The following is a 62311-nucleotide window of genomic DNA, read 5'->3' as shown; positions in this document are numbered from 1 at the left end:
GCTAAAATAATAGACTGAATATCTATTTCAAGAAATGTGTCACGGCACGGTTAAAAATTGATTAATCAAAACTTATTCTGTAATAAGAGTGCCCGTGAGGGGAGGAGAAGGGGGGGAGCGAAAGAAGAAGAAGAAGAAGAAGAAGAAGAAGAAGAAGAAGAAGAAGAAGAAGAAGAAGAAGAAGAAGAAGAAGAAGAAGAAAAAGAAGAAGAAGGATAAGGAGCAGGAGGAGGAGGAGATAAAGATAAGAAACATTTTAATAGATAAGAAACATTTCTTTCATTAGATTTCTGTTTTTGAGGAGGAGTTTTAAGAAGAAGAAGAAGAGGAACGAAAGATTGAAATTGACTGAAATGTAATATATTCCACCTTTGGTTTCTATTTTCTGGATTAAAAAGGATGGTCGGACCTCTTGTTCCTTTCAGTTCCACTTCGCCGACTGCGCTGTAGCAGAAAGAATAATCAACGTGGAAGTTAGGAATGTTGGGTTTTGAATGAGAGAAAAACCGTAGAACCCAAAGAATGAACCTCAAGGCAAGGACGAAAATTAACAGCAACAAGGCAACGTCAATCGGACACAGCCACATTGGCGAGGAGGGCCAGAGTGTTCTCACCACATTTATCTGAAAGACGAGAGAAACATGTTCTAGCCTTAGTTAAGAAAGTACTGAAGAACATTTGTCCGCAATTTTTTATTAATTATTTTAATCTTAACTTGCATCGAAAGGACCACTAGACAGAGCAACCACATTAGACTACCAAGAGTTAAATTACAGTCAACAAAAAAGGCATTTTTCTATCATGGCCGCATAGTTTTTAATCAAAATTTGTAGTTTCGTAGATTTTAAATAGTTTTATATTTTATTGTTTTATATTTTTATGTTTTATATTTCTATCATTTTGATGTGTGTGATCTTTTTAGTATTTCTAGGATTTTTTAACATTGTATTAAATTAGGGCTTCCGTTGATAACAGTAATTTTGTTTTTTATAATTACTGAAGGAATTACCCTGTTTTAAATAAAAGTATATTCTTCTTCTTCTTCTTCTTCTTCTTCTTCCACTGAGCCATCCTTACTCGCCCAGCTACAACGTTGTCAAAGTTTCAGCTTACTTAGCGCTAAATATCCACTCTATTGTGCCAATAAAGCTTTTCTATCGAGGGACTATCGACTGATAGTTGCCCACATAAATCTTTAAAATGTTAGAGAACACTTGCTCTTTATCTCTTGCTGCTTTCAAAACAAATTAAAATAATCCTTTTTTCCTTTTAAAAACAGTTGATTTTCTCGTTCTTTTTCTTTTTTCTTGTTGACCTTTTGGTAGCAGGATATCCACACGTGAATCTTGAGAGGAAACATTTATTATTTTACACAAGCTTCGTGGTTTCTCTTAGCTTTCCTCGCCATTTAATCTTCGCGTAAATCCGAGTACTTGTTTGGCCGGAAGAACCCGGATCAGTTAGTGTCTTGTCATGTGATCAATTTAAACCAATCGGACTGGGAGAAAAAGGATAAATAGGTGTGTTTTGAAAGCCATACTTTAGCGAAGGAAATGCACTTTGAAATCTTATTTCAATTTTTTTTGGTTTGTCCGAGTTATCTTGTGTCATTGCGAAGTTACTTCTGCCTTTTGCGGTTATCATCTTAAAACGATCGACAACAATAAATACCAACATTAATCCTTCCTGGCAGTCAGAGAAACGAGTTGAACGAGTGCCGTGGCGGGGAGTCTACGTTGACGCGCGGGTAAACTTTTCCGACAACTGACGACATCACTCGACACTATTCCGAACTTCTCACGGAGAACCAGTGTTGTTTTCGGCAAGTCTTCGTTGTCAACTGATACCTGTTCAGCGACCAGCATGCGTGCCATTTGCGACGCCATCTGTGTACAGAAATACCGTAGCAAGCATATTTCTGCTCTCGCGCTTTTTACAGAAACCTAAGAATAAGTTGGCTAACCCCTCACGTATCCAAATAGCATTACTGACCCGATTAACATTTCCGAACTGGTGGGATGTCATTCAACATCCTAATATTAATTTTAACTGATAACAAAATTGGTGACCCGATTAAACGGGTTATATATCAGTAACTTACGGTCCGCAAGAGTGTAATTCATCAATGTTTTGATTTGTTTTTAGCCACTTAAAGAGGAAAAGGGACAAACAGAATTTCCGCTGGGACTTAGTTGAATGGAGTACCTGAGCTTGTTTGATATGTGAACCTTGCCTCTCAGTGTTGTTTTTTTTCGGATTTCCTCTTTTTTGGGTACAGAAGGGAAGCGTTTCTGCCTTCATTTGCAAAGAAAGTTTTATCAAAGCTCCTTCTACTGGGGGCGACTTTTGCACCGCAACGTCTTACATGGTTGGTCGACAGAACAAAACAACGAACAAAAACAAGTATTCGAAAGCTGAAATGTTCAGTTCCTTTTCAAACTTTGATGTTTTCCGCAATTGACTTAGACTGATCCCAAACTTCGATTGAATTTTCATTGGTGGGATCAGATACTAGTACCGATCTGAAGTAAACTGGACAACATACTGTATGGTACTGCTATGTAGTATGAGAAGCATATGACTTAGAAGGCTGTAAATTAAAATTAGCTTAATCCACTTGCTCCGAAATAATAGCCGTAATCCAGTGTGTCAATTTGATCAAGGAGGGGGGGGGGGGGGGCGGGAGGGGGACGAGGGGGAGGAGCTGACCTCCCAAAACATGCATTTGTCTTAGTTTTCTTCGCAGAGCCTCTGGATGATACATTGAGATACGACTTTTTTTGAAACACTTGTTAATTTTTTAGATTCATATAAGGACTTAGTATTATACAATTCTAAATTTTCTAATACTAAATTCATTCTACTGTGTATAATTTAATTTTTAACTTTGTTAAATAAACTTCTCGTTCTTCTTCTTTGGTTTTTCTCATTCTTAAAAATTCCTAGTAGGCTCATCATTAGATAATTATACGCACCTGAAATGCTCTAAAAATTGGTTTGAAATTGCACGGATTTTAAAATAAATTAGAATTGCCCAAAGTACTAGAGTTCTTGTCATAAAATGCGCTGCTTTCTAAAAGCTTTGCTTATTACAAAGATTGTGATCTTAATCCCTTTAGTAAAGTATTTTCTTTCCTACAACACTGAGAGCACGATTACAATTTGTGCGCATGAAAATTTTATTTTGATTTCCTTATCCTCGGAAATTTACTGTTCTACAATAGAATGCACACCACACTTGTGTTTGAAGTTTCGACACCGCTGTGAGTATCATATTTAAACAAAAATAACAGAAATTGTATAAAACTAATGTTCTGCATTGCTCGTTCTACTGAAGCTGCTTTAGTCCGTTAAGCCACAGTTTCAACATTTCTTCCTTGGGTAATTCCCAAAACGCTTTGAAGTTTTTCCACCCCTTTTTACTAGTTTCCATGATGTATTCATTATCAGGACAAAGGTATTTGTTGTAGAAGGTACCATAGACTAGCGATTGACAAAACCTTGAAGCAATCAAAACGGGAAGCAATTGAATTTCCTCGTCACGCAAGGGGTTGACCGAGTGATATCCCGCAAAGAAATATCCCGCTATTCGGGATCTCCCACAGTTTGAATCTTGGGACATATTGAAGATGTACATAAGAGAAATTGCTATTTCAAAGACTCGGCAAGTGTAGTTCAGATCGCCAAAGTCGATGAAACCAAAATCGTGTTCATTGGCATGGCTGCCCGAAGTCAGTAACATGTTCGTGTAATTTGCATCACCATGAATGATCTGCTTCGGCAAAAGATGTAGTTTTGGTGTAACCTGTTTTCTGAAAGCTTCATAAACTTCTTGAACTATTTTTATGTGGTTTTCATTATCGACAGCTTCAAGAAATTGCTCAACTTTTTCACCACCTGAAGCCAAGTCCCACATAAACCCCGGCCGTACAAGTTTCGGGCATCCAAAATCCTGCGGAGCAAAATTTGTATGGGTCAGACGCTGCCTCGTACCCAGTCGTACCCATTTGTCAACTGTGACGTCACCCGTTAAGCTGATACTATCGACTTCAGCCCCAAGCCTCCGTAGACAAGCTCGGTTACGTCGATAAGCGCTGTGACGCTTGGGAACGAGGCTGGGTCGGACGATGACACATGAATCACGCACTGACAAAACGTTGCCTAGCCAATGTTTCCCGGCCACACATTAAGGACGGTGCTTACTGATAGCGAAGTGTTTTTGCGCAGTTTATGACTAGTACGCGAGAAAAGCAAATCTTAGCAAGGGCTATTGGAATGCAAAAAGAAAATTGGGAGTAACCACGCCTATTTTTTAAAGAGATAATTAACAACAAAATACGAAACAATGTATGAATTTTTTCCCAAATCGAGGCTTCATTATCTCTGAAAAATACTGGGTTACCCCTAATTTTCTTTTCAGATTCCAATAACCCTTTCCAAGATCTGCTTTTCTCCCGGAGTTATAAACCGCGCAAAATATCTCTGTTTTAGCAGGCACCACCGTTTAGGAACCCGACTTTCTTGGACCATCGGCGCAGTAGCAAAAGTAGACATCGTCCTTAACGGCTCTTTTTTTGCATAAGGAGGCACATATGAAATTTTGACTGAGTATCCGTTTGAATGACAATCTGTCTGTCTGTCTGTCTGTCTGTCTGTCTACCAACTCACCTCTGATCTGTCTTTACTATTAATACGTCTAGATCTGCTTACCTGTTTGTCTGTCAGTCTTGTTTGTTTGTTTGTTTGTGTGTGTGCTTAGTGTCCGTCTGTCTGTTGGAAAGGAACTCAGGTTGTAGAGGGGGCAATTGTTTTGATAGAGGGTGTATATATCAAACACAGTGTCTCTTTGCCTGTGAAACTAGCGGTCTGCCTGCCAGTCCATCTGTCTATCTATCTTCTTTATGCGTCGGTTTGTCTGTTTATCTGTCTCTTTGTATACATGTCCTGTTGTTTCTGTCTGCATGCTTCTTTGTTTTTCTCTTGTTCCGTCGGTCTGTCTCAGCCCACCTGTCTGTCAAATTGCTTGTCTGTCTGTGTGCTTTCCGTCTGTCTATCCTGTCTACCAGCTGCATATATACACCAATACATATCTTTACTATCTTGTTCATCAACTCCTGCTGGCACAAATTACTTTTGCTGCTTGTATATCCTGAAATGAATCCTCGTGGTAGCCCACATTTTTGGAAAACAATCCTTCATAATTTGGAAAAAAAAACATTTGCATGACAACTTTAGTTTAAAATTTATCACCACATCTTTTCAATTAGATGCAGTTGTCTTATGAATTCAAACAAATCAATGGCCGCTATTATGTAAAACATTTACAAAACCATATGGTACTCATTAAGTAGTTAGAGAAATTGTACCTTTAAGTCTTGGTCCAGCCTCCCCAAGGTCTTCCCGGCATGAAAAAACAGCTGATTGGTATGCGGTACTTCATTCAGCATTTTTCCAGGTACAAAGGTCTGCAGTCGCACGGCGCAAATGAAGTAGTCCTCTTTCGAATACGCTTCACCATTGTAAGTTTCAAACTTTTCCAGATTGCAAACGTCGTTTGCATGATCAGTTGTTAAGGCAACGCCATCAGGTGCGGAGTCTCTGGGGATTTTGCACATGACAAATGAAGTGCCAAATATGGAGGGGACCGGGGAGGAGCATTTGTGGCCACGTGCTTGAAGAAACGACATGACGTCACATTGGGTCTGCATTAAATGTTCGTGGTTTGAATCGATGTGGTTTGCAATTTTGAGGACATATTCGTTCCCAGCAAATGAAGCCAAATTGGTTTGTTTCTCATTCAAAGATCCTCGCAGGTAAAAGTTTCTATCTTCGTAACTGTCCAGTTCTTTCACAGAGGAATGATCTGCAATGTTCAGGTTAAACAATCGAGTTGCCATGACTACTGCTTGTTTTTCTGTCACGTGCGGTCTTCTTGGAAGAAGAGAAAGAGGGCTGTTTGTCTCGTTCATTTTCCTACAAGAAATTTATTTTTAAAGTTAACTTTTTGGACAAATGTAAATGTGCCCGTGAACAAAGTGTATGCAGGAGGAAATTGTAGTTTCAACTGAGTGTGGAAAATAATGTCTCATTTGCTTGGGTTTTTCTCTTCTACGCTCTATCATTGTTTTAAAAAAGATAACGGCTCGTGTCACTTTCTGGACCAATTAGAAGCAAAACCCAAACCGCTTGTGACCTCGTGACTTCATCACACGCAGTTTCCCGCGCTTTGAGTTCTAATGAGTTCTAATTGGTTCATTGTGTTGTTGGCGCTTGCTGTGATTGGTCAGGGTGATAACATTGGCTTGGTTTAATGATACTCAATTCAAAAAATAATAACAACGAAAAACAGTGTATCCATTGTTAACTCATTCCCTTTACAGAGAAGACTTTGGTGTTTGCAAGGACAACTGGATAATACACCATTCTCATTCATTCACCAGGCTTAAAATATACTGCCTTCACATTTACCGGGCACATTTATTCCATTGCGAGTACGCCACACATTAACTCTCCAATCCTAGCAGTATGCAGGATGTTAATTCCATGAACCTAGGCTAATTGCCTCCCACAAGTCTCGATCGAATTGATTAAATATATGTAAATCCTCCCTTGCCTATGCTGAACTGGATACTCTCTGTATAAATAATTGTTTAAGAAAGTAAAAAAAGTACGGTTTATAAGTACGTAAAATACGATCCTCCGAGTGAGTGTAGTCCTGAGAAGGACTGTTTGGGGTGACTTTGAGTCTTTGACTGACGTTTTGACAACCTGTGCGGAAGTCATCTTTGGAGTCAACTTGACCCTGACGATGACTTCCGCTCAGGTTGTCAAAACGTCAGTCAAACTCACCCCAAACAGTCCTTCTCAGGACTACACTCATCCGGATAATCATAATTTACGTACTTATGAAAGTATAATCTGTCAGATAATATTCAAATTGGTCCAAAAGGATTATTACGGTCAAATGTATATCAAAGGCTTTGGAAGGATCAGGAAAGACAAATGTTGCGTCCGTATCGATCAAAAAAGGAAGAAATTTCGTCGTACAAATCAAATCGAAGCTATTTGGAAGTGTATTGGTTATGGGAAAAAATACCCAATGTGTGTGAGTAACCGTTTGGTAAACTTATGAACGACTATTTCAAGAAATTTAGAAAAACTTAGAAGAACCGAAATAGATCTGTAGTTTGCAAATAACAACCGCAGATCTCCAGCTTTAAATAAGGGAATCACACAAGCAATTTTCATTTCATCAGGGACACATGATACAGTGACCATGAGTAATGGATAAGTTAATAATACGAATCAACGGTTCCGCAATAGTCAATGATTAGTATATCATGGTTGACATTGAAATATTGTCACAACCAGTTGCCTTACAGGGTGCAAATGTTTGTAAGATAGCCATAATTTCGTCTATAGGCATATAAAAAATTGATAAGGGAGTTAGAAACTGAACGTTGTGTTTCGTCGGTGGGGGTAAGAAACGAATGTTTGGTTTATCAACCGAGAGTTGATAACTAAAGGTAAATTGGCCACCTTAAGGAGATTCGACCGTTAGCGCTTTGTCAAAGCGAAGGAAAAGCGGAAAGCATCCGTTTCGAAAGTTAAAGTGAGAGAACCGGATGTGGGCTGAATTTCCTTGCCAAAGTAGGGCCAATATTAGACAGAAATAGATACAAAATGTGCTGGCGATTTCAATTTAGTCAACCAGTTCAGTGCCATCTTTGAAACGACACCGAATGTATTTTATCCTTGGTCTTTATATTCGCCTTTACGATACCAGTGCGAATTCTCCATGTGCGTCGAATGTTTGATTTTGTAGCATCGATTTTCTTTTCATAATACGAACGTTTGGCGATTCTCTTAGAATGTTATGACTTTACTTATTTCCGTAATTGGTTTATTATATAAAAAGACTCATTTTGTTCACACGGACAAAGATATTGTTTTTAGAGATTGTTCTGGAAAATCGAAGACGGTAGGTGGCTTTGCAGTGATTACATTATACTCCCTGCCGCTTGTTTTTTATTTTGTATTTTGTAGTCCGCCATTTCTCCTTTGCATGTGTCTTAGCTATAGGATACCTGACTCACTGAGATTTAAGCGTGATTTACGCTGAACACAACCAGATTGTTTGGACTTTTGAGTCAAGGACGAACGCATTCTAAATATAGATTTGTTGATTAATCTTTCGCCCGCATCAACAATATATGTTTCACATATTTATATCCGTGTTATATTTTTAAACATTTTTTGTGTTGCTTTTTTAAACTTATATATTTTTTATTTACTGTTTTTTAAATCATCGTGGTCACTCACGTTCGCTCGAGTATAGTTTTACTGAGACAAGATCGGGCGCTCAATCACAGGTAAAGTTTTGCTGTTCTGAGAGTTCTGAGTTGTTCGATGCACAGTGACTACAAAACGATCGTTGCTTTGTTTAGAAATAGGAAAAAGCACCCATAAGATAGCCTAGCGAAAGGGTATTACTTTCAACTACTGCTGGGAAAGCTAGTCACAAGACTAATGAAAATAAGACAAAAAATAATAAAAGAATTATGAAATCCGCGGGAAATTCCTGTTATAAAAGTTATACTAGTCGCTATTCGATCTGTTAAACGCTTTTTACCGGAAGCTTATGCAAATTACTTCGAGCCTTTTTGCGTGTCCTGTAGAAAATGTTCTTTTGTTGTCTCCCCAATGGCTAAGAATCCCAATTTGCTACTTCTAAGTCAAAAAACGTGTCAAAAGCGGTCACTCAATCTAAACTCAAACTCAACTCAAACTGGATATTGCTATAAAACAAATGTCGTGCTGCTTAGCCAAGGCAGAGGGCCGTTTACACCACATGTAGAGAAATGGAACGGATCCGTTAAAAGGTGGTACGGCACCCATAATTTTTGCAAAGAAATACCCGCGCTGTTTTGGGTCCAAAGGCGCCTATGTCCCCGGTAACAGCACTGGTATTTCTTTACAAAAGTTATGGGTACCGTATCACTTTTTCGCGTGTTCGTGAGTTTTCCTCATGTTCTACACGTTTCGCCAAACATTTAAATACGCCCCCGCGGTCTACCACAAAAAAAAAAGATTCTTAATTACCTACACTGGCAGTACTATTACAGAAAACAACCGTGAAACGTACCTTTTGATGTTTTATACGTAGAAAGATGTGTAATGCTGTGACCCCACTCAAATTTTTGCCGGACTTAACTTGCTCTCTGAATCAGACGATCAGTATATACTGAGACAGCTTTATGATATATCCAGTCATGCATTTCGAATGCACAGAGGCGGATCTAGTCTCGTACCCAGATCTTCTCACTCCTCAGGGTACGAGGGGGGAATGGAGCGGGCGCGCGACGCGCGAGGGCAGCCCGATTCCCCGAGCCTTCTTCCTTCCGTTTCCAGCGCCTACCACGAAAAGGCTAGTTTACCGCTAAATTTCAAATATCACGGAGTTTGGATAGCAAAGCTCAGGTTTGTGAGAGGATTCCAGACCCTCCCCCCCTTTCACCGCTACTGGATCCACCATACCACTGTTGATGCAATGACTGAAGCTATCAGCTTTGATATTAATTTGCGATACCGTTTAATTATAGCAATATTTCAACATACTTTTTAGCCTTTTTTTTTTTTTTTAGTATAAGCAGTTTTTACTTTTACCCTTTCAATATATATTTGTTATGGGCACATGATCATATTTCCATAAAAATTTCAGCGGAAAACCAATAATTTCAAAGGGCTTTAAACTTTGTTTCTCCTTCAATTAACAAGTCTACAAACTTCACCTTTTGGCTAAATTCAGCATGGTTAATTACGTAGCCGCGTGGGGGACAAGCACCTTTGAGAAGAAATAATCTAAAAAAGAGCAAGGCCGATTTCACGGTAAGGAAAGTATATTTTCCAATATTTCGAAAAGCATGGCCTTCTTATTTAAAACGATGCTGATTTCAAACCAAACGATAAAGTTGGGTGGGCTTAGATACAATTATCTCAAAAATCGTCTTAATTTGTTTTCGGAAATTCGCATCAAAAGTTCTAAATATCCTGTTTTTTCTCAAAATATCTGGTAAAATTCCTGGTACCAGTACGTACAATAATATTCCCAATACTGACAGCCAAAATTGCTGACTTCCAAAACTCAACAACAAGGCTGTTAATTAAGGCATTTTATGATTTTCTACCATGCATTTAGTCACTGAATAAATGTACTCACATCTTGCCTTTTCTGCTTTATCTAAAAACGTTTCACTCCTAGCATGGAAAAAAGATCTTTAATTTTGTTTTAATAATGAGCCTAAAGATTAATCAAGTCGATACTTTTCAAAAGTAGCCATGATTGTCGGGGCCGTAGCCAGAAAAAAACAAGGACTGAGGCAATATCCATGGTTGAATTCCCCGCCTAGCAATTTAGGGTCTTTATGATGATTACATTTAAACAAAACACTGGGATCAAACCTTATGTGACAAAAATTCCGCTAAGAGCCCTTAAGGCCATCTAGATCTAGAGATCGAGGTGACTTTTTTTTTTGGGGGGGGGGGGGGGGGCTTTTTAAATGCTACTTTAGGGGCTCTGTGTTCTTGTATGCAGCTGTTTAATGTGTTTGTTGGCGGTTCGTTTCTATAGGAAGGCCTTAGATAACAACAACCTAAACCAGGTTTGCCTGACCAGAGGTTTCGTAAAAGAAGGGTTTATTGGGGGGGGGGGGGGGAAGGGGGGGTGGTGCTCAGTCTCGCAGGCTCATAAAACCTAGTCTCGGCCGTTCTCATTTCAGGGGCACCCAAAGGATCGTTTCGGTAAATCATCTGTTCGGAAGGCCCTAAATCCCCTACAATTTTCAAAAGGGAATTTTCACCACGAACTTTCGTAATATGGGAAATTTAAGGCCTAGTATTTTCGGATTAATAAAAATGTTGTTTTCGGATACCGAAAAACTGGTCAGCTAAGATTTTCGGAAAGGAAATAAGACCTAAGGTTTTCGGGAAATGCACAAAAATGCCCTTCTAATTTCGAAAATACTCAAATTCCCGTAGAATGACCTAACAGATAAAAATATTATAGCGCTGCCTAAAATGAACCTATAGAGCTTTAAAGCCACTCCAGATCGCCTAAATTAACGTTTCAAAGGATCTGAGACAAAATTGTCGTTGGGTGCCCCTGTCATTTGAGGATTTTCGTTTCTAAATGGCAACGAAGTTAGCTGTTAAATGCCAGCGCGATTCGCCTCTGCCCACTAGCATCCCACCGCTGTAGAGGCTCGGGTCCACAGGGATTTCGCTGTGGACATAGGCTAATGCATGGCCATTCAACCTTTTAGAGCCCATCGATGAACGGCACCTGGTCTTCAACCTGCAGAGAGCGCTTAAGCTGGGCTCGCACGAACAGCTTCCTGTACTTAGTGGCACTGCCGCCTGTCCGGTTTTTGCCTCTACAACTTCTTTCCGACCATCTCCGGTGGCTTCTTTACTGACACCACCATCTCTACTAGATGGAATGAAAGACAAAGGTTCTTCGCTGAATACTAGTAATGCCAAAACAAGGTTAAATTTTGGTTCGATTATTCACAAGAACTGAAAGCATGTTATGAGAGCAACTACTTTCCGCTTTCTTTGAAAAAAACTGTTGATAGAACGCTGCATTTTGATGGATTTTTCTCACTCAGATCAGAGAAGACAGAAGACTCGAGAAATGGCGGAAAAACACGTGAAAACAAGGCAGTTTTCTTTGGGAAGCTGCTGCCTGGTTAGCATGAATTTTTGCTTAATTTTTCTCATCTGTAATTCAGGGCACTGCCTGATTCGCGTTATCATTCAACATAATATCATGTTACGTTAACATTTTTTTTTTACTTATTTAACTGTTTGTTAATTTGTCAACAATGACTGAGGCAAGTGCCTCGGTTTGCCTCATACTGGCTACGGCCCTGATTGTTATCAACATTTTCTTCTTGTAGCTGACGTGAATATCTGTCTCCGCCAACATTAGCATCGTGGGATACATTATTCGAGAGTAAAACCGCTGGATAAATTCTATTGCCGGGCTGAAATTTTTGGCAAATCATTGAGACAAGTCAGAAAACCCATAGAGTGAGTTGTAAGAGCCCTAAATGTTCCACATCTTGAAATTCTCCTGGCTAACAGCTTTAAACAGCCCACGGGCTTATAGATGTTGGCTTCTGAGGGTTAAGAGCTTTTTTTTCGGATAGACTTGTTTTCGCAAAGGGATTTATATATGCGGAAATTTTTGTTTTGTTTTTAATTATAGTTATTCTTCAAAAAAGCTTTCCCCATACTATGGCAACAATTCTCAATGCCTTATAGTACACTTATAAATGTGAACAAACCGCAGACAAAGCGGAGCTGTTCCCATGAATGGAAGGATCAAGTTCTCTTTTTAAATAGTTATCCTGTATGCTTCATTTCGGTCAATCAACCCTGTCTGTTTTTAACAGTTTTACCCATAACTGAAAGTTATTCGACCAACTTCGACATGGATCAGAACTTTAAGAGATGGATTTCGTCCGGATTAAGCTAAGTCCAAGCTTTGAACAACCAAGATATGACGTAGCTGGTGGAATTCGACTCGTGGAATGAGATGTCCTGAACCTGGCGGATAATAAATAATTTTGTAGCATCTGATTTGTTTACAGATATTGTTCCAGATAATCGTAGCCGGTAGACGGCTTTCAGCTACTGCTGGGAAAGTTAGTCACAAAACTAATGAAAATGAGACTAAAATATAATAAACTGAATAAAACAATAATGAAATCCTCGAGAAATTACTGCAGGAAATATTCTGCTAAAGCTTATTCAAATTACTTCGAGCCTTCGAGCGTGTCCTGTAGAAAATGTTCTTTTATTTTGCTGTCTCCCCAATGGCTTAGAATCCCAATTTGCTACTTCTAAGTCAAAAAAGGTGTCAAAAGTGGTCACTCAATCTAAACTTAAACTCAACTCAAACTGGATATTGCTATAAAACTGTTGCTTAGCCGAGGCCTAAAGGCCCTTTACTGGCCAAGTGTAGATTAACGGAAGGGACCTGTTAAAAAGTGGTACGGCACCTATAATTTTTGTAAAGAAATACGCGCGCTGTTTTGAGTCCAAAGGCGCCTATGGACCCAAGACACCACTGGTATTTCTTTACAAAAGTTAAGGGTACCGTATCACTTTAAAACGGGTCCGTGAGTTTTGCCTGTCGTGTAAACGGCCTTTAAGCCTGGTTTTCACGTAAGCATAAGCAAGCACGAAATGAGGCAAGCATAAGCATAAGCATAAGCACAAGCATAGTCACAAGGATGTTTACAAGTGCGGTAAGCATAAGCATAAGGTGACATACGCAGGGCAGAAGCATAAAAAATGTGGCAGAATCGCGCGGCTAGACTGCCTTTTGGCGCGAGATTTGATTCAAACATGACGGACTAGAATGTACGCTGACAATTGTCGCTGTTTTTCAGTTTCCTTTCCTTGTTCTTGTGCTTATACTTGCGTCGTCCCGGTTTACACGTACGACGCAACGACGCAAGCACAAGCACAAGCACAAGCACAAGAGAATGGAAATCGTTCCATTCTCTTGTGCTTGTGCTTATGCTTGCGTCGTTGCGTCGTACGTGTAAACCGGGACGACGCAAGCATAAACACAAGCACAACGACAAGGTGCTTATGCTTGCGTTGCACTGGTTTACACGTAGATTCTTGTGCTTCTGCTTGTGGTATTGCTTATGCTTGCGTCGTACGTGTAAACCAGGCTTTAAGGTTGCCTCATGTTCTACACGTTTCGCCAAACATTACGTTACGCAGTCTACCACCAAAAAAAGATTCTTAATTACCTACACTGGCAGTACTACTACAGCAAACAACCGTGAAACGTACCTTTTGATGTTTTATATGTAGAAAGATGTGTAATGCTGTGACCCAACTCAAATTTTTGTCAGACTTAACTTCTGCTTTTAGCTCTATGTATATTGTATAGACCTAGCCCTTTACACGGCGGCTTTGTTGGGTCCCAGGAGAATACCACTGTTGAAGTAATGACTGCACGCAATGACCACAGGCAACGACTGCAGTAGCGACACCATTTAGTTTTCGTCATTTTAGCAATATTTTAACATACGCTATCGTTTTTTTTTTTTTTAGTATAAGCAGTTTTTACTTTTACCCTTTTAATATATATTTGTTATAGGTATATGATCATATTTCCATAAAAAAGACCGTCTGCAAAAATGGAAGATATTTTAAGATTCATTTGTCTGCATTCAAATTAGCCTCACTAGCCTCTTAGTAGGGCTAATTTGAATTTAAACAAAAGAATATTAAAATAAAAAAATTAAAAAAATTAAATAAAATACTTTGTTTATAGTGAAAATGCACTTAGCTACCCAAAGCGTTTACAGGCACTGATTCCACTCAGAAATAATGGGAAATATTTGAGCGGAAAACCAATAATTTCAAAGGGCTTCAAAGCTTTGTTTCTGTCATTTTGTTCCAAAAATTTTTAAGCTAAAAATAACCCTGTTAGGTCGCGTGACAAGATATCACCTCTCCTAGTAACCCCATGTAGATCCTAAAGCCAGTTTGTGTTATTTAAAATGCTAACAAAGTTACACCACTCTCTCAATTTTTCGGGAAAGGAATGTAGGCCCAGGCCTTAATTCACCTTTACACTTTACAAAAAAGAAAACAAGCCAATAATTTGCGACGAAAGAGAAATGGTAAGCAGTGCAGCGCACAAAGACTTTGAGGACATCCCTCAAAGCATTCATTCAAGGGAAGACACTTTTTGCTTAGCTGGGTCAGGAGGAAGCATGAGGAAGCCAAAACGGGGACGTTTTCCAACTCCCTGCCCCTGGGTCTTCAAGGATGCAAAGCAGTCGGCATCAACCCAGACACCTGGAAACAGACCGAGTTATCCACGTGAGACGCGAGTTTCGAAACACAAAACGTTGTGGATAACGTAAACCCTTTTCTTGACAGTCGAAAGAGTCGAAAATCTAAATCTAGTCGAAATCTAGTTGAAATAAATTTAAGTTCTCCGTACCATGTTTAGCTTTCAAGCAATCGTCATGATAAATATTCGAAAATTCTCTTGAAATGATCTCATGTAACACTGACCCTTACTGGTTCCATCAGCGGTAGTTTCGCTGCGCATTGAAATGCGCAAATTTTAGCCGTCAGAGTTTTTAACCCACGTCAAAAGAGTTACCATTGAGCTTTAAGTCCACAAAAACAAGAATTCGAAAGCTGAAATGTTCAGTTTCTTTTCAAACTTTGATGCTTTCCGCAATTTACTTATACCGATCCCAAACGTTCGATTGAATTTTCATTGGTCGGATCAGATACTGGTACCGATATGAATTAAACTGGACAACATCCTACATGGTACTGCTTAGTAGTATGAGAAGCATATGCCTTAGAAGGCTGTAAATTAAAATTAGCTTAACCGACTTGCTCTGAAATAATAGCCGTAATCCAGTGTGTCAATATGATCAAGGGTGGGGTGGGTGAGGAGCTGACCTCCCAAACATGCATTTGTCTTAGTTTTCTTCGCAGAGCCTCTGGATGATACATTGAGATACGACTTTTTTGAAACACTTGTTAATTTTTAGATCCATTTAATTATTATTATTATTATACAATTCTAAATTTTCTAATACTAAATTCATTCTACTGTGTATAATTCAATTTTTAACCTTGTTAAATAAACTTCTTGTTCTTCTTCTTTGGTTCTTCTCATTCTTAAAAATTCCTAGTAGGCTCATCATAATTATACGCACCTGAAATGCCCTAAAAATTGGTTTGAAATTGCGCAGATTTTAAAATAAATTAAAATCGCCCAAAGTACTAGAGTTCTTGTTATAAAATGCGCTGCTTTCTAAAAGCTTTGCTTGAATATTACAAAGATTGTGATCTTAATTCCTTTAGTAAAGTATTTTCTTTCCTACAACAGAGAGCACGATTACAATTTGTGCACATGAAAATGTTATTTTGATTTGTTTATACTCAGAAATTTACTGTTCTACAATAGAATGCACACAAAACTTGTGTTTGAAGTTTCGACGCCGCTGTGATTACCATATTAAACAAAAATAACCACAGAAATTGTAGAAACTAAGGCCTGGTTCAGACGCCAAACTTTTCATGAGCCGAACCTAATACCTCGAATTAAGTACATGAAAAGTTCGGCGTCTGAATCAGTTGAGAACGGCTGTTTCAATTTGGAACGGCTCAGCCGTTCTTCCCGCCTGGCTCAGCCGGGAATTTCGGCTTTGGAACGGCTTTGATTCAGACGCCGAACTTTTCATGAGCCGAACCTAATGCATAAATTATTATAACGTATTTCAAATAAAAAATAAATAAAAATAATTAAAAAAAAAAAAAAAAAAACGACGCTAACATTTCGAATGGTTTTGCTTCAAGTAAATTAAGTTCGGCTAATTAAGTTCGGCGTCTGAATCAAAAGGCGGGATTTTCGTGATTTGGGCAGACCTTAATTTGAATTAAGTTCGGCTCATGAAAAGTTCGACGTCTGAACTGGGCCTAATGTTCTGCATTGCTCGTTCTACTGAAGCTGTTTTAGTCCGTTAAGCCACAGTTTCAACATTTCTTCCTTGGGTAATTCCCAAAACGCTTTGAAGTTTTTCCACCCGTTTTTACTAGTTTCCATGATGTATTCATTATCAGGACAAAGGTATTTGTTGTAGAAGGTACCATAGACCAGCGATTGACAAAACCTCGAAGCAATCAAAACGGGAAGCAATTGAATTTCCTCGTCACACAAGGGGTTGACCGAGTGATATCCCGCAAAGAAATATCCCGCTATTCGGGATCTCCCACAGTCTGAATCTTGGGACATATTGAAGATGTACATAAGAGAAATTGCTATTTCAAAGACTCGGCAAGTGTAGTTCAGATCGCCAAAGTCGATAAAACCAAAATCGTGTTCATTGGCATGGCTGCCCGAAGTCAGTAACATGTTCGTGTAATTTGCATCACCATGAATGATCTGCTTCGGCAAAAGGTGTAGTTTTGGTGTAACCTGTTTTCTGAAAGCTTCACAAACTTCTTGAACTATTTTTATGTGGTTTTCATCATCGACAGCTTCAAGAAATTGCTCAACTTTTTCACCAGCAGAAGCCAAATCCCACATAAACCCCGGCCGTACCAGTTTGGGGCATCCAAAATCCTGCGGAACAAAATTTGTATGGGTCAGACGCTGCCTCGTACCCAGTCGTACCCATTTGTCAAATGTGGTCAAATGTGACGTCACCCGTTGAGCTGATACTATCGACTTCAGCACCAAGCCCCCGTAGACAAGCTCGGTTACCTCGATAAGCGCTGTGACGCTTGGGAACGAGGCTGGGTCAGACGATGACACATGAATCACGCACTGACTAAACGTTGCCTATCCAATGTTTCCCGGCCACACATTAAGGACGGTGCCTACTAATAGTTAAGTGTTTTTGCGCCGTTTATGACTATTACGAGAGAAAAGCAAATCTGAGCAAGGGCTATTGGAATCCAAAAAGAAAATTGGGAGTAGCCACGCCTTTTTTTTAAAGAGATAATTAGCAACAAAAAAACAAACAATGTATGGAATTTTTTCCCAAATTGAGGCTTAATTATCTCTTAAAAATGCATGGTTACCCTTCATTTTCTTTTCAGATTCCAATAACCCTTTCCAAGATCTGCTTTTCTCCCGGAGTTATAAACCGCGCAAAATATCTCTGTTTTAGCAGGCACCACTGTTTAGAAACCCGACTTTTTTGGACTATCGGCGCAGAAGCAAAAGTAGGCACCTTTTTTTGCATAAGGAGGCACATATGAAATTTTGACTGAGCATCCGTTCGAATGACAATCTGTCTGTCTATCTACCAACTCACCTCCTTGATCTGTATTTACTATTAGTCCGTCTAGATCTGCTTACCTGTTTGTCTGTCAGTCTTGTTTGTTTGTGTGTGTGTGTGCTTAGTGTCCGTCTGTCTGTTGGTCTGCCTGTACCTGTTGGAAAGGAACTGAGGTTGGAGAGGGTACAATTGTTTTGATAGAAGGTGTATATATCAAACACAGTGTCTCTTTGTCTGTGAAACTAGCGGTCTGCCTGCCAGTCCATCTGTCTGTCTATCTTCTTTATGCGTCGGTTTGTCTGTTTATCTGTCTCTTTGTATACATGTCCTATCGTTCCTGTCTCTCTGTCTGTTTTTCTCTTGTTCCGTCGGTCTGTCCCAGCCCACCTGTCCTTCAAACTGTGTGTCTATCTGTGTGCTTTCCGTCTGTCTATCCTGTCTACCAGCTGCATATATACACATATTCATGTTTTCACAATTTTGTACATCAACTCCTGTTGGCATAAATTACTTTTGCTCCTTGTATGTCCTGAAATGAATCCTCAAGGTAGGCCATATTTTTGGAAAAAATCCTTGACAATTTGGCAAAATAAACATTTGCATTACAACCGTAGTTTAAAATTGATCACCATATCTTTTCAATTAGATGCAGTTGTCTTATGAATTGTAAACAAGCAATGGACGCTATTATGTACAACATTTACAAAACCATATGGTACTCATTAAGTACTTTGAGAAATGGTACCTTTAAGTCTTGGTCCAGCCTCCCCAAGGTCTTCCCGGCATGAAAAAACAGCTGATTGGTATGCGGTACTTCATTCAGCATTTTTCCAGGTACAAAGGTCTGTAGTCGCACGGCGCAAATGAAGTAGTCCTCTTTAGAATACGCTTCACCATTGTAAATTTCAAACTTTTCCAGATTACAAACGTCGTTCGCGTTATCAGTTGCTAAGGCAACGCCGTCAGGTGGGGAGTCGCTGGGGATTTTGCACATGACAAATGAAGTGCCAAATATGGAAGGGACTGGTGAGGAGCATTTATGGCCACGTGCTCGAAGAAACGACATGACGTCACATTGGGTCTGCATTAAATGTTCGTGGTTTGAATCCATGTGGTTTGCAATTTTGAGGACATATTCGATCCCAGCTAATGAAGGCAAATTGTTTTGTTTCTCATTTAAAGATCCTCGCAGGTAAAAGTTTCTATCTTCGTAACTGTCCAGTTCTTTCACAGAGGAATGATCTGCAATGTTCAGGTTGAATAATCGAGTTGCCATGACTACTGCCTGTTTTTCTGTCACGTGCGGTCTTCTTGGAAGAAGAGAAAGAGGGCTGTTTGTCTCGTTCATTTCCCTACAAGACATTTATTTTTAAAGTTAACTTTTTGGACAAATGTAAATGTGCCCGTGAACAAAATGTATGGAGGAGGAAATTGTAGTTTCAACTGAGTGTGGAAAATAATGTCTCATTTGCTTTGGTTTTGCTCTTCTGCGCTCTATCATTGTTGAAAGATAACGGCTCGTGTCACTTTCTAGACCAATTAGAAGCAAAACCCAAACCGCTTGTGACCTCGTGACTTCATCACACGCAGTTTCCCGCGCTTTGAGTTCTAATTGGTTTATTGTGTTGTTGGCGCTTGCTGTGATTGGTCAGGGTGATTACGTTGGCTTGGTTTAATGATACTCAATTCAAAAAATAATAACAACGAAAAACAGTGTATCTATTGTTAACTCATTCCCTTTACAGAGAAGACTTTGGTGTTTGCAGGGACAACTGGATAATACACCATTCTCATTCATTCACCAGGCTTAAAATATACTGCCATCACATTTACCGGGCACATTTATTCCATTGCGAGTACGCCACACATTGACATTCCAATCCTAGTAGTATGCAGGATATTAATAGGCCTTATCACGGTTTTTGACACCATTTTGACGGGTAGGCAAACAGGCTTGAAATAACAGTGTTTGTATGGAAATCCGATGTCAAATAATTTTCATGAAACATCGCTTCTGAAAAATTCATGAATTGGAAACTTTTGGCACTAGGAAAAGGATTTTAAGAACAAAATTGGAGGGATGTAGCTGTGACAGAAAGCGTCCAGTCGTGTTTTGAACTTTCCATACATTTCCCTGTATTTTTTCCCGCGAACTATTTTTAGCAGCAGTTCACGGCTGGTTCGCTATACAGACAAATGTATGGAAAGTTCAAAACATGACTGGACGCTTTCTGTCACAGCTACATCCCTCCAATTTTGTTCTTAAAATTCTTTTCCTAGTGCCAAAAGTTTCCAATTCATGAATTTTTCAGAAGCGATGTTTTATGAAAATTATTTGACATCGGATTTCCATACAAACACTGTTATTTCAAGCCTGTTTGCCTACCCGTCAAAATGGCGTCGAAAACCGTGATAAGGCCTATTCCATGAACCTAGGTTACATGTAATTGCCTCCCACAAGTCTCGAGTTGATAATATATATGTAAATCCTCCCTTGCCTATGCTGAACTGGATACTCTCTGTATAAATAATTGTTTAAAAAAGTAAAAAAAAGTACGGTTCATAAGTGCGTAAAATATGATCCTCCGGGTGAGTGTAGTCCTGAGAAGGACTGTTTGGGGTGACTTTGAGTCTTTGACTGACGTTTTGACAACCTGAGCAGAAGTCATCTTTAGAGTCAACTTGACCCTGACGATGACTTCCGCTCAGGTTGTCAAAACGTCAGTCAAAGACTCAAAGTCACCCCAAACAGTCCTTCTCAGGACTACACTCACCCGGAGGATCATAATTTACGTACTTATGAAAAGTATAATCTGTCAGATAATATTCAAGTTTGTCCAAAAGGATTATTACGGTCAAATGTATACCAAAGGCTTTGGAAGGATCAGGAAAGACACCTGTAGCGTTCGTATCGATAAAAAAGGGAAGAAATTTCGTCGTACAAATCGCAGTCGAAGCTATTTGGAAGTGTATTGGTTATGGGACAAAATATCCAATGTGTGTGAGTAACCGTTTGGTAAAATTACGAACAACTCTTTCAAGAAATTTAGAAAAACTTAGAAGAAGCGAAATAGATCTGTAGTTTGCAAATAACGACGGCAGATCTCCAGCGTTAAATAAGGGAATCACACAAGCAATTCTCACTTTATCAGGGACACATGATACAGTGACCATGAGTAATGGATAAGTTAATAATACGAATCAACGGTTCCGCAATAGAGTCAATGGTTAGCTTTAATATGGTTGACATTGAAATATTGTCACAACCAGTTGCCTTACAGGGTGCAAATGTTTGTAAGATAGCCATAATTTCGTCTAGGCATATAAAAAAATTGATAAGGGAGTTAGAAACTGAAAGTTGTGTTGCGTCGATGGGGGTAAGAAACGAATGTTTGGTTTATCAACCGAGAGTTGATCACTAAAGGTAAATTGGCCACCTTAAGGAGATTCGAGCGTTTACTTAGCGCTTTGTCAGAGCGAAGGAAAAGCAGAAAGCATCCGTTTCGATAGTTAAAGTGAGTAACCGGATGTCGGCTGAATTTTCCTTGCCAAAGTAGGTCCAATATGCAATATTAGACAGAAACAGATACAAAATGTGCTGGCGATTTCAACCCAATCAACCAAGTCTGAATATATCATGATTGCCATCTTTGAATCGACAATGAATGTATTTTATCCTTGTTCTTTATATTCGGCTTTACGATACCATTACGAATTCTCCATGTGCCTCGAATGTTTCATTTGTAGCATCGGATTTCTTTTCATAATACAAACGTTTGGCGATTCTCTTAGAATGTTTTGACTTTATTTATTTCCGTAATTGGTTTATTATAAAAAGACTCATTTTGTTCACACGGACAAAGATATTGTTTTTAGAGATTGTTCTGGAAAATCGAAGACGGTAGGTGGCTTTGCAGTGATTACATTATACTCCCTGCCGCTTGTTTTTTATTTTGTATTTTGTAGTCCGCCATTTCTCCTTTGCATGTGTCTTAGCTATAGGATACCTGACTCACTGGTTTTTAAGTGTGATCTACGCGGAACACAACCAGATTGTTTGGACTTTTGAGTCAAGGACGAACGCATTCTAAATATAGATTTGTTGATTAATCTTTCGCCGGCAGCAAAATGATATCGTTTCACATATTTATATCCGTGTTATATTTTTAAACGTTTTTTGTGTTGCTTTTTTAAACTTATATATTTTTTATTTACTGTTTTTTAAATCATCGTGGTCACTCACGTTCGCTCGAGTATAGTTTTACTGAGACAAGAACGGGCGTTCAATCACAGGTAAAGTTTTGCTGTTCTGAGAGTTCTGAGTTGTTCGATGCACAGTGACTACAAAACGATCGTTGCTTTGTTTAGAAATAGGAAAAAGCACGCATAAGATAGTCTAGCGTCGCGTATTACTTTCAACTACTGCTGGGAAAGCTAGTCACAAGACTAATGAAAATAAGACTCAAAAGATAATAAAAGAATTATGAAATCCTGTTATAAAAGTTATACTAGTCACTATTCGACCTGTTAAACGCTTTCTACCTGAAGCTTATGCAAATTACTTCGAGCTTTCTTGCGTGTCCTGTAGAAAATGTTCTTTTGTTGTCTCCCCAATGGTTTGGAATACCAATTTGCTACTGCTAAATCAAAAAACGTGTCAAAAACGGTCACTCAATCTAAACTCAAACTCAACTCAAACTGGATATTGCTATAAAACAAATGTCGTGTTGCTTAGCCGAGGCAGAGGGCCGTTTACACCACAAGTAGAGAAATGGAACGGATTCGTTAAAAGGTGGTACGGCACCCATAATTTTTGCAAAGAAATACCCGCGCTGTTTTGGGTCCAAAGCTTAAAGGCGCCTATGGCCCCAGTAACAGCACTGGTATTTTTTTTACAAAAGTTAAGGGTACCGTATCAGTTTTTCGCGTGTTCGTGAGTTTTTCTCATGTTCTACACGCTTCGCGAAACATTACGTTACGCGGTCCACCACCAAAAAAGATTCTTAATTACCTACACTGGCAGTATTACTACAGAAAACAACCGTGAAACGTACCTTTTGATGTTTTATACGTAGAAAGATGTGTAATGCTGTGGCCCAACTCAAATTTTTGCCGGACTTAACTTGCTCTCTGAATCAGACGATCAGTATATACTGAGACAGCTTTATGATATATCCAGTCATGCATTTTGAATGCACAGAGGCGGATCTAGTCTCGTACCCAGATCCTCTCACTCCTCAGGGTACTAGAGTGGGAATGGAGCGGGCGCGCGACGCGCGAGGGCAGTCCGATTCTCCCCTCCGTTTCCAGCGCCTACCACGAAAAGGCTAGTTTACCGCTAAATTTCAAATATCACGGAGTTTGGATAGCAAAGCTCAGGTTTGAGAGGGGATTCCAGACCCTCTCCCCCCTCCCACCGCTACTGGATCCACCACTGTTGATGCAATGACTGAAGCTATCAGCTTTGATATTAATTTGCGATACCGTTTAATTATAGCAATATTTCAACATACTTTTTAGCCTTTTTTTTTTTAGTATAAGCAGTTTTTACTTTTACCCTTTCAATATATATTTGTTATGGGCACATGATCATATTTCCATAAAAATTTCAGCGGAAAACCAATAATTTCAAAGGGCTTTAAACTTTGTTTCTCCTTCAATTAACAACTCTACAAACTTCACCTTTTAGCTAAATTCAGCGTGGTTAATTACGTAGCCGTGTGGGGGACAAGCACCTTTGAGAAGAAATAATCTAAAAAAGAGCAAGGCCGATTTCACGGTCAGGGAAGTATATTTTCCAATTTTTCGAAAAGCATGGCCTTCTTATTTAAAACGATGCTGATTTCAATCGATAAAGTTGGGTGGGCTTAGATACTACTATCTCAAAAAATGATCTACATTTGTTTTCGGAAATTCGCATCAAAAGTTCTAAATATCCCGATTTTTTCTAAATATCTGGTAAAATTCCTCCAATATCTTTGAAAATATCTATATTTTTAACGTGAATTTAATGACGTATCCGCCATCAAGACTGAACGTGTACATACGTGATACGGTTTTATTATATTCGTTCTGCTGGTCAAATATTGACAGTACTTTATATATAGTAGCAGTGCGTACAATAATATTCCCAATACTGACAGCCAAAATTGCTGACTTCCAAAACTCAACAACAAGGCTGTTAATTAAGGCATTTTATGATTTTCTACCATGCATTTAGTCACGGAATAAATGTACTCATATCTTGCCTTTTCTGCTTTATGTAAAAACGTTTCACTCTTCGGCATGGAAAAAAGATCTGTAATTTTGTTTTAATGATGAGCCTAAAGATTAATCAAGTCGATGCTTTTCAAAAGTAGCCATGATTGTTATCAACGTTTTCTTCTTGTGGCTGACGTGACGTGAATATCTGTCTCTGCCAACATTAGCATTGTGGGATACATTATTCGAGAGTAAAACCGCTGTTCCGGAAGACAGAAGTCGGAAGTCCCTCCTCGGCCATAGAGTGTGTTCTAAGAGCCCTAAATGTTCCACATCTTGAAATTCTCCCGGCTAAAAGCTTTAAACAGCCCACGGGCTTATATTTGCTAGGGCTTATTATAGAAAAGATGTTGGCTTCTGAGGTTTAAGAGCTTTTTTTCGGATAGACTTGTTTTCGCAAAGGGATTATATGCGGAAAATTGTGTTTTGTTTTTAATTTTAGTTATTCTTCAAGAAAGCTTTCCCTATACTATGGCAAAAATTCTCAATGCCTTATAGTACACTTATAAATGTGAACAAACCGCAGGCAAAGCGGAGCTTTTCCCATGAATGGAAGGGTTATCGAAGGAATAATATAATGTTTTCTTCGATAATGAAGTTCTCTTTTTAAATAGTTGTCCTGTATGCTGCGTTTCGGTCAATCAACCCTGTCTGTTTTTAACACTTTTATCCATAACTGAAAGTTATTCGACCTACCTCGACATGGATCAGAACTTTAAGAGATGGATTTCGTCCGGATTAAGCTAAGTCCAAACTTTGAACAACCAAGATATGACGTAGCTGGTGGAATTCGACTCGTGGAATGAGATGTCCTAAACCTGGCGGATAATATATAATTTTGTAGCATCTAATTACTTGGCTTTCCCACAGGGAGACCAAGTTGAAAATTGCCCTTCGTTTTTTTTTTTTTTGTTTTTGTTTTCCACATTCAGTCACAAATCGCCGTCTGGGCCTTAAAACGCATGCGCAGGTAATCTTGTCGCTGCATTGCCTGATTTCATACCGTGGGGGTCTGGGTACGAGTCTGTGTATTATGGGTTAAGGGACTCAACACCCACATAGCCGGAAAGAGCACACAGCACTTTACAACATTTCCAAGTTTGGTGTTAATCAAGCTAATATTAGGAAAGATACAGCCATTCAAAAACTCCAAATTTTACTAAGAAATGTATGGAACGCCGGACGTGTGTCCGGCGTTCCATACATTTCTTAGTAAATTTTTAAGTTTTTGAATGGCTGTATCTCGCCTAATATTAGCTTGATTGACACCAAACTTGAGGATGTTGTAAAGTTCGATGTGCTCTTTCCGGCTATGTGGGTGTTGAGTCCCATAACCCATAATACACAGACTCGTACCCAGACCCCCACGGTATGAAATCAGGCAATGGGTCGGCCATTTTTTAGACGACGATTTTCGCGTTTTTCGAAGGAAAACACAACTTTTCGAAATGGTACATCGAAAGAAGAACCACTTAGGAATACTCAACAGTTTCGATAGCGGAAATCCGAGAAATAACGGCGAAGAAACTGTGCTTCGAGTACAAATTGTTGTTTTATCCAGGCGACGAGTTAGCGGAGCGCGGACACCTCAAATCCTTATTCAGGCCACGGACTTTCTACAAAATTTTTTAGTACTTCTGGGAATTCAACGGCTGAAAAATTACAGGTTTGATCGTGAATTTGTACTGAAATACTATTCTAATTGACCGATACTTTATATTCTGAACAGTTTTAGCGAAAATTTGAAAAACGTGCCACGCACGGGTTGATAAATTCGCTACGAAATGGACTGATAGTTCTTTCAAATCGCTTTCGCGTCTCTCGTCTCGCTTTTAGAATTATAAGCGTTTCTTTCTTAGGCGTAAACAAAGACTTTTCTCAATAAATTTTTTCTTTGGGAAAGCATTCTGTCTGTTTTTCTCTCTATTTTAATTGCCAAAACGTGACAACTGCGTAATCTTGCGTAAACAAACGCATGCACTGGAGACGGATCAAATTTCGCCGATGTGACGCGAGGACAAATTTCATCGAAATGGGTGAAAGATACTGACAAAAAGAAATTCCCACGAAACACCAATTTCAATCAGAATTCCCTTATTTCAAAAAACAAAAACTTTTGCGAGGGGGGAATGAAGCCGACACAAGATATCCCTGCCCACTTTGCTAAATCCTGTTGGCCAGATAGATGCACAGATAGGTTGAAAGCTCGGATTGTACTGTCAGAACCTGTATTAGATTCTAAAATTTATTACTTAAACGGTCAGTGTAAAACGCAGTCTACAGACCGGGCGTAAAAAACGGACAGAGGGCACAATTTAGACCAGGAATATACATTGCTTACAATATACTTGCTTGTACTATGCTGTAAAACAATCGACAAATGACAACTGAGATTTTATCATGTCAACTTTCTGGCGTTTACAGCTGGATATGCCAGGAATGAAGCCCAAGTTCACGCACATATGCGTCTTGTTTGTTTACAGATATTGTTCCAGATAATCGTAGCCGGTAGACGGCTTTCAGCTACTGCTGGGAAAGTTAGTCACAAAACTAATGAAAATGAGACTAAAGTATAATAAATAATAAATCAATAATGAAATCCTCGAGAAAGTACTGCAGGAAATATTCTGCTAAAGTTTATTCAAATTACTTCGAGCCTTGGAGCGTGTCCTGTAGAAAATGTTCTTTTCATTTGCTGTCTCCCCAATGGCTTAGAATCCCAATTTGCTACTTCTAAGTCAAAAAACGTGTCAAAAGTGGTCACTTAATCTAAACTCAAACTCAACTCAAACTGGATATTGCTATAAAACAAATGTCGTGTTGCTTAGCCGAGGCAGAGGGCCGTTTACACCACATGTAGAGAAATGGAACGGATACCCATAATTTTAGCAAAGAAATACTCGCGCTTCTTTGGGTCCAAAGGCGCCTATGGCCCCAGTAACAGCACTGGTATTTCTTTACAAAAGTTAAGGGGACCGTATCACTTTTTCGCGTGTTCGTGAGTTTTCCTCATGTTCTACACGTTTCGCCAAACATTACGTTACGCAGTCTACCACCAAAAAAGATTCTTAATTACCTACACCGGCAGTATTACTACAGAAAACAACCGTGAAACGTACCTTTCGATGTTTTATACGTAGAAAGATGTGTAATGCTGTGACCCAACTCAAATTTTTGCCAGACTTGACTTTCTATTGTTACTTATCCGACCCATCTATGTATTTTGAATAGACCTTTACACGGCGGCTTTGTTCGGTCCCTGGAGAATACCACTGTTGAAGCAGTGACTGCACGCAATGACCATAGGCAATGACTTCAATAGCGACACCATTTAATTTTCGTCATTTTAGCAATATTTCAACATACGTTTTAGCTTTTTTTTTTTTTTTTTACTATAAGCAGTTTTTACCCTTTTAATATATATTTGTTATGGGCATATCATCATATTGCCATAAAAACGACCCTACGCAAAAATGGCAGACATTTTAATATTCATTTGTCTGCATTCAAATTAGCCCCACTAGATCACTAGGCTCTAAGTGGTAGGGCTAATTTGAATTTAAAGAAAATAATATTAAAATGTCAGCCATTTTTGCATATTTGAGCGGAAAACTAATTTTTTCAAAGGGCTTCAAAGGTTTGCTAAAAATAACCCTGTTAGGTCACGTGACAAAGATATGACCTCTTTCCAGTCTATAATGTATTGCTAAGCCTATCATGTAGATCCTAAAGCCAGTTTGTGTTATTTAAAATGCTAACAAAGTTACACCACCCCCTCAATTCTTCGGGAAAGGAATGTAGGCCCAGGCCTTAATTCACCTTAACACGTTACAAAAAAGAAAACAAGCTAACAATTTGTGACGAAAGAGAAATGGTAAGCAGTACAGCGCACAAAGACTTTAAGGACATCCCTCAAAGCGTTCATCCAAAGGAAGATACCTTTTGCTTAGCTGGGCTAGCAGGAAGTCAAAACGGGGACGTTTCCCAACTAGCTGCAACTGGGTCTCCCAGGATGCAAAGCAGTCGGCATCAACCCAGATACCTGGGAACAGACCGAGTTATCCACGCGAGACGCGAGTTTGGAAACACAAAACGTTATGGATAACGTTAACCCTTTTCTTGACAGTCAAAAAAGTAAAAATTTGATTTCTAAGCTGAGGTGTGTGTGTGCGTGTGTGTCGGGGGGAGGGGGGAGAGATGTGCGTGCGTGTGACCTGGCGGGGTGGGGGGTGGGGGGTGGATAGAGCTTTTACAGTATTTGATATTCCATATACATTTACTCGCATACAAAGACAAACATAAGCAACCTTTTCGTTTAATCGTGCCAATAATCAATAAGGACATTTATTCACAGTACAAAAACGAATTGCAAGTTGATCAAAACTACAAACAGATCCTGAATCGTTAACTTTGCGATTAAAAAGCCTTTATACAAATGTCATTAAATGGGTTCAGAAGTGAAGACAACCGAAAACCTCAAAGAAAAAAAACATAATAATAAAATAAAACGGCAAGCAAGCGCGCTACGTTCCGCATAACTAAATTATGCACATAGAATTGCACTAATCTTTCCAAGTCGTAGATTGAGTGAACTCGTAATGTAACCAACAATGTAATATATTCTTCAGGCCCGGCTTTTCAAAACAAAGTTCAACTAGAAGAAATGTTACAATACTGCTTCGGTAAATAAACTATAATATCTATGCTAGGAATAAGGTATCACTTTCAAAGTTAACTGGTCAAAAGTGTAGGGCGGGGTCATTTCAAGCAGGTTCTTCGTTTCCTCTAGGTTGAGTCTGTTCGGGCATCTGTTCTTTGACGGGTGCCTCTTCTATTTCAGCGGCCTGTTGTCTTGTAAGTAGATCCTTGAATTCCTGTTCTCTCTCCTGTTCATGCTCTCTTGCCGCGTCCTTCACCTCTCGTGTAACAAACACCCAATGATTGCATGGTGTTTCCGCTTTGTGGGAATCCACTTCGGTTTTGGCAACGACTTCGCATTCTCTTCCAAAAGGTGTTCTGAAAATAGTTGCAACAATAGCGTGTGAAGGGTAAGGTTTCCATGCAGTTTAGTCCACTTATGTCCAGAAATGCACCTTACCCTGAATTTGGTTACTTCATATTTGACAGAATTATTTGTGTTTTAGTAAGGGGACACCTTGTGATGTCTATCATACAGTTTATGAATCTCATTAACGTGTTTCTGGACGCATCCCATGCTTCAAGGATTTAGTCTTGGCAAGGTTTCCAGGAAATTGACACTTTAAAACGTGTTTTAGTTGTTGTTGTACCCGCAGAAGATTTTGTTTTGTCTAGACTGTGACAGTAGCCAAGCTTCTGGAAAACAGCGAGTCTGGGAAAGGGTAGGGATTTTTGGTGTTTAGTGAGTCCAGTACAGGCTTGCAAAATGCAGCTGAACTTGGTCTGGTTAAGGGTAAGGGTTTCAGAGTCGCAGCAACACACCCCCACCCAAAAATGTTTAGAGTACCCGCCCCCCCCCCCCCCCCCTGGGTCCGGTAGCCGCTTTGAAAAGTGGGAACACAGCTTTAAAATCGTTTATTCAGACACTACTTTTATATATATTAGTCTAAGTAGTAAACGCTTCCGTTGAGGTTTTGCGCATTTTTAAATTTTTGACCGCTCGGATATTGGGACATTTTTCCGATTTCCGCGCGTTCACACAGCGAAAAACGCAAAAACGCTTGCTATCCAGGGTATACTTCTAGGTTGCTTGATGCCGTGCGCTAAGCTCGGTGTTGAATCCGGCGTTCCCCTCAATGGCTGCAGTACGTACACTTGTCAACATTGGAAACATACCTGAATGAAAATTGTGACAAGGCAGCCAAGTTCTGATTAGTTTTAACGTGATTCAGTATGATCTTTGTGTTTGCCTGTCAGAAAGTAAAAAAAAAAAAAAACATTCATTAGTAAACGGATCAAACCATTGAAGTCCTAACGAGAAAGCAGGTCTGAAAATGGGTATGAATATTAGAGGCCAGATCTGAGAAAAGTATCGAAAAAATAAATATTTTGGTCTAAAATAGGGTCACGGTCTGAAGAACCGAGCCACACCTCCCACTAAACGTTCCAAGAAATCCCCCCCCCCCAACCCCGGGCAACCATACCCGTTTCTCGAGAACGAAACTTACCGGGACAGGCATTCCTTCCGTCTCCAGGCGAAGTTGAGGGTCAAGGCAAAGGATTTTCCTAGAAATTGGAAAGACACGATTATCGTTAGTCTTGTATCAGTTGATTGGTAGTTGGATAAGATTTTCGCGCTCATGCCCACGCTAGACAAAATCGAGGTAAGTGTTATCGCTGAACCCAGGCGGCAGCACTTGATACCAAAACAACAATTGTCATTCCGGATACATCGCAAAAATGGATTGTAATTGTTTCGTTATACATTGATTCAAAAGAATCCCTCGTAAAAAAAAGGGTTTTTTAACTCCGCCTTCTTTTGGATTTTTTCTTCGTTATATTTTACTGAAAGCTCTCTTTGCAACGTTTGTGTACCCTCTTGTGTGTGTGTTTTTTAGTTAAATCACGTTCCAAAAATGACATTTTAACTGGATGTCTTCGCAAAATTGGCATTGATTATTCGCGAGCAATACAATGTATTATATGCGAAATTAGGTGCTGAAATATTTGCGGTTAAAATTATCGCAATATTCCGACAAGTTGCGTAAAAAACTTCAGTGTAACTTGGTTATTTTCAACTAACTGTAGTAGGTTTGGTCTCTTAAAACTTGGCTAATTCAGGCTGAACTCAGTTCCAAAACACTTTATTGATTGAACCAAACAACGATGACAGTTCTGATTAGTTTCTTTTTCTTTCTTTTTTTTTTTTTTCAGTCAAACTGGAGATTTCCTTAGGTAACGGAACGCTGTTGTTTGATTTCTCATATTTCTTCAGGGTCTCTTAAAAATTATGATTTTTTTTTAAAGAACTTAGCACAATTCGTAGAACTGTTCCAATTCTTAACCAAATATGAATAAAACTTAATTGTTATAAATATGCATTGTCAACAATGCGGAAGAAAGTTTCAGTGTAGGGAAACTTATCAGACTTATCATTCACCAAATTTCTAAATTTGACACAGAGAGTGAACTTCAACGAAGCTAATTCTCGTATTTCCACCTATTACAAACATGCGTCAACATCCAAGTTTTAGAGAAACTCTAAGTGACACAACCTCCTTCCCAGTTCCCAGGGCCCCCTCCCCAATTTACAAAGGAAAAACCTGGGAACAAAATTGTAAGTGACAGAATCATTTCAGACTCAAATTTGTTTTCACAGGTCTTTTGAACTGAAGAGAGAACGAATAGATGCGTAAGAGTGAAAAGAATTGGAACGTTAAATTCATTGTCATCTCTTTGGCTTTGCACAAACCTCTTTAATATCGTAATATCCTGGAAGGAGGGGGAATGGGGGAGGACTTTGCATTCTTTATTCCAGGTTTGTGCTTACACCACCACTACATGGTATCCCTCTTTCTATTGAACCTTATATCTTTGTCCATGTACGTGTATATGACCTGGAGATTTCTATTGGGTAATGGTTGATTTAACTACCACAGATAGAAATCAAACGTGAACGATTTAAACGAACTTGTTTTAGTGTAAATCTCCCACATTTCCCCACTGTTTCTCCCACATCTTACACAACCTTGTTCCTAGGTTCTTTCATCCCCCCACCCCTGAGGGGTTCTTCCTTTGCTCCCTCTGGGGTGAGGAGATAATTCATCACCTTCAGCATTTTATAACTATTGGTTCTCCCAGTTCACTCTGTCCTGAACCCTACATAATTTAAAACAAAGGAATAAATAGCACACGACAGTGTACTTACCACTGTGACATGAAAGTTGTATTTTCAACAAGTGTCACTTTTTGTTGTCTGGACTTCTTTGCGCATTCATTGAATGTTACTCTGTCACTCTTCAATTTGAGCTGCAAAACACAACAAATGTTAACAATTGGCTAAATAATGAAACATCAGCTTGTCATCATTAACACTTCTGGGAGACCATTAAAGGCATCCACCAGTACACGCCATATCACATGATTCCAAGTTGCAAATGTTTTGGCTCAGTGAGTGAGTCTACTGATCCTTTCAACTCTTCCAACACTGGATTTCTGTCTCTAGTTGTTTTTGCAATATGTCCTTCCTTCCTCTTTCCTTGAGGTTGGTATTCCAAGGTTTTTCTCACCATGTTAGGCTTATGTATATCAATGAGGCTGTCATTTACATAAAAATGATAATCTTCAACATTTTCTCAGACTCAGGAGCCGATAGATCTTTTCATGTTCATGTTCATGTTCATGTTTCAATTTCAGGTTTCCTCGCCATTTATTTTCTTTCGTCAATTTTCATCATTTTTTTTTCCATCTGTAATTGTTGTATGTGGCAAAATAAACATTGTATACCGTATTTACTCGAATAAGCGCCGCCCCCGAACAAGCGCCGCCCTCGTTTAAGCGCCGCACATGGAGCGGAATGGTTAATAAGCGCCGCCCTCGAATAAGCGCCGCAGCACCGGTGCGGCGATTATTTGAGTATTTCCATAAGATGATAAAAATACACTGTAATCGCTGCAATGCGGTTCTAAGCCAACAATGGGAATTTATTTTCATCAATAGTGATGTTTTCAGTTCGAAGTGAGTATATCTTGATGCTCTTTCATTTAGTTCTCTCTTCAAAATGTTCGCGTTCTTCAGTTCTTGCATGAAGGCTGTAAACTTTGCCGGTAAGAGAAGCCCAACCTCCCTCTTTCTCTTCCCTGTAACTGTTGCAGTAAGGAGATTGTCAGCGTTTGCTTGTACAATCAAAATGTTTTGGCTTTGTGGTATGAGCCTTTTAATAAGCGCCGCACTCAAATAAGCGCCGCCCTCGAATAAGCGCCGCACAGGAGACACGAAAAATTAAATAAGCGCCGCGGCGCTTATTTGAGTAAATACGGTATTGCATTGTATGTAAATCCTATTTATGTATCTGCTCCTCCGGTGAGACAATATCATAATTATTTTGAGCTTTTGTAGACTAATGCGTAAATATGTAAGATAGGCTTTTGTTTGATGGCCACAAACAGGTTGAGCAGCAAAGCCACAAGATCAAGCTGGTGAAGCTTTGTAGCTTGCCACGTCTTGACATGGTTTTTATTCAATGCATGCTCACAAACTTGAGGCGAAACCAAACAACAACAACAACTGTGTTTGTAAACACTGGCTAGTAGGAATCATGTGTATGCTTACCTCCCCTCCAACTCCTGGTAGTGTGCTTAGAATGAATGGTTCATTGAATCTCAACACCTCCCCTTCATCTCTTGGGCTGTTAATATTCAGAATAAAATAACTGTTATCAAAATCAACGAAAGATCTACATAAACTTGCTATGGCTGTCTCTTTTTTTTCAATCTTGGCTTCCAAACTACATGTTTAACAACCCAAGACTTTTATTTTATTTTAAGACAGGGGTATGACTTGCATCAGGGTCCTAACTACTTTAAACTTTTTTTCTCTGTCCTTTTCTTTCTGGAAACAAATTTATGTATAAGTTTATAAATTATACAGATTTTCCTCATGCAGTTATTTAATTAGCTAATATAATTTGTAGTTTCCCACTAGAACTTGTAAAAATATACAGATCTGATAGTAAATGGCTGTTTTTGGTTATAATTTGCCTGCCTTATAATACCAAAGCTGGTAACATAAACAGTGTACCACAAAACCTTTTTTTATACTCACCCAAGAATCATAAAAGCATTTCTTATGCAAGGATCAACTGTTGATGAGGCTGACACATCACAAGGGCCAACAAGCCTATTTTCTTCATGCATTTTGCTTTCTGCCATATTTGCTGACAGGGCGGTTTCAGTTGATGGATTATATAAGCCAACTATGTCGCCGAAATGAAGGTAACCATCATGAGATACTGATAAGGTGACCTGAGGAATAATGTAACAAACTTCTTCATTAGGGGTATAGAATGGTAAAATCCGAGACCCGCCGAGACGCCGAGACCTTCATTTAAAATCCGAGACCGAGACTTAACTACTTTTTCTAAATCTGAGTCCGAGACGTCGCGATGCAAAACGTGTTTTCTACTAACACTGCCGAAAGGCATAGTACGGCAATTTACGAGCAGAATTTATCCAAGCTTACCTGTTTCACAGAAGCTGCAGAAACGATTGCGATGTTGAGCCGTTTTTCAAGATTATTGTTTGTTGTCAGTTTAGGACGGTTAATTCAGACTTAAGCGGGACTCCGATATTCGTCGATATTCAAATTTCAAAATGTGAGATTCCGAGACCCGTTTTATTTTTTACAAGCTCGAGATTCCGAGACTCCAGTTTGATCCGCCGAGATTTCGAGACCCGCCGAAAATTTGCCGAGACCCATTATTTTTCAAGGACCATTCTATACCCGTTTCATTAGACTCTGTTTTTTTTTATAAGAACATTTTTTATAAGAACGTCGAGGTTGAGATTGACCAAAATTTTAAGAACCTATTAAGAACATTCCTCAGGCTGAGAGTTGATTATGAACGTTTTTATTTTGATAATCTGTATATAAAATCAAGGTAACAAACGTAAATTAACCAAAAATGACACACGTCTCGGTTTGCCATATCTCAGGAGGCAATGTACTTTGATAAGTTTCCTCAGGGGCACGTCTGCATTGATTTACTGAGATACATGTAGTGTATACCATGTAATTCAAGAACATCTTAAGAACGTTTTCAGCCTCAAATCGCAAAAAAACATAAGAACGTTCAGCCTCAGCTCCAAAATTAGACGTTCTTATAAAAAAAACAGAGTGTAGTGGGCCAGTTTAATCATTGTTTGGGGGTAGATAAATTATAAGCCTCCTTATAAATTATAAAGCAGGGGGATATTTTGATTTTACTCTTCTCTGATTTACCCAGTTTAACTCCAAAGGGGAAGGGGGGGGGGTGGTGCCCCCTTTTACCCTACCCTTGCCAGGCAACTATTTTTGTGGTACCCAATTCCAAGACATCTGGACACAGCAACAGGGGACATCCCTCATCTACTTTGTTTGATGACTGCTAGCTGAGGAGAGTCAAGGCAAGGGTTGAAACATGCTAACGTACCAACGTCAGCTACATGCAGTTATATGAAGGAAGTCAAGTTTGTTTGTTATGATAAAGATGATGATAACAAGGTTAGGACTACTATAAAGAGATTGTACCGATCCCTATAGATCAGTGGTATGGTGTAAAGATTGTGCAGGGAAGGGGGTGGCGGTGGGGTGAACCTCCTCCTCCCCACCTTCCACCCCTCAGGTTCCTGCCCTTCTTTAATGGTTTCTTCCTCTTTTCTACTACTTTCTCCGCTTGCGGTGCAGATGCCACTTCGCCTTCCAGATCTTGTATCCTCTTTTTCCTTTGATTTTCATCTACATTTCTGGGCTTTTATATAACCTTATTACCCCCTCCAGAGTTAACAAGAATTTTCAAATTATAACTGTTTATATTTTCATGCAGCCAGTAATTTTCTGACAAAACCTTATAAATTAAAAACAACGATCTCTTATCCGACCTTTTTTAGTATGCTTTGGAGCAGGTTGCTGGCTTTTTGAATCAAGAGCTCTCCCTTTTCTTTTTTCTCAAGAAAATCCTTAAGTTTGTCCTAAAAGAGAAAAGAAAAAAAGGAAAAAAAATATCAAGTTAAGGACGGTGCCTACTTTTGTTACTGCGCACACGTTCTGCGCACCGCGAGATACTCGGGTTTCCTATAGGTAGTGCCTACTAATACAGGAATATTTTTGCGCGGTTTAAAACTATACGGAGAATGCAGAACTTAGCAAATGCTTTTGGTATTTCAAAAGAAATTTGGGGGTAACCATGCATTTTTCAGAGATAATTAGGCTTCAATTTAGGAAAAAATCCCATACATTTCTTTATATTTTGGCGTTTTTTAGAGATACTAATGTTTAATTGTCTCTGAAAAACGCATGGTTACCCCCAATTTTTTTTTTGGATTCTAATAGGCCTTGCTAAGATCTGCTTTTCCCGCATAGTAATAAACCGCACAAAAATACTTCGGTATTAATAGGCACCGTCCTTAACTATCATGAAACTCTGGCTTCGAGAGCCTCCACAAGATATTACAAAGAAATGTTCAAACGCACTCACTTCTTCCAAGCAGACGTCTTCATTCCAATTACCGATCAGAACCGAAGCATTGTATGTTCGTACGCTCATTGTATAAGCTCAGATGGGGAGAAAGAAAAACAGGAAGCAAACTGAATCAAGCAATATAGACATCAGTGTTCGCTCGTGAACATTTTATCGCCATGGAGATGAGAGAACAAGACAACCGCTGACACCAACACCTTGAATGACCTTCAACGTCACAAAAAATAATGATGTAACGTCTCGTAACGTCACACAACGAAACCGCATAAATCACTGCAATGTTTGGGAACTGGTAGTATTGGTGCCGGAATGATGAAATAACTGCACTTTTTTACGCCAGGTTGGACTTTCAACTTTCTTAGGATTTAATGCAGTTGCCTCTGAGGTGCTTCCATTGTGTTTTGTAGCTGCCGCGATTTCAAAAATGGCAAATTCCGTAAACCGGTTAACGCATCCCATCGCTTCATATTCCAGTAAGCTTACTTCAAATTTCTTAATTCCATCGACCAGGCCAGAGATCAAACTGTTCTTGAAAAGGCAACTGTCTTGGTGTCGTTTCAATTGGTTCGTACCAGCACAGCTATTGAATTACAAAAGCATTTCAACGGTTACGTCACTTGGCGATCGCTTGAGCAACGTTGTTCCAAGTCATCTTCCTGTAGGGTCTTCAGAACGTGCACCCAGGTTTCGTTCATACAGCTCTGAATACGGAAGCTCCAAGGTAAAAACTCAGATCTCTCTCGACTGTTAACAGTTAAGCAGTGGTAGGTAGCTTTTCTATGGAAGTGCAAAGGCGATTTCAAGCGCCAAGTCGCTAGCTGAATAAGTTTATGTATAAAAAGCTTTCAGATAAGATGGTCTCTGCTTCCCAAGCGTTGACTATACCATCAGACCATAGATAAGTTAGTTTAAAAGCTGAGGGATTAAATGTATAAATTTCATGTAAATAATTTTTCTTTGAACATAATTGCTGCTAATGAGATGTAGATAACCCTTGAGAACTACAGGGTCAAAGTCCAAGATTAAACAGTATATATTAAGGTGGATCCCCAGAGAACAATGCACCAAGTAACATTGACTATTAAACACTGGATCATTGTATAATGCAATTCCAGGGATTTGATTGGCTTAGCAACCATGGTGTATGAGCTGTTATGCAATGCCTGAGAAATAGTGACCATTTAGCCAACTTGGCCTGCGGCCTTTTCGGCTAAGTATCAGGGAATATTCCATGCGATTTTGCAGAATAATTGTTAAATATCCCACGCACACACTAGAAACAATTATTATTAATGTAATTTGATTTGTTAACCAAAACTTTATGTCATGTACATATTTAATTTTTTATTTTAATTGTCTCCTTCAGACTTCTAGTGCTCAAATGGGAGAATATGAAGCAGATACTTCTTTACCAAATGAGAGCTGGAATCCAGAATCTTTTGAATTGTACAAGAAACTCATAAATGACTTAGTGGAACATGGAAATGGAGACTGGATAAAACATAGAACATCTGTATATAATGGAGAACGAAGACTGTTCACAAAAGCAGTAACATCAGAACTGCCAGGCAAATTCTTTGAATATCAGTTTTTCTATAACACAAAGGAGCAGAGACTGAAAGGTGTGATTCAATTTGGACCTTACACTCAAGGACCGCCTGGGTAAGTGTTAGTTTTCAAGAAAATGTAAAATTACAGCTCAATTCATGATGGCATTATATTTGTAATGATGTGAAAAAGCAAGTTCGTGAGTAGATTCACCATCATGAATTTAGCTAAAATTATTAAGTTTCCGAGAGATCTGCTTCAAAGATATGAAATACAGCCCAGTAAAAATATAATGTGATCACACTGTGATCACACATGTGATCACACACAATGTGATGTGTGATCACATGTAAAATCACAGATGTGATCATGGGTGTGATGTCAGGTTAGATCACAGGTTCTGATCACACATAATGTTGGCACTGTGATCACAACAAGTGTGATCAGGCTTGTGATCACAGTCACCCTTGTGATCACAGTATTAACTTTATGTCTGATCACATACGAAATACAGCCTTTTAAATACTGTGATAATGAATGTGATGAAGAGGTGACATGATTGTGCCCATTAGCTTTTGAGTACACAAGAACAAAAGCACATAAAACAGAAAGTTAAACAAATTGTACAATAATGTAATAACAACAACAAATTTTATTACGGTCAAAAATGAGCTACATACATGTACATGCAAAAAAGCATGTACATGCAAAAAAGCAGCCTTGATTTTTCGGCTTGGATCGAGTAAGTGAAATGAATCAAGCGTCTAAGGCAACATGTGCTACAACATCTCAGGATTGAATTTGATCGTCCAAATAATATTCATTTTTAGTCGTTTAAAAAGCTGCTACAGTTGTATAAGATGTTGTACAGGACTGATGAACGGAGCAAAAAACGCGTATATATTGCAGATTAAGCTTTTGAAACAAAGAAAAAAGAAAAAAAACCCCTGGACCATGAAACCAGTGAGCTACATGTACATGTAAATACTGAACAACACGCAGTGAAAGAAAGATTCAAATTTGTCCCAAGTTCAGTGCGGTAAGTATGGGCTGTTATTGAACCACATCTTTAATTTACTGGAATATGAATTTTTTTTACTCCATTAGTGTTAACAGATATTTTGGACCATTTGAATGAGATGGTTGTTTTTGTTTTTCAATTTTACCCTAATGAATTAATGTTTGGACAATAAAGCCATCACCGATCATACGTGATCACGCCGTCACTGTAGAGAATCACGGTCACTGGAGTGATCACACTCTGATCACGGGTGTGATCACTCCAATCACGCATTGCTGAAGGCGTGATCATTGTGAAAGGGGTGACCACACCCATGATCACGGGAGTGATTTGTGATCATGCTGTGATCACAAAATATTTTTACTGGGGAGAGGTTTTAATTTTATGATTTTTACAAAGAAGAGTAACATGTATCCAGGCTCACCCCATATTACCTTCTCCACACCCCTGAAATAGATGTTGCATGCTTCATTTACTATAACATAGTGTGACCCCTTGAAAACACCTATCTTTGGTTCCTGAAGCATGTTCTCCCAAAAATCTGAACTACTGTAAGCTAATAAAAATGTTAGTGTCAGTAGTTTCCAGGAATTTGCACAAAAGGTGTCCATCCTTATGCAATACCGTGCAATGAAACTTGGTGTTGCATAAGTCTCCATTCAGGGATGCTTGTTATTAATAAAAATGTACGTTGGCAGACATGTTGCTATTATAGATAGCCTGTCATTACAGATTGTCAGCAGTTTTAAGTCCAAGCAAATAAGAAGATTTAATTTTTTTTTAATGTTTTTTTTTATTTTTGTACAATGAGTTACACTACATTACAATTAAGAAGTAGAAAATGACTTCCTCTGTTACAGACTCTCTCTGTTATGAACATCAAATCATGGTCCCACAGTTGTCCATTTCACTAGTGGGAGTTGACTTTGGCAGAAATAATGGCAAAGAGAAAGCCAAATTTCCTAAAAGACAAATAATTTGTCCCATGGTTGACTTTCATGTCTGAGCAAAACAAAATTGTTCTGTGGAGCAACTTACAGTAATCAGACAAAGTTATACAGCTCACTGTAGTAGTAAAATGGTGGAAGCTCTATATCAATTTTCGTTATAACATAACTAGTAGATTTGTGTAATCAAATTCAATTGCGCATGCGTGCTTCATATTCCCATTGTGCATGCTGATGACGTCAGCAAACAAATTTCTCTTTAAACAATATTTAAACTACCACGTTGAAATTATGTTATAAAACAATAATTATTGGTTCATGCATCAGCTGTGCGTTCATCAAGATATGAAGCACTTGGGCAGTTTGGAGAGCAGTCAAGAAGCTAGAGTCACTCTCGGCTATGGCTCAAGCAACTCTTACACATCTTTCGCGTTCTCCAAACTTGCTGCATGCTTCATATCTTGATGAATGCATGCTGACGCATGAACCAATTGTTCACCATTAGCTGCATGTATCTAGATTCATGTCTGACCCTTGCTAGGTGCCCAGAACTTGCAATTAAAATGATGCAACTTACTGTAAACTTTATGCCTGGTTAAATACCTGGGCCAGGGTTGTTCAAAAGCCAATTAACACTAATCCCTGATTAAAAGTTAACCACAGTTTTCTTCACGCTCATTAAAAATGTAGTTTTTAAAAGCTACACGCTTTTAAGCTCTGGCAAAGAAAAAAATGAGGGACAAAAATCTTTTGGAAGAATCTTATTGATTAGTCATTAAACTAAACTCAAAGTTCTTGTTAACCCAGGATTAGAGTTATCATTCTTTCAACAACTGGGTCCTATTGTGATTTTGTTTACCAGTGGTTTCAGGTGAACAGTATTTATGCAACCAGCCGGGCCAGATGCTTTTCTGACCCGACATCCTTAGAAGAGAAGATGCTGTGCCATGATATGTTTTTGTTTTGACTTTAGGTGTGTCCATGGAGGGGCAAGTGCATCCATGATGGATGCTGCTATTGGTGTCTGCGTAAACAGGTGTTTTTCACACTGCGTCACAGCTACACTGACCACGAACTACAAAAGGTATGGTACACATGTAAAGATATAATATCATATCATCAAAAATAGCTTGCAACCTCTTTATGTCTGTTAGTCATTGTTCTGAATCACAGTTATCTTAAGCTAAATTGAAGAGCTGAGAGCATAACCAACCTTAATGCATTTCAGATCGCTTTGTGTTGTTTCAGCTCAGATTCACCGGAGTTTTTTTTGCATGTGGCCTTGAATTCCTTCAGGAAACATTGCTCCAATCTTTTATCCACTGCTTTGCAAATCCATGCGATAGTCTCTAATTTTTCTGATTTTTTAAAGCCTTCTTCATGGTTGAAATCTAATGACAGAACCTCAAACTTGGTAAACTGTCTAATGTTAATGTGATCTTTCTTGTCCAAGTTATATCTGATTACTGGTAGATGAAAATTTAAAAACTTGTCCCCCATCTCCATTATTTTGAACTCCGGAACGGGCAATAAGCTAAGAATCTGGTACAATGTACAATGCATATCAGCCTGGTGGACGTAAAGTTGTAGCAGACCCTAATCTGTGGGAAGTGAGAGAGGGAGAGCTGGGGCCTGATCTCAAGTTTGTGTCCAAATGGTGACATGGGGTTCCATTTTTTACAGCTTTCTTCCCCTGGGAACCACTGCTCTGGTGGAGTCTTGGGTTGACAAGGTGGAGGGCAGAAAGATTTTTGGTTCGGCAGAGCTTAAGTCACCAGATGGCAAAGTGACATACGTTACTGCCAATGCTTTGTTTATTCAACTGGAGCCTCGGGGTGAAAATAAGGACATCGCACATAAAATGAGGAAACAGTATGGGAAACCTGCTTGAGAATGTTTGGATTTGTAAATGTGAAATAATTATTTGTTGTTATATATGTCTCAAAATTGAACAAACTATTTGTTTTTATTTATGTCCCAAAATGGATGCATTAATTTGAATAAAATGGGCCCACTGTAATATACTGTACGTTTTCTATGGTACGCAGAACATCATGCGTCCTGTTTTAAAAAAATCCCACTTAAAAAAAATCGTCATATGAGTGCAGGTGGATGCTCTAGTGAGCGACTTGGAATAAAGCTGTATCAGGTCACTATGTGAAACTCATACCAAAGTACATCGTAAAAATATTGAATTTTTTTTTAAATTATTTGAGGAATGTCATAAGTGAAAGCATTTACTGTTTTCATTAAAAAAAAAAGAGAACTAAAGAAAATAAAGTCTTAAATCTAAATTACATAGTTGTTAAAACTATTTTTTAACTATGTTCAACAAAGAAAATTGACAGTAGTTAAAACTGACTTACTGGTAAAGTGCGATACGTTGCTTGACCGTTGTTGAATGTGAGCAGTTTTACCATAATATCCGTCTAAACATTATTAAATTTGTCCTTTGGAGAGGTCTAATCAATGAAAGTACAAGACATACATGTATGATGTTCGTGTACAAAAAAAAAGAAATGTTTCCTAAGTACTTTTATTATTTTATTTAACGTAACTTATGTAGATCAGCCGTGTTCATGTATTTTAGAAAATTAATGTCTCCGGTTTAATAAACGATAATCTTCAGATACAAATTATCCACGTATTGATTATTGGATATTGCCATTTCAGACTTTTGATTGGCTCAGAGACCATGGGATACCAACCATTATTAAAAAACTGGATCATTGTATAATGCAATTCCAGGGATTTGATTGGCTTAGCAGCCATGGTATATTTAACAATTATTCCATGAGCGCGCGTTGGATATGAGATGGTAAATAGCCAACGAGGCGCGAAGCGCCGAGTTGGCTATAACTAATCTCATATCCAACAAGCGCGAATGGAATAATTGTTTTATTAAATTCTCTGCGTTTGGATATTGCTGTTGAAGTTTACTGAATTTTTATATATTTCCAAGAAAAAATTTCCTTCAAATTAAAACAACCGGATGTTGAGGCAACCTCCGAGCAAAGCGCGCGAAACCTAATGATCACATGACACGCGCAGCGCTCTGCAAACGGAGTTGAATGAAAAATCGAAAGCGAAGAAAATCGGACACAGACGGACATCTAAAATTGAAAAAACGTTTAAATGTATGAATTATAACCTTTCTGAGACTAGCATTCAAGTGCTTTTGAAGTTTTAGCTCATCGAGAAGCGTAATAGTTGTGCACATTTGAGCAAATGTTCTGCTGTGTGGTGCCGAGCGAAGGAAGAGATCAGTGCAAGGACGGTTTTTTTCATGCTGAACTGAATTCCTCGCGGACGATTTAAAACACTTCAGGCAAGTGCAAGAGTACTTGGTACAACCTCACTGAGACAAGCATTCAGTGCAAGTTTTTTAACTTCAAGCTCATTTGAGAACTGTAAGTGCTGTGCACATTTGTGCAAATGTTTTGCTGAGTGGTGCCGAGCGACGGAAACGAACATTATGGCCGCCGCTCGTACGGATTTCATAGATGAACTTTTCCTCAAGTCCTCGTAAATGCGTAAAAACATAAAGGCAGGCATAAAGCTCTTCCTAAGAAATTTCTCCGATTGGCTTTAACCTCTTACCGCCAGGATTTGCAAGCCATCCTGAAATTTTTAAAGGTAACCGATTGTTATTGTTGTTGTTATGTGATCTAAAAATCTTAAAATCTTGCAATTTTAAAGATTTTAAAGGAAACTTTACCATTAAATAGCGTCATACCAAACTTTGTGGCTTTTATTGTTGTTATATTGAGATGGCATTGATTGGTATTTCTTTCTTTTCTACATATTTCCGAAGAAACTTTCGCTTCCCGCCGAAAAAAAATTAGCTTAGCAACACCTGGGGCATTCGTTTTCCATATAAGGTCAAACTACGGTATATGAGCTGATAACCGAGATTTAGTAAACCAATCAGAACGCTAGAAATGCATTATCCGAGGCTGAGAATTTAATAAAACCCATTATACCATGTCTCCGAGAAATAGCGACCATTAAATTGTCTTCTCGTGGTTTTTGCAAAGCGAAATCAGCAAGATCTAGCAATATTTCTTGATTGTTTTTAATAAGTATTGTTAATTATTCCATGTCCGTCCGCCCGCGCGAGAACCCGTGGTGATTAAATCGTCTCCTGGTCGTTCTTGAAACTAAATGAAATCAGCAAGATCTAGCATATTTCTGGGTTTTTTGTAGTAAGACAGTAATTCCACTCGCGCTTGTTGGATATGGGATGATTATAGCAGCAAAGATAGATGGCAAGCTTTCCCCACTCTCATTGGCTAAACCTGACGAAATGTTTTTATCAGAGTTAAAAACATGAAAAGGTAACATGCTGTTTTTGCAGTACTTTCCTTGAGAAAAGAAAACTTTTGTGAAAAGAGAGCTGAGAATTTCTGACCTACAACTCCCTGGAAAATGTTGTCGTAAAATATCTTGGAATTGCTTGTTCCATGCGTGGTGTTGATCGTGAATTTCTGCAGAAATAAAGCTCGTTTCAGTTCCAATTTCATCAAGTATGTAAGGATGGTAAACCCATGTATCACAATGTCAGAAACTCCTTGAGGCATTTGAGAACGTGACAGAGATGTTTAATGAGAGATGCGTATGTTAAATGAATTGCTGTCGATTGTTATGGCCTCCATAGCTAAAAGCAGAGAGCGGGAGTTAATTTCCAAAATAGAAGTACAGTTGACTCCCGATAACTCGAACCTTCAAGGGAAATTGAAAAGGGTTCGAGGTATCGGGAGGTCGAGTTATCGAGGGTAAAATTACATAGAAAATGATCTGAAAGGAAAGTTAAATTGGTTCGAGTTGGCGCGAGGTTCGAGTTAGCGAGGGTTCGAGTTATCGGGAGTCGACTGTATACTGGAAATAAATGTGATGGAATATTTTCTATTCACCAGGCTTAAAATATTCCATCACATTTCTTTCCATTGCGCATATGCCACACATTGACTATCCAATCCTAGCAGTACGCAGGATGTTTGTCCCATGAACCTAGTTTAATGGCCTTAGCTCCCACGAGTCTCCTGTAGCTCATTAGTAGAGCGTCCGAACTAGTAATCGGAAGGTCTTAGGTTCGACTCCTGATGGGAGCACTCGGATTTCCTTTTTCCGAGTATGCCTGCGTCATTCATTGAGTAATACATCATTCTCATAGAAGTATATTATTACGACCGACACACACGGCTGAAAAACAAAACAAAACAAAACAAAAATCTGAACAAGATAAGATGTCGTAAGATGTCATGTTGGATAAACTCGATCGCCGGAGGAGGATGATCCTCCTTCACTTTGCACAATCTTTTCTGTTTTCAACAAAATTGGGTAGAAACTCAACGTTAATTGATTCGAATCGGTCCTGATTTTTACAAAAGGAATATAGTTTTATCCTCTTTAAAACGTTTTTTACCCTCTCTTCCCAGGATTAGTAAAACGTGCTCGCGCAAAGTAAACCAATCAAGTATTTCTTTTATAGACCTGCATGAACAGCTGCGCCGAATTGTTCTAACTGATGCATTGTTGCACGACACACAGACGTAACCAAAAGTCAATTAGAAATCCAGTCAGGTGGTCACTGTTCACTCCTTGCGTTCTAGCAAAACACTGGTTTTCGTTGCTTGACTGGTACTAGCTAGCTGAAATTACCTGTGCCTTACTTAGTTCCTAGGTCTCTCTCTGTCTATCATCTCACGCGGTCCGGCCGTTCGCCTTCGTTATTGCCTGATTTCATACCGTGGGGGTCTGGGTACGAGTCTGTGTATTATGGGTTATGGGACTCAACACCCACATAGCCGGAAAGAGCACACCGCACTTTACAACATTTCCAAGTTTGGTGTTAATCAAGCTAATATTAGGAAAGATACAGCCATTCAAAAACTCCAAATTTTACTAAGAAATGTATGGAACGCCGGACGTGTGTCCGGCGTTCCATACATTTCTTAGTAAATTTTTAAGTTTTTGAATGGCTGTATCTCGCCTAATATTAGCTTGATTGACACCAAACTTGAGGATGTTGTAAAGTTCGATCTGCTCTTTCCGGCTATGTGGGTGTTGAGTCCCATAACCCATAATACACAGACTCGTACCCAGACCCCCACGGTATGAAATCAGGCAATGTCACCAAAAAGAAATGATCGTGAGGGCCTGGGATAAAGCCGTATAGGGATTAGGCAAACCTCTTCCCACGTTGCCAGCGGCTCGCCAACAGACCAACAGACAAGCCGAAATGGGGACTCGAATAGGCGTGCTGTCTCGTTTTTGCTTGGCCGCAATAACACATGGTTTTGCTTTCTTCAGTACTGTTTTGTTTATCAGTTATATATCTATAATCTCCCATTAAATACTCTAAAATGATCATCAACTCGTTCGCAAGTAATACACCAACGGTGAAAGATCTTACTTAAATCGGAAAGTGTTGATTGTTGATTGTCCGTGATTGTTTTACCATCGATTGTAATTGCTTTCTTTGTTACGTGGAGGGAGTTGTCATCTTCTCATTCTAAAGCATTTTACTCTGTATGCGAAGCTTGCTCATGTTAAATCACGGAATCATCCCTAAACAGAAGGTATGGCCTTGAGCCGTTTTGGACTAAAAATTTGGGATATTTTTTACCATGTACAAGAAGGTATAGATTTGAGAAATTTTGTTTCGTCCGTAAAAGGTATAAGCTTAATCTGCGAAGCAGCATCCTATATATTATCACCCCCAGCGATCTGGGAACGAGGAGAGGTGAATGTTTTCGCCGGCTAGGAAAACGAATTACAAGTAATGCACGTTATTTCTGCCTAAATATTTCACTTTCTTTTGGCTATGCCGAGTACAATTTACATAGACACTGATTATTACACTTTGCAGTTGAATTTATTGTAGACTGAGTAGAACCACTCACACCATTTTGGTTGGACTTTCTCGGAGTACAGTCGCTCGCCTCGCGACTTCGTCGTTCGTCGGCCACTCTTTCGGCGCATAAAAAGACGGCTTGAGGCAAGAGTAAGATTTTGGTCTGAATTGTGCTGGTATATTCGTCCTCTGGTCTGAAATAAAATATATATTTTGACGATTTGGTTCTGAAGTAGTGTGCTGCGTGTAGGTTATCACTTGTCTGATGAAGAATGTAAATTTTTGCTGTATGTTTTCCTCAAGGGAGGCAAAGAATTACGTTTGGAGTTTTAAAAACTGAAGCAGTGCTGGGGTTTCATTTGTGGCGGCACTCCAGATTCTCGGAGGATTCTCGGAACTTTTAGGCAAAAGTTTTTTTTACGTCCGTTGGTAGAACGTCCTGTTGAATTTTGTGCTTTTTTTTGTTATGACAACCATAGCAAAACTGTTTCAAAAAAAGGGGGGGGGGGGGGGGACCGCCTGCCAAGTTGAAATATCTTACGATGGGCTAGGGTAAAACTGAAAAGTTGTTGAATGGAAACTGATGAAGTGTTAAAATACTTTTCACGAAAATAATTTCCAAATGAAAATTTGTCGCAACATGAAGGGATTCTACTAGAATTCGTACGTGCTGTCTCCATCGCGTGATCTAATTTTCTTGCTTTGTTGCGGTCGTTGTATTGTTCCTCGCTAACAATGGTGTAATGAAAATAGAACGCGGCTCGCACTTTGTCTGTTGATTTCTTGAAACCGCAACAAGATTGGAACGTGAGCGCACTTCAGATCAGTTCCTTAGAACCACTTGATTAGTTTTACGATTTGTTGATTAGAAGAACAAACACCGCCACGGAACTGTGGCTTATCAGCTGACCACGCGTTCGATTGACCTTATTCCGAGAGAAGAATTAACGGAATGTCATCTAGATTTCCTGTTTAAGGTGAATTCATTCAGAAAGATCCATCTGCAAACTTTAGCTCGCACACGATACTCAACACCCATTTTGTATTCCCGTAACTCCAATAATCTCTTATGAGGGATTTTTGTTAATGATTGTATACGTATTCCTTGCTATTTCGAAATACGGGCAAGCGAACACACCCTAACAATTTTATCCACAGATATAATAGCTAGGACACTGTTATTGTCTCTCTCTATCCATGTGTACAAATTGCTTCTGGCAAACTTTTAGGGACAGCTGACAAAATCATGCGGCCATGCAGGCATCAAAATAACTTTTTGATGCTTAAACGTTGTTGGTGCGATCGTCTGTGTGTGGCAACTTGTTTCCCTTGCCTACCTGTTTATCACTGTTTCACTCAAATAGGTGGGTGGGGCTTGGGGTGGGGAGGCATAAGTAGCAAGTTATTAGATGCTTATTGGTTTTCTCTTTACCGTTCTTCATAGTATTTCCTATGGTGCCAGTTGGGAGAAATTGTTCAAATATTAACAACTTTATTATTGGTGATTATTTCGTTGATCCTCATAATCAGCATGTTTAGCCAAGTAGTGATTTTGTAAGGAGAAATTTGATGCTTGTCACTGTTTGAGTTTAACGAGTTAATGGAGCTGGGGCAACGAAACTGTCGTTATCAATTTGGAAGCATACACTGTTTTTGAGTTGACGTGCATGCGTGAGTTCATATATTCGTGACCGTGTATCTTCAGGTACCTTGGACGGTCGTTTTGTCAGGGTTATAACATATACGCCTTGGCAAGTAAAAAGTAAAAATAACGAAAATTGAAAGGGATATATGTAGCTGTTATTGTTTAGTTAATATTCCAGTTTCTGAAGTCTGTAGATGATGAACGTTCCATCTGTAACAGCATATGTCTATCAGGTCACCTTGGTCCCTAGTCTTTGTGAAAAACACTATATTCACCTGATATCACGACAACGACGGCGGTTAATAAGCATTGTTATAAGCACACATGGCTTTGGAACATCCGTTTTGTATTTGCCACACCTTTGCTTTATTCTGAACCGATTCAATAAAACCAAAGTCATTTGTCCTACTTGCGTAAGTCAATATCGTTGAATAGAACAACGTATTGTTTCGCCTGTATTGTTTATATAGCTCTCCAATTTAGATCTTGACTGCAGATGAAAAGCAAACTTCTACAAGAGCAGAAACAATAAGAAAACTGAATATCTACTGTCCAATCGTGATTCCAGATTTGAAAACCTTCGCGAAAGGGTTTCTACTTTTACTGTAAACTTCAGTTCAGTTTTCGGTTAGCGAACGAGGATAAGCGTCTCGCTACTTTCCAGTCACAGGGCTGTCGTGTACTTACTCCATCAAACATGGGTACAAAAAGTCGAAAACGAAAGACTAACAAAACGAAGAAAACTGATTAACTGGGTTGTGTATACAAAAATTATATGAGCCGACGAGAGTAAAATCTGCAGTCATGCTGCGTGTCAGTAACTTCTGTTAGTGTTATCTCTATAGCGGAAATCTCGAAGTGTGACCGTTCGAAAGATATCTATTCAGATCCAGTATGTTATACCAGCCATGTTATGGGACCCAACGTTTTGTTTCGCCAAACTACCTGCTCGGAAAACCTAAATCGCCTCAGATATTCGGATTTAATTTTGAACGAAAAACCAACGTTTTCTTCATTGAAGTATGACCTGAAAGTTTCTTGACGTGGGGAATTATAACTCCTTTTCTTTTTCTGAGGGAGATAAATGGCGTTCAGAGAGCGGAATAAGGCCACCTAGAAATTTCGGAAGCGGCTGGAAAATTCAGCTGGTAGGATTGTATTCGCTTAAATTTTCCGCGACTTGAATATACAGGTGAAAAATCCCACCAGATCAAATTGCGTTAGCTTGTTTAAATATTCTTTGAAAAGGCCCCAAAATCTGTGTGGAAAAACTGAAACGGTATTTTAACAAGTTACTTAAATCGTTTCTCCGTGGGTGCACATGACAATGTGGTTGTAACTTTTTCAATGTGTTGATATCCTCTTTAATTATAAGATGAGGGTAGGTAGGCAGGATCGTTTCCTTCGTTTGATAATGGTCTTGTAAACATAAGAAGAACCGAAATATTAAGTGTACTTTCATTTGTTTCCGTGATTCTCTTTCTTACAATTGTGTTTTTACACAGCGAGATATTTTTTAGAGTAGTTATTTGGGTCGCAACTGTTTTCCTTCGTTGACATACAAGACTCGTTGTTATAACAGATTGTTTGATTTTGTAAAAAAAGTGATCATAGAAACAAGAGTTGTTTTAAAAAAGAATGGTAAACATTAATCGACTCCCACTGCTACAAAGTTATCAGTAAAACACACGCTAAAGCTTGGAACTGTGGAAACTTTCTATTGTTTTTAAATACCACCCTCATCAAGTAGCTCTTGTTTAAAATATTTTTTTATCGGGTTCGATACCCACGTGCATGCCAAACTGAAAAAAGAAAAATCATGAAAAGTTATGAATTTTACTGCAGCTTTTATTTGAATGGTCGCCTAGTCTAGGATTTCATCCGCAGACTCATGAGTGAGATTCACCCTGTAATGCATAATAAACAGCACCACGGGAAAGTTCTGCTCGGTAGCTTTCATTTGAATGGTCACACTTTAGGATTTCATCCACAGAATCAAAAGTTAGAAGCACCTTTGACAGCGTAATAAACAGCACCACATGAGCTTTCATTTGAATGGTCCGCACACTTTAAGATTTTACCCACAGAGTCAAGAGGTTTGACCACTGTAAACAGCACCAAAGGAAAGTACCGCTAAAGTAAAGCTCAGTGCCTTCAACTGAATATAGTAGTTACACTAGCGGATTTCACCGATCGACAGACTCAAAGGCAGAACGTTTGCAAACGAAAGCTGCTCGGCAGTACTGCTCCGGCAGAGGCTCCGTCATTTTAATGATTTCATTCGCATATTTACAGCTTAATTTTTGAAGTTCGTGAAAGGCCGGTTTATAAACACGGGAAAATTGGCATCATTTTCTAAAGTAGCCGAGCACCCTTTTAGCAAGTAAGTTGTGTGAAAATTTTACACCTTACCATAGTATTCCTGATGCAGTAATCTGACACAAAAGCCAAGGTAACATGTGAAAATTGGTTTTTAGAGGGGCCGCAAGGGGATTCGTCCCGCGGTGATGCTCGCCAACTGCGCCAAATAGGAGTCAAATAGGTTTACAGTACGAACAGTTAAACTCATCAACGATCTTGTTGAGATGTTGCGAGAACCGAGTATTTTCAGTAATAAAAAAATAATAATAACACTCTTCCACTTGCAAGAGTCGTTTCGAAAGCTTGTTGATCGAGGAAAGAATTAAGGAAACAAACGAAGTGTCTATAGAAATGAATTTTCAATTTAAACCAACGTGAATTTTCTGAATTGTTTGTAATTCAAATTACGTTATATTCTTACCATAGAATTTTTCATATTATAGAGGTTAAGTTTTAATAACTAGCGGGATCTGTCTCCATATTCGAAACAACGACAGTTCGTTTTGAGGAAGACATGAAACGATATCAGTTCAAAACTGAGGGAAAAGTCCGCATTCTAATTGTTAAAATAGGTTATTCCTAATTATAATTAATTAGAATGGAAAATTTAAGTTCTATGTTTTGTAAAATTGCCCAAAGCTGTGTTTTGCATAGAGAACCAAAACATTGACACAAAACTGAGTTTTCTTGTCAGCCTTCGGGGCTTGCAATTGTATCTGAGGAAAACTTTACTTGTACAATGTGATACTAGTCGTAAAATCTATGGACATTGGCGTATAAACATTCATTTTCCGAATTTCCAAATTGACAAAATGTAGCGAGATATTAAAGTCAAAATATGGAGAAAATCAACTAAAGAGCTTCCATGAAAGAAGGACATCGGCTAAAACCTCGAACATCGCTCTGACTTCAGTTGGAACTTAACCCAAGCGGGCATGAAAACCACGGTATTTAATACTCAATATACTTCACGATCTTCTCTTAAATTAACGTACGGTACAAATACACTCTTTTTTTGCAGCCATTTTGCATCTTGAGGTCTTTTCTTCTTACGGTTTGGATTTATGCGCAATGCTGGAACATTCATCGTGACGCCAGTTAACAGTGATCTTATTTATTTCTGCGAAAGAGCTCATTTTAAAAACGCAACATTAGGTATTTGACACCATCGTTGAATCTCAAAAGTCTACCCATTTTATTTCTTACTATGGTTTCTTTAGACAGCTTTCAAGGCAAAACAAATAACGCGATTTGGGTAGGTATCTTTGTAGTAAAAAAACTATAGATATGTTTTGTAATATTTCAGTCTCAGTTTGCGAGCCTTTTTTTAAAAAGTTTAAAAGATCATTGAATAAGACTCTTTGCAACGAGTCGATTTCCAAAAATCGAGCGCACGTTTCTGTTAACATTCCACGAAGTCATCTCTTGGAATGTCATGGTTTCTCTGTTTATGTTGTGATCTGTTTCTAGAATTCAATATTTTGAGCTCTGAGGGCTTTTAAGTTGTTACGATAGCCGTAAAACTAATACGCTAACCACGGGGGACGCACACAGAGAGAAAAAAATCATTGTCCGTCCGGTTCCCGCCATTTCATTGTCGCAAGAACGTGACGTTTTTCGAAACACCAGTGTTCCTTTACGGCAAATGTTCGGATTATTAATTTGCCTTTTCAATTTTGTACAGAATGATAAATTGCCTGCCGTTGGAAGGCGCAATAAAGGTGTTTGTTCAATTCATCTTTTTTAATATGTGAGTTAAAGGGTGTTTACTTAAATCGTTTGTATTCTTTGCTTTGTGAGAGCTTTTTATGAGCCTTATTCATTAATGACGAATCTTTAACGTATTCGTCAATTGATTTCATACCATAACAATGAGCCCGGGTTTCATAAAACAATGCGTTCAAAGGAGCACGAAAGTACGTTGTTTACATTTTAAATCTAAACAGCAAATGTGCCTTGTCCAATTGTATTAAGAATAGATCTTTTCATTTAGGGTTTTATTTTCGCGGCACCTGGAATACCAAAACAAAATTGTCGGTAAATTGAACAGATTTCCTATGCAACGAGGCCTCTTATTACTAAACGACTACTGAAGTTTATAGAGACACAGACTTTTAATTTGTAGTGGGCTGTATGACAAAGTTAATTTCTTTTCTGACCCGTTTTCTGAGACGTTTATAAAGCAAAGTCGGCTCCAATAACGCTGCTTCATGTTTAAACATATTTGACTAAAGATTTTTATAATTTTTAGTGTAATTCTGTAAAAGTACAATAACAGAATTTCCCTTGAAAAATCATCAAATATATTGACACTTTAAATTGACGTGAAATTTGTAAGTTATTATTCTCGCTGAAATTTGTTTTCAAGATATTTATGCTCGAGAAAACTATCTTAAAGAAGCGATAGCCAGTTGCAAAGAGATAAATTAAACTTACAAGCATTAAATCGCAACTTGTGTTGTTTATAACCGTGTACTTTTTTCATCCGTTTGCCCCCTTAATTGTTGCAAAAACTTAAGGAAACAAAAGCTGTTGAAATATCAAAACATGTTTTAAATCGGAAATTTGAAGGGAAGAATGTTTAGTACATTCATGTCGGTAAAAGCGATTCATGTCTTAAGTCTTTATTGGACTTTCCACGTGCAACAGCCGATGATTTCATGGAGCGCGCAACATTTTCCAATATCTAATACTTAGAAAATTAGTTTAATTTAGACCGGGGCCTTTGCCGCAACCCGCCTTAAGGTTATTAAGTATGCCCGAAATGGCCAAAGGAAACTTTAATAAAGATTATAAAGACTTTTCTTTACGTTATACAAAATGAAGCCTCCATTTGTAGTGGGCGCTAATATGGCACAAAGCAATAAGACGAAAAATTTGATGAAGTCTATTACTGGTGCTCAATTTTTCGCAATACATCGGTGTAAGCGCGAGCAGAAAAAACGTCCGACTGCTAGTATTAAACAAAGAGTTTAAATTGCCTAAAGGAAAGAATCTCGACCGGCGCGTTTGACGTCCGGAAAGCTATGAGGCAGATCAACAATAACGCAAAGTGTTGCTTATGTATATATTCGCGCGCAGCGGTGCTAGTCGTAAATGAGAAAGAAACACACCGTTTTTTACCACTGATTGTGCTCAACTCGCGAATACTTACAAGTACTCTCTTTTTTAATTAGCCTTGTCAACAATACAGAAACGCGGCGCGGATAAACAAAACAAATTTACCAGCCCGTGTTACGAGGGTTTTATTGCGTCGAAAGGCCGACGAATGCGAGACTTCCTGCTCGCTCGTGGGAACCGACGGTATCTTTGTGCTATACCATGTTCGGTGACACGTGAGGCAGCTCTGTGACCCAAATTTGAATATTTTATTTAAACTATTATGAAAGGCGGCCTTTTGTTGTGGGCCAAACTTCAATAAGAAAATTAACGAGTAATTTGGATAAGTTTCGGTTTGATAGACATGTGCTAATTAGGTATTCTGTATTTAATAGAAATCTTCAGGCTGCCGACCTGTTGTGTACACAGAATCCTGACATCGAAGCGCGCTGCACGGCGAGCCTCGAATCGGCGACAAACAAAGGAAATTTTTGAAGTTTGTCGGTGTATTTAGCCAGCCCTATTTATTTCGATAGCTTAAGTACACACAAGGACAGCCTACAAATACGCAACATCTGCCCAACGGCTTATTCTGAGCGCGTCGAGCTTGTAGATTAAGTACCACTCGTCTAACAGGCGACTGACAAGTGAGAAGCTAACTAACTATTGGAGAGGAACGATCTCGCAATGCCAAGACCTTTGAGAAATAGCTACGGCAGCGCAAAGCCACCGTATTCGTATATCTCTCTCACAGCCATGGCTATACAGAGCTCTCCGCAGAAGATGCTCTCACTCAGCGAAATTTACCAATTTATTATGGATCACTTCCCGTTCTACAGGGATAATACACAACGCTGGCAGAATTCATTGAGGCACAACCTGAGCTTTAACGATTGCTTTCTGAAGATTCCCAGAAGACCTGATCAGCCCGGCAAGGGAAGCCTTTGGGCTCTGCATCCAGACTGCGGGGCAATGTTCGAGAATGGCAGCTTCTTGCGTCGACGAAAACGCTTCAAATCGGACAAGGAGAGAACGACCAAGCTGGCCAAGCTAATCACTAACGAGACTAAGGAGACACACATGAAGCCTGACAGCCCTGTTCGCTGTATCTCGCCGGTTGATGCGACTCAAGCAGGCTTCAAGCATCCTTTTAACATTGAAAACCTGATAGGTTCAGACATAAAGGCTGCAGTTCAATCTTGTCAGACAATGACGGCCCCGATCCCCTCTCTGCCAACTTGCCCGTCGTGTATGAACACTCCGCCCGTGAGTACATCTTTACAGGGTTTTCAGGGAAACCTCTGGTCCACCGTTCCAACGACTTATTTCGGCAAGCCGTGCACACATCACGAACGCCTAAAGGACTACGAGATCGCTAGACTTGGACAACAGTTCTATCACACGGGAGATCTCGCTTCCTTCTACGCCACTGTTCCAGTAACGAGCGCAGTTCTTCCGCAAGGAATGTTTCGATGATGGGTGCATTTAAATCGGACATCGCTTCCGTAAGGAAACTGCTCGTAATTTGAACAAGATATTATATTTAATACTGCACAAGACAGCTGAGAAAACACTTTGAACTCAGTGCTTTCCTTAAAACTGTCGAAGGTTCACAAAGCCAGTTATGGCAAATCACACTCTTAACAGAACTGTACGGAACACGCAAGGTATGAAAAATATGAAACATTTACTGAAATGCAGAGCGTATCGAGGTGATAATACGATTTAACATCATTCGTTTAAGTTGGACACAAAACTGTCCCTTCTTTATTTCTTTGAGAAACGATTTAGGAAAGCAAATGTCCATAGATAAAGCAGATGACATCTAAAAGCACCGGTATATAAGTTCATTCCGCCCACGGTGAAGGAAGCCCCTTCAATCGAAAGGAAACAAAAATATCCCGCAGAACTTTATAAACAGGGGGACCCAAAAAAAGGCAGACTTAGAATGTGAAAATTTATATTTTTGTCGTGTAAAAAGGATGATTCACCAGGTAAAGAAATTATATAAAAATTTTCGCAAAATCATTAAATCATATTGTACGTGTTGAAATTAAAAGCAACTTTGCAAGTTAAATTATTTGGCTTTATATAGAATTTCTTATAAGATCGTTGATTGATCTGCTAAATCGCAAGCAGTTCTTTAAGTAAACATCGGAACACAGTAAGTCCAGGGTTAGCAGTTAGTTCGCTTTACCGATATAGCCCGTTAGTATAAAAGACTGAATTCGTTAAATGCACCAAATATAGTGATTTCAATGATTAAATTATGGCGTATATTTAGCTAGTTCTGTTTTGTAAACATTTGTGCGTGAGGCTCTTAGCTTGTATACATTTTATATTCCTGTTGGTTTTTAGAGTCGTTCTGTGTTAAGCCTTTAAGTAAATATATTTGAACGTTATTTGAAAATGCTTTCGTTTTCTTACTGTGAAAAACGCTATTTGAAACAGTGAGCTGTTCAAAGGCTGATTAGGTATCGCGCAAATTTGTTGTCGGATGGGATCAGCTTGAAGAGGGGGTATATTTGTTAAAGGGCCATACTTGCGCACAGCGATTAAACACAATGAGCTGCGCATTCAAGAGCAGAACATCTTTTTTGACGAAAATCCTTTTAGATTTAATGCTTCGAAAGAGATTCGGCTGCCGCCAAGAACGCGATCGCATCATAAAAAACGCATATGAATTGAGCGCGGCGAATCGTTTGATCGTCCGGCGAAATTAAACTATCACATCTGTATTTCTCAAAATGCGGGACATTGTGAGCGCAGCAATTTGCCGAAAAGATTTATTAACACATAGCTTTTCAAGATTCACCATCAAAAGCTAGCGCTGTCCGGCAGAAATTTGCGGAAAAATTGAAACATTTGCGAGGAAAACATCATTACTGTGTATATTTCAGTTAACAAATGTGGTAAAATCCTTTTGACCCGGGCTTCGGTCTACAAACCTTCTTGGTTTTTGAAACCAAATGAAAGACGATATGAACTTTCATCTTTTTAATTTGACAATGTTATCAGAATTGATAGAAGCGAACTATATACCCATTTTAACGCCTGCCTTGCCTATTATACGTGTGTTTTCGCGCGCTTTTAACTAATGTGGCTTCCCACTCGACAATTTATGACAATTCCTTTTTTACTGCGAAAGCGTGAAATTTTACACAATCTTTTTGTATCGATTAATTGTAGAACAGAAAGAGCATAATTTGACATCTTGAGTTTCTCTGCTATTTTTTTATTGAACGCGATTCAAGACAAAAAACACTTTCAATTGCCGCCCTGCCCTTTCGGTTACTTGAATTGAAAGCTGCCATTAAAATTGTCCAACTCGGCACAGGATAGCAAATATTAACAAGGTACGATTTCGGAAATTAAAGACACAATGACTCACTAAGGACTGCTTGAATCCAACAAAACTACCTCTTCAAACGGCGCGGAGAAATATGAGCAGACAGGCAGGGGTGAGTTGGAGGACCAAGTTGCTAAGTGAATAATCGCACATGCAGAGAATTTCATTTGATTTTCATGATTAAAACAAAGTTGGCAAGGTTGCCTCAACAACCTTAGAGGGAAAAGAGACAGGCCAAAATACACCTTACTTGTTGATAATTCTAAATCTTCTACTTTGTTGTTGGTCACGTTCTGAAAGTTTGCACATTGCAGAACGATTTTGATTAAACTGCATTAGTTCCGAATCGCCCGCATCAAAATTCAATTGCCTTCGTGTGATCCGAGACCCTACATCTTTTAATAATTCTGAGTCCTGGAAACACTTTCGCTTTGTGAAATTCATTGCGACTTTCTGCAGTTTATCCTTCAGTTTATGAAATTTTACTTGACAGTATTTCCATATTGGCATACGGGCCATGAATTTCACGGCCAGACTGTCATGTTGTTTTTAAAAACAAATTCGAAGAGAAAGGCGTAAATGGAATGATTTATTTATCGGCTGCAAGCGAACTTTAAATTGACATATCACGGCCAGTGCTACTCATATCCATCTCCGACGTTAGCATATTAACTTGAAATTTCTTAAAAAGTTATTTGACAGCACTGAAATCTAAATTAATTTCTTAACACAAGAATTATACCAATCTTATAAGTTAAGCGTAAGGAAAACTTAATTCATGACAGGGAATTAAACAAAACTAATATTTATTTAGCTCGTTTATTTTGTGTCATAAATTTTAACGCGACAACAACTGACATTTTAATCTTCGGTTCATAACACAGTACGCCCTCGATTTATGAATATTGCTTATAGACCGATTCAATGGTAAATATCCTTCTTTAACTCTATGCATTAATGGCGGTCTAAGACATTGTGTTCCCAGGTGATTTCTATAGATATTTTAACTGGAAATTTCAAAAACATTTAATTTAGAAGAGCCATCCTCAATATCATATGAGATCTACGAGTTTAATTTACTAAATGTAAACTGCATGCGTATACGCGAAACGGTTTCACTGGCAACATCAGTGGTCGTTTCCGCTGAATCTCTTGTTTCCAAACTTGTGTTAAGTTCCGTTTATTAAAGCATGCGGTGTGAATAAAAAGTTTGTGAATTTTTCAGTTGTTTTAAAGAGGGTTTTCTAAGATATGTGTTGGTTTGATTTTCCTTAGGAACAAAGCACAAACATACACTGGGAAAAGTGCTTTAGACGCAGAGAAAGCGACAAACCCCTCTATGTATATTGTGCTTAATAATTGCTCAGCCTTACAAATGGGTGTGCTACTACACGCTTTGAGTGAGCGGTGCGCGCTTTGTTTCTAGAGCTTTAGGGTGAGCATGCACTTTTCCTGACTGGAAATTTTCTAAAACTACAGGACTAGATATCACCAGTACATTGTTATTCTCAGTCGCAAACATTGAGACAGGGAACTTGGCTTGTTCATCGGTTGCTGTCAGCGCATCTAGGCAACTTTTCACTTCCGAGAGATTAAAGAAGTTCCTCATTTACCGCTATAAACCTTATCTCAGTTGTCCCTTTATACCTTTCAAGAAAAATTCGTCCTTCCTCAAGATGTACTACGAGTATATTTAGCAGTTTTTTTTCAAGTGCGTTCTTCGTCTTGTAGCTTACTTGTCGAATAGGAATACTACAGGCACTGACAAGGTATTTCGTTCGCGGATCTAGCCTAATTTGGTGGTTCAAATCCGACTATTAAAATAAAACCGTACACAAATGCTGATAAAATAACTTGGTCTATATCTAGTATTGACGTTGTTACGCTTCCCTGTTTGCAACGAGAGAAGAATTAGGAACAAACAATGACTCATCTGCAAAACTAAGTCTGTGGATTTACTGATTGCAATCTCTAGCATAAAATCAAATATTTATTCAGCGCTCGCCCTTAAACGGTCTTGAAGATTTTGACAAAGCACTCTTGCGAATATCAAGAATTGCCTGGGATCAGACAGTTCGTCCTTAATGCAAAAAACTACAATAAAACAAAGTGAAAAAAAACTAAGAGGAGGATACCTCAGACAATTGAAAACAGTACCCGGACTTTTCATACTCGATAAGCGCGTTCGGGTAAATCGGATATCGTTTGCGTTTGCTGCGAAAGTAAAAATGCCACAACTGGCAAATAGAGCTCATACATTTCCTAAAGACATAAAAATTAGTACTACTGACAGCTTCAGCTGCTACAATGGGGTTTGAACATACGCCGGGCGTTTGATGTTTCAAGAATACGCCGAACAAAGGAAACACCTGAAAAACGAGTCAGAAATCTTAAAACCCTTTATTCATCATCGCTGTTTTGTCTATTTTCCTGACTTCTTGAAAGCCAGCTGCTTGGGTTTTATTTCAAAACACGGACTCGATGTGTTTAAAGATAGGAATAGGCGTTTATAATTGCGCCGCTTACAAAACCGGGGCGCGCGCCCGGCTCCGAACTTGGCTGGGTTCAAATTTAGCTTGAAGCAGAAATGTGTTGGCTCCTGAAATAGTTTGTACAATATTAACAGCTGCAATGTGGTTTTGAATTGTGTTATCTCACTTTCTGGAACAAGCCTTCATCGAAACGGCCACAAAGAGGCGCTAAAGGCAAAACAGGGGAAATGAAAGCTGAAAAAGCAAAAACCAAGTTGAATCTCAGTTATGAATAATATACAGTTTTATTAACAGTGTAAACTTGTTTAAACATTTATAGTTTTTTTATAATACTGAATGAGCAAATGCGAGGGAAAACGCTATATCAACTTCAAAACATCCGTTTACACTAGTAACACTCAAAACAAGCGTGCAAATATTTATCCTTGTAAGACAGTTGCAATTCCTTGGAGGCAATAATTGAAATAAAAAACAAGGAACTGTGCAATAAAGCGAAGAAAGCTTTTGTCACCTTTTTTTCACCGGCGTAATACCAGGTGAACGGAACAAGTTCAAAATGGTCTATTTTTAAAACTTTTTCCATAAACTGAAAAACAGTGATTACCTTGGAAACTGCGAAACGTCTCGGAACTTAAAGCAAAATCGCAAGGAGAGCTTTTCGGTGACAACGATGTCAAAATCTAAATTTGTTTAACTACTGTTAGTATTATAAAGAACGAAAAACACAAGAAATCTAACCTTCCGTCTTTTTAAGCTCCGACGTTTGTTGGGGACATAAGAAGGAGTTTTTCCCTATAGTGACGCTACTGAAAACAACGCTTAAAACGGTGAAATCTCAGTCCATTTGGAGTTATAATTAAGTAAAATGTTCCAAGCTGTAGAACGAATTCATAGGTCAAGGCGGCGCGCATTACTCCAATAAAAATCTACAAGTAATAAGCAGGTAGTTGATTAAAAAGAGTCGTCGCAATCTTTTGTAGCTTCGCGCTTCGGGGCACATGAAAATGCCCGACAAAATTTAATCAATTTCCTCGTTCTGGTTTTTCTACATTGATCTTTTGTAACCGCACAGCGACAACACAACACTCTTTTAAGCTCACGCGAAACCCATGTTGCTCATGATGGCGTTTTGCACGATTCTCGTGCCATTAAAACCCTGCCGATTTTGATGGGGTTTTAGATGGACGTGCAACCAAGACCAGCCAGGAGACAACCTAATAATAACTAGCTTTGTCCCTGTGTTTCAGCGGCTTGCTTTGAAGTTCGACTTGCTCCCTCGCCGACTGTAACCTTAATAAACCTTGCACGGCATCAAAATCCATATGGGCCTTTGTTTTGCAACCAGCGAAATAGCGGCGTGGCATTTTTGTTGATTGCGTCCCTACTAAATAAACGTTGGCTTGTATAGATGCGCACTGATATTGAATTTCTTTGAGAGACAAGGACATTAAACGTGCACGAACCGGTTAAATGACTGAGACACACCCAGCTTCTAGTGTCTCCCGCGAGAGCTGTAGACAAAACTTGAATATGATGTTAGCAAAAAAGCAAAGAAGTCCGCTTGCGCTTTCATAAGCCAATCTTGCAAACCCAGAGCAGGTTTAATTGTTCAGATTAGAACGTCATAATGTTTTACATGGAATTGCTTGATAACAACATACAGCAAAATTTGCGGTGCTCTCAAGAATGTAAACTTTCCCTTATTCTCGGGACAAAGAATTCAGATTATTTTCCGGTCAATAAAGAAAAGAAATCTGTCATTCGGACCGCCCGTCCAGCTAAAAAGCGGTTTCATTTTCAAAACCTAAACCCTACCGAGATATCTTACCGGTGAAACTGACAGAGAGATAAGATATAGAAGAAATGCGCAAAATTACGAAAAGAAACCCCCCGAGCAATCGCAATAAACCGACATGAAAGGTGTCGTAAAGGAAGCGTTATTGCCAGCATTAATAGCTGTTAGGATTGATTTTACCGCTTTTCTAAAACAAAGTACCAATTAACTTCTCAGCAGGTCACGTCATTTTCTTGCCCTCGCTAGTGCGCATGCGTTTGCGCTCTGGGCTTTCCTTGTACAATGTATCACTGCGTTTATGGAACAACAAATGCTCATTTGAATCGAGCAACTTTCAACGTGAAGATGTAATGCTTTTGTTAAAGCTGTAAGTGGAATTTTGTTCGGTGATTTTCTTTGCAAACGGCCTACAAAATCTTCGATTCGCTAATCGTTTTTACCTTAACTACAATTAAACCGTGTCAAATTGCTAAGGATATGATCCTAAATGTCGATTTTGTTTTCAAGAGTATAGGAGCATAGCTCAGTGCATGAATTTTCCATTGACGGAAGGAAAACCTGTTTGGGGAGCCAGACACTTCTCTTAAATTCAATGATAAATAGTATACCTTCGAACAACAAAAAGTTGTTTAAATAATAATAATAATAAAGATTGTTTGTCTTGGAATTATTAAAAACAAGCTACAAGACAGAAAGAACAAGAAACATATTAATTTTGGCGCTTAAATCTTTTCGTCAAACACCAGACATTGATGATTAAACTCGACTAAATCACGAAGCTGAGGTATTAAATGATAAAGACTTTTGCTAAAGTAAGGTGAATTCCAAATGTATGATAATCAGAATTGCTTTTCATTTATTTGTTGTCACTAAATAATCGTGCAAAAGAATCGCGGATTCGCCTATGGAAAGAGAACGCAGACAGTGTGCGCTTCTTTTA

At 38.9% G+C, this 62311-nt stretch overlaps 5 protein-coding genes across 8 annotated transcripts; 2 read left to right on the top strand and 3 right to left on the bottom strand.

The window, feature by feature from the left end:
• Positions 1-2886: 2886 nt before the first annotated feature.
• On the bottom strand, positions 2887-13948 carry LOC146468034 (hydroxylysine kinase-like). Of its 3 annotated transcripts, XM_085124932.1 has the most exons (4): positions 9146-9373; positions 8633-8730; positions 5367-5973; positions 2887-3952 (listed from the first exon to the last, which is right to left on the bottom strand). In XM_085124932.1, exons 3-4 carry the CDS (start codon positions 5967-5969, stop codon positions 3329-3331), a joined length of 1227 nt encoding a protein of 408 aa, XP_084981058.1. In that variant the 5' UTR covers positions 5970-5973; positions 8633-8730; positions 9146-9373; the 3' UTR covers positions 2887-3328. The 3 variants fall into 3 exon arrangements, with proteins under 3 accessions (XP_084981058.1, XP_084981059.1, XP_084981057.1); XM_085124933.1 differs by lacking the exons at positions 8633-8730; positions 9146-9373 and adding an exon at positions 13873-13948; XM_085124931.1 differs by lacking the exon at positions 8633-8730 and having other exon boundaries at positions 9146-9372.
• A 2143-nt stretch (positions 13949-16091) lies between these two features.
• LOC146468033 (hydroxylysine kinase-like) lies at positions 16092-19642 on the bottom strand. Its single transcript, XM_085124930.1, has 2 exons — positions 18589-19642; positions 16092-17182 (listed from the first exon to the last, which is right to left on the bottom strand). Exons 1-2 carry the CDS (start codon positions 19204-19206, stop codon positions 16559-16561), a joined length of 1242 nt encoding a protein of 413 aa, XP_084981056.1. The 5' UTR covers positions 19207-19642; the 3' UTR covers positions 16092-16558.
• An 8761-nt stretch (positions 19643-28403) lies between these two features.
• On the bottom strand, positions 28404-36407 carry LOC146468032 (cilia- and flagella-associated protein 161-like). Its single transcript, XM_085124779.1, has 8 exons — positions 36256-36407; positions 35660-35749; positions 33846-34045; positions 33354-33429; positions 31951-32051; positions 30251-30308; positions 29919-29992; positions 28404-29120 (listed from the first exon to the last, which is right to left on the bottom strand). Exons 1-8 carry the CDS (start codon positions 36322-36324, stop codon positions 28868-28870), a joined length of 921 nt encoding a protein of 306 aa, XP_084980905.1. The 5' UTR covers positions 36325-36407; the 3' UTR covers positions 28404-28867.
• A 103-nt stretch (positions 36408-36510) lies between these two features.
• On the top strand, positions 36511-42413 carry LOC146468031 (acyl-coenzyme A thioesterase THEM4-like). Of its 2 annotated transcripts, none has more exons than XM_085124782.1 (4): positions 36511-36979; positions 37625-37920; positions 40748-40858; positions 41228-41401. In XM_085124782.1, the coding sequence occupies exons 1-4, from the start codon at positions 36683-36685 to the stop codon at positions 41235-41237; spliced, it is 714 nt and encodes a 237-aa protein (XP_084980908.1). In that variant the 5' UTR covers positions 36511-36682; the 3' UTR covers positions 41238-41401. The 2 variants fall into 2 exon arrangements, with proteins under 2 accessions (XP_084980908.1, XP_084980906.1); XM_085124780.1 differs by lacking the exon at positions 41228-41401 and adding an exon at positions 41458-42413 and having other exon boundaries at positions 36515-36979.
• An 11490-nt stretch (positions 42414-53903) lies between these two features.
• Positions 53904-56145, top strand: LOC146468030 (forkhead box protein B1-like). Its single transcript, XM_085124785.1, has one exon. The coding sequence runs from the start codon at positions 54423-54425 to the stop codon at positions 55209-55211; it is 789 nt and encodes a 262-aa protein (XP_084980911.1). The 5' UTR covers positions 53904-54422; the 3' UTR covers positions 55212-56145.
• Positions 56146-62311: the final 6166 nt, after the last annotated feature.

This window comes from Pavona decussata, unplaced genomic scaffold, assembly GCF_977016875.1.
Source record: "Pavona decussata unplaced genomic scaffold, jaPavDecu1.1 SCAFFOLD_133, whole genome shotgun sequence".
NCBI lineage: Eukaryota > Metazoa > Cnidaria > Anthozoa > Scleractinia > Agariciidae > Pavona > Pavona decussata.
Note: the sequence above shows the minus strand (reverse complement) of the source record. Positions and strands in the feature narration are given on the sequence as shown.

Bases quoted from the DNA above. Each gene is read 5' to 3' on its own strand.
- LOC146468034 (XM_085124933.1), bottom strand. From the start codon at position 5,969: ATGAACGAGACAAACAGCCCTCTTTCTCTTCTTCCAAGAAGACCGCAC. The intron at 3,953-5,366 runs GTACAATTTCTC...TTTGCTCCGCAG, and splicing joins GGCTGGACCAAGACTTAAAG to GATTTTGGATGCCCGAAACT.
- LOC146468030 (XM_085124785.1), top strand. From the start codon at position 54,423: ATGCCAAGACCTTTGAGAAATAGCTACGGCAGCGCAAAGCCACCGTAT.
- LOC146468031 (XM_085124780.1), top strand. From the start codon at position 36,683: ATGGCAAATTCCGTAAACCGGTTAACGCATCCCATCGCTTCATATTCC. The intron at 36,980-37,624 runs GTAAAAACTCAG...TGTCTCCTTCAG, and splicing joins CTGAATACGGAAGCTCCAAG to ACTTCTAGTGCTCAAATGGG. The intron at 40,859-41,457 runs GTATGGTACACA...CATTTTTTACAG, and splicing joins CTGACCACGAACTACAAAAG to CTTTCTTCCCCTGGGAACCA.
- LOC146468032 (XM_085124779.1), bottom strand. From the start codon at position 36,324: ATGAGCGTACGAACATACAATGCTTCGGTTCTGATCGGTAATTGGAAT. The intron at 33,430-33,845 runs GTGAGTATAAAA...GAATATTAACAG, and splicing joins AATGCTTTTATGATTCTTGG to CCCAAGAGATGAAGGGGAGG. The intron at 29,993-30,250 runs GTAAGTTTCGTT...ACTTTCTGACAG, and splicing joins CGGAAGGAATGCCTGTCCCG to GCAAACACAAAGATCATACT.
- LOC146468033 (XM_085124930.1), bottom strand. From the start codon at position 19,206: ATGTCTTGTAGGGAAATGAACGAGACAAACAGCCCTCTTTCTCTTCTT. The intron at 17,183-18,588 runs GTACCATTTCTC...TTTGTTCCGCAG, and splicing joins GGCTGGACCAAGACTTAAAG to GATTTTGGATGCCCCAAACT.